The sequence below is a fragment of the Camellia sinensis genome, unplaced genomic scaffold (assembly GCF_055761805.1).
Source record: "Camellia sinensis isolate YWXY unplaced genomic scaffold, ASM5576180v1 Unanchor12, whole genome shotgun sequence".
Taxonomy (NCBI): domain Eukaryota; kingdom Viridiplantae; phylum Streptophyta; class Magnoliopsida; order Ericales; family Theaceae; genus Camellia; species Camellia sinensis.
The window spans coordinates 6,136,491-6,208,579 of record NW_028128998.1 but is presented as its reverse complement, the minus strand read 5'-3'; the positions used below and the strand labels follow the sequence as shown (position 1 = coordinate 6,208,579).

Genomic DNA, 72,089 nt, shown 5'->3' with positions numbered 1-72,089 from the left:
AGCAATAAACACTCAGTCTTTTTATGAACTGCATAGACCTACACCTCTTATTGCTCCAGGGCCTTACCGAAGAGTGTCCAATGCTCAAGAAACAAATATTGTGTATGGAGAGCCTCAAGTGTTTCCTTTGAATGCATCTGGTAACACTATTCATGGCCTTGCACAAGCTAAAACACAAAATACCACATGAATGGTGTCAAATCCAATCTTTGAACCTACACTGGGGGCGTTGGTGGAACCTTTTAGGCTATCACTTGTTCCACTTAGGGAAGAAGACATTATTTGATATGAGTAGGCACCAAATCCTACAAATATCCTTTGGACCAAATGACTACACCCTTTATGTAAGCCATGCCAAATGTGTAGCCTCAAACCCCTAGGCAACAAGTCTATCTAGGATATATGCCCTATCAGGCTCAACAAGGTGTCCTTAATGTTATTCCTAGGGGCCAATTGCTTAACATGGTGCGAGAAATATGTGGTCCCATGACTTGGGGGTTGCAAACACCAGTTTATAGAAAGCCATACCCTGATTGGGTAGATAGGCTACATGAGTTTCCAAGGGGATACAAAGTCCCAGATTTCACCCTGTTCAGGGAGAATGGAAACCAGTCAACTATAGAACACATTACTAGGTTCATAGGGCAGTGTGGGGAATACATAAATCACGATTATATGAAGCTTCGATTGTTCGCTAGTTCATTAACTGGCCCAACATTTGCTTAGTCTATTACCTAGTACGGTTCAAACTTGGCCACAAATAGAGGAAATGTTTCATGCACAATTTTTCCAAATTGAGCCAGAGATTATAGTGGCTAACATAGCAAGGTTAGCCAAACACTAGAGGAAAAGGCTACCCAATTTATAGCCAAATTTAAGAGGGCTAGAAGTAAGTGTAGAGTGGACCTTCCAGAGCCTGAATTCGTTAGACTGACTCAAAATGGCTTAAAGTTTTGGCTTCAAAAGAAATTTGGTGCAACAAATTTTAGAGACTTAGTCGATTTCACTTATAAAGTATCTATGTACAAATTGTTGCTAGAAGAATAACATAATAGAAATAATTCCTCATATAAGACCTATTGTAGGGACCCTAATATAGAAATAGGTGCTGCTGAAATTGTAGGCAAAGAACCATACGTATGTGATGTCTTAATAAAGAAAGAAACTACAATAGATCATTAGTTTGAGAAGAAAGAATTTCATAGAAAATATTCTTTTCACATTTCTAAAGCTCTTTAAAGGCGTGACTGCTTACTTTGAATGAATTGAATAGTAAAATGTATTGTAAATTGCATAACATTTAGTTTCACTCTACTAAAAACTCTATTGTTTTTTGAGATAAGATTCAGGAGTAGATCAAGACCATTTTCAACCAAAGCTGAGAAAACAATGGGAATTGACAAAGACCATTTTCCTGACGTGAATGAAGTGGAAGCCAATGTTGGAGTTCCAGACTCAATCATTCAAGCTTTGGAAAGAGGTTTGAATCTCAGGGAATTGGATGTTTTAGATGTCCAAATGAATGAAATAAAGCACGAGTTAACTTTAAAAGAAAGGAAGTCATCTCAAAAGGCTGAGGAAATTGGCTCTTCATAGGGCCAGAAATAGTCTGATCATTTAGTGAACGCATGCACTTTGGAAACTTTGGTCGTCCCAAGGATTTGTCCCAGGTGGATGAAAGGTTACAAATGGGTCAAAGAAATACCTGAAAATTTATGTCCCAGAGACAACACTTCAAGTTTCGTAACTAGAAGGCTTAGAAGCAGCCTGCACTAAAGCTCTGCTCTCTACGAACCAATGGCTCCTTCTCAAAGGACAACTTGGAGTAGAAGAAGAGGATCAAAAGGTTCATTCAGAGGTAGAGCCCATAAGGATTCAAGAGCAGATTCTCTCTACTAACCATATAGAAAGAGAATACTTAAAAGAAGTCTAGAAGTTGGACCTTCGAGGCCAAACACTCCTTACACAAGCAAAAGGCAAGTGTATTCCTGGGTGCAAAAAGTCCCTGATTGGTTTATTTTGCAGACCAGGCCTAAGGTGAGTCAGACTAAACCTTAACAAGATCAGAAGCTAAAGATGGTGTAGACACCCCATTTTTGACCGCCCTTAAGACTTGGGCACTACTAATGGTTCACTTGGTGATGAAAGATGTGCAGGCCAAAGGTTCGATTTCTTCGGCAAGAGGAGAGTCAAATCCCAACCTCACACCCCATTTTGGACCAAAGACATTTTGGATGGTTTTTAGACATTAAAGCCCTCTCTTTCAAAATATTTTTGAAATAAAGTTTCTACGATGCTCTAAGGCTCGCATTTTGTCAAATGTTGCACTTTTTGGTAAACGGAGCAAGAACAAAGTGGAAATGAATGAAAGAGAGATGAAATCTTTGAAAAATATTTCAAAACACCTTGGTTAGGGGTTTGGAGTTGAAGAAAAGAAGAGAGGATGGAAGAAACCCAGTTGGGGGAGAAAATGGGCATGAATCGTTAAGAGAGAGTCGAGTAGCCCTCGCTGAATCGAGCCTATTCATTTACATACTTGAAGTTCAGCTATGAGGCCACCACCGTTGGAAAGCTTACTTCTGGGGCTTCATTTTTGCACTCAATAATTTCCTAAAGCCAAATCCGGACGGGGGAGATATGGTTGGTTGAAGTAGGGCATCAATTCGGTTGGACCAAAATTGCGCTACTTCACCAAAACAAGCATAACTTTTTGCATAGTTGGAATTTTAATGCAAGGCTAGCGCCATTGGAAAGCTAACTTACGGGGCTTCAATTTGGACACTTCGCAACCACTTTTTGGCCTTAGCAGCCACCTGCCGACCAGTTTTGTTTACGGGAGACCACTTTTTGTCCTGAAAAACCAGAAAAAGTAGCAAGCCGACCACTTTTTCTGGTCGACGGCCTTCCTGCATATTTTACAGAGTCTGTGGATATCAGCTGTGCCAGCTGGAGGGCACAGACTGTATCCTCCATACACGTGTATAGAAGGATTGCTTGGGGATCTTGGCTTCCTCAAGAAGCTTGAGAGTTGTTTCTCTATAAGAGAGAGGCTTCCTCTCCCTTCTCCAGGTTCTCAAGTTGGCTTAGGGCATATACATATATCTCCCTCTCTATATTCCCATCTATCTCTATATTTGGTGTCTAAATAGTGTGTTGTTCTTCACTTTTGCAACACAACTCTTAACCATACACCCCCACCATTGAACTGAGGTTCTTGGAGGACATTTTTAGAGGTTTAAAAGCTGGTTTTTGGCTGGAGAATTTGCTGGTTTTGCAGTGCTTCAAGGGTAACCCCTTTTTTTCTCTTTTTAAGCTTTATTTTGGTTGCTCTCTTGGTCCCATTTGCATGCTTATTTGGGCTTAGCTTCCAACTGAAAAAAGTCTTTTTTTAAGGTGCTTGTGATGTTTGTTTAAGGCCTCTTGGGTGTTGAGGGTCTTCTTCCCTCTTGCATGCCCTATTTGGCCTTGTTTTGTGCCATGCCATAAGGTCTTTGAGTTAACCCTTGCATGGCTTTTTAGCCACTGAAATCTAGTGGATTTTCAGTGGTTGGCATGTAGTTTTGAGGCCCTAAATTAGAGAGGGGTGACCCTCTCTCTTTTGGTCTTGTTTGCTTGCATTTTTGGCCTATCAAAGGAGCATATGTTTTCATACTTTCAAGGCTCGGTTCAGGCACTTTTTGGTGACTTTTAGGACCTACCTAGACTCTGTCTATGGCTGGTTTGGTCACCTTGGGTTTGCCTCTTGCATGTGTAGAGTAATCCCTTTTGCGGCTTATCAAGGTAGCATGTCATTCTTGCATGTATTGGTCATATTTCAGTGGGTTTTTGGTCATCATTTGGCATGCCATGACTTTTTTTTTAGCTGGTTTGGTAGCCTCTCACATGTTTCATATGCTTGTAGTGTAAATCATGTTTACTAGCTTAGAATGCATGATGTTTTGGCCCTCTATTCTAGCATATTTTAGCCATGCTCCAACCTAATTTTGTTCATATTTTGGACTGCCTTAGCTCTATTTTGAGGCCTCTTGGTCGAAAAATGCTTGCCATGCATGCTTGTAGTGTAATACCCTTGACTAGCTTCGAGTTTTGAAGTCCTTTGCATGCTTAACTTGAGGTATTTCCATGTGTTTGCCATCATTGAGCATGATATTTCACAGCATGTAGGGCTGTCATACTTTCATGTTTTCCACTCTTTAAGTGCCCTTGAGAGTTGTGCTTTTATATCCTATTTTGTGAGCCATTGCATGAGCTTCATTTTTGTGCCTTTCAAGCCATCATCCCAACTCATTTTGCTACTGTTTTGGGCCTACATAGGGTCTGTTTGGAGTTGGTTTGGCCATTTGAGCATTGCCTTGCATGCCTATAGTGTAATACACTTCACTAGTTTCGATGCTTGAGCCTTTTAATATGCATTTACATGAGTTGTTTGCATAGTTCGAAGTCATTTTGTATGCCATTTCAGAGTTGAAACATGTGTCATTGCGCTCCATATTTCAACCTTTCAATGCGTTTGGAAAGTTGTGTTTTGTGCCTTAGACTTGGGGCCTTTGCATTGTGCATGATCGTATGTGTTTTGTTGCCTCATTTCCATTATCTATTGGCCACTGATTTGGGTGTGGCTGAGGCCCATCCATTTTGGTTTAAGTCCATTTTGCATCGAGTATGCCACGTTGTCGCATGATTGATCATTGCATTGTGCATGCCTTGTTCATTCCATTGTGTATATTAGTTCCATGTGCATTGTGTATGCTAGTGTCATGAGTACTGTGCATGCCATATAGCTTATAGCATTGTGTATGCTAGTTGCATGTTTGCATGTTATCCCTTGCATGTTTGCATCACTTAGTTACATTGCATTAGGATTGCATGCTAGAGTTGCATTTGTGCATGCCATGTTTGTTGCATTGTGTTTGGGATAGGAGCTAGTTCGAACACGGGAAACGAGGGACGTCTCGTACTCAAAGTGACGAATCGCCGACATTCTTGACTACCCATGATGGAGTTGTTGGCTTTAGGTACTTGTATGTGCATTCATTTCACATTGAGTCGTGCAATTCAGCTCCTCGGCCATCATGCATCGAAATGCGTGATTGGTGGCCCGAGGGTCGAGGACTACACTCCCTTGAGCTTATGCAATGATGGGGAGAGTGGTCGTGCGCACATGTGTTGCAAATACTTTGTCGTGCCTCTCTCTTTCCCTTTGTTGCAAAAAACCAGAAACCAGGAGAGGAAACTGGTCGGCCGACCAGATTTACTGGCAGGCCGACCACTTTTTTTGGTTTCCACCACAAAAGGTGGTCGGTAGTTGGTCTCCCATGCCTATAAGCTAGTCAGCAGCCTTCCCATAGATTCCTAGGGTGGAGTTTCATCTCTCTGGAGCTTTGTGCAAGTTTCTGAGATCAATTACAAACAAAGGCGAGTTGGGGCGTCGCGAAGGACTTCCGAACAAGGCAATTCAAGCATGCATACGTCCTTTGTCATTCAAAGTGGAGCTAAGGCAGCCCACATTCATTTAGTTTGTATGCTTATTTAGATTGCTTACTAGGTTAATGTTGTGTAATAATTAGTTGTAGCTTATTATTCATTTCGTTGTGTAATAACTAGTTTAATTAGATTAGCTTAGGTTAACTAGTTGGTTTTGTATTATTCATTCGAACCCTCCTCCGAGAGGGCACTGTTGTAAATAAGTGTGCGTGTGTGTGATACATGTCTTCCAACTCCCATTTCTTTCTCCCTTTTATTTACCAGCTTACGATGGTTAGTTTTAGGGCATGTTTCAATTAACATCCTTATGCTTGCATGCGTGCATTCATTCATCTGTATTGCATGCACCGTGCTCGGTGCATCATACTAACTGCATTGTATTTCAATTCCAATTTGAATACATGTATCAAATGTTGCATTTTACATGACATCTTAGGATAACCGAGCCTATTTCTAGTTGCATTAGGCATTCTTGACATAGCTAGGATCATGCATTGATTACTAACTAGCTTCTTTTTTGGCTCGGAGTACACTATAAGTGTTTATGCTTTAGCATCTTGCATGAGTATGAGTGTTGCCATGATAACATGCTTGCCATGAGGCTATTTGCTTATGTGATATAACTGTTTGAATGCCTGTGGGTGAATGTTGGGTTACTTGAATTGGGACAATTCATGATTGCGAGTTTTAAGCCCACTTGAGAGTGGCAAATCACCATATTTTCTAAGCCCACTTGAGGGTGGCAAAATCCGTGTCACCACCCGAACCCGCCCCCGTGGGTTAAGGACGTAACCGGCCAGTAATCATGAGATTACCTACGGCCTCAAACCAAACCAAACGTATTTTAACAGAGTTAACGGGGGCCAAACGGAAGCAATTTAAAACTTTGTCCATAGAGCTGCGCTTACATGGCACATCATAACAAACCACACATATATACATTAATAACTCACAACAGAAGTACAGTATCATAAAGTTCTGTACAGACAGGATTATCTAAAACTAAGTCAACCCATGAAAACTATATACAGGCATGTTCAAAGGCTTCGCCAACATGACAACATAAAATGAAATGACAAAAAGGCGAAGATGAGTCTCGTGCGTGAGACGCAAGGGCTGACTCTTCAAAACCTTTGTTGTTCCTCACATACTTCACTAGGGCTGGGGGACTTCTCTTGGCTCACCTACAAACACATGAATGAGTATAAGCGATAGCCCAGTGAATAATATCAAATAAAGAAGTTATACAAACGGTATGTAGAACAACTTGCTTCAAACGGCCTTGGGCCCAAATTATATTTCTATTTAACATATATATATACACAATTTAAGTCAAGTGACTATGGTTCTAAACATGCTGGCCTTTAGCCCGTTCAGATTTTCATGTCAAACTGGCCTTTGGCCCATTCAACTTTCATTCATGTCAAACTAGCCTCTAGCCCATTCATTGGTGTCAAACTGGCCTCTGGCCCATTCATCAATGTCAAACGGCCTTTGGCCCATTCATTGATGTCAAACGGCCTCTAGCCCATTCATTAATGTCAAACGGCCTCTGGCCCATTCATTGATGTCAAACGGCCTTTGGCCCATTCAAACTTTCATATCAAACTAGCCTTTTAGGCCTTTCAAACTTTCATATCAAACTGACCTTTTAGGCCTTTCAAACTTTCGTATCAAAACGGCCTTCGGCCCAATCATTCGTGTCAATCGTTGTCCACCATTCAAATTAATGAACTTACAAAACTTACATAGGAGTAAACAATTGGACAACAACATATTTCAAATATCCTGTTAAGATATTACTCACAGTGATCGGTTTGTGGATTTGCCCTGGAGCTTGACCCTACATATCACATAACACATATGAGTCACAAATAATTCAATCCGTTCTTTAATTCACTTATTCCTCTTTAGGCTTCATTCTTATCTCTTTAATTCAATTACAATGTTCAATGTATGCCTAGGAGTGCTTAGAAGTGAAAGGGAACGGAAAACAGAACACAGAATGCATTTTCAAAATTTTAAAAAACAGGGTCCCCGCTCGAGCGTGGACTTCCCCGCTTGAGCAGACCCATGAGGTCTGCAAAAGTACTGGATATGTCATTTCTACGCTCGAGCGTGAAGTCTGGCGCTCGAGCGGAAGGCCTCGCTACATGGCTCCCCGCTCGAGCGTGAACTTCCCCGCTCGAGCGGACACCATGTCTGCAAAAAGTGCTAGGAGCACGAAATTCACGCTCGAGCGGCGGTTTCTCCGCTCGAGCGGACATCAAACTTTCTGGAAATTCCAAAACTGTTCTTGGAGTTCAATTCTGATGTTCAAAGGTCTTAACTCATGATTTCAGTCCCCAAAACATATAAACACATTATATTTCAAGGGTACCCAAACAATATGAAGCTAATTACTCAAAATCATGGTTTAATTCTCCAGAATCAATCAACATTCTTGCATAATCATGGCTTATGCTTTCAAATCCCATATGAGCTTCATATTTTCAATAATCAAACATGCATGCAATCTTTTAACTCCAATTCCATTTCAAATAAGTCAAATGATGCTCCAAATCATGAAGCTACACAAAACTACTCATGCATGTAAGGTTTGATGCTCCATTCTTCATATTTAACATGCTACATGCTAGAACACCCAAAATTGTAACAATTATGTACATGCATGTTCATTCTAACTTCAAATTCATTTTAATTCTTGCTCTTGATTATCCAACTAACTTGAATACACAAAATTACAAACTAGAATCTATGAAATACTCACCTAGGAGCTTTAATTTCACAATCTATAACAAGTTCTTGAGAAATCTTCAAGGTTTCCAAGCTTTGAGCCAAAATTGCACAATCTCTCTCCCTCTCTCTCTCTATAGCCGGCCCTCTCCCTTTCTAAGGCACCAAAATCTGATCTATTAGCTCAAGTGTATGAATTGAGGTGTAGTGCCTTTCTACATAAGTCCCCACTAAGTCATTATTTTAATATTAGATAATGGAGCACTGAATTGATCATTCTGAATCTAATTATTTTGATCCGAATCAATTTTTCAATTAAATTTCACCGTAGGCTCTAAAAATTATGCCAATCACAATGGTGCGACCAATTTCGGATTCTGTGACCGATAAGGCCTTCAATTTAATTTCCAAAGCAGAAAATCAAACAGATATCCCTACGGTGGACAAGTAGAAATTCAAAACCACATATTTTCACATAATGGCACACAAAGACATATCAAACACATAATCATATTCATGTTAAGGACCAATTAACATAACACAGAACAGGGGTATTACAATCCGTATTTTAGCCTACTTGCGAGTAGCAAACCATTTTCAAAACGAATATGCAATACTTTATTCCAACTTAGGTAATCTAGTCTATACTTGTATGTTGTGCGCATCACATAGTAATTCTAGGTTAATAACCGGAATAAGAGCACATGTGTTTTTAAAAACAAGATATCATATTAGTAAAGGCCGATCTTTGATTGGGCGAGCGGGGGTGCTCATTGCATGACCTTCCCCTCTCATACCCAAGTTCCCGAGCCGAGGCAACTTTGGTGATGACGGACACGTGACCTTAGGCACGAGTCAGGGTTTCCTAAATTTCCCCAAAATAAAATATTTAGGTAGCGACTCTGTATCTGGCAAAGTAGTCCATGTTTGGCACTTCTTTCTAAAAATCAGTTTTTCAAAACGATTTGCCATATTTGGACTCTTTGGTGATTTGTCAATCTCGCATTGCACTTTGTGAGATTAGATTCAGAACCGTGACATTGAGTCCGAACTGTAGTGAGCCCAATGAACAAAAAGGGATTTTCCCGGAACGTTCGGGCGCGTCTACAGATGGTTAAGCCATCTCTTGTAACACCTAACCAATGGTTCATGTTAAAGTATCCAAAGAGTAGGTAGCTAGATTTGGTGCCCATTCTCTCCAGATCACAAAAGAGAAAGATTCAAAAGAAATTCACCAGGTACTAGAAGGAACTTGAAGACTCTATCAAAATAATCCTAAGAGAAAGGAAGGGTAGAGACAAAGGGGTTGATAAAGAGCATGTGAGATATAATTGTGCCCAAGAAAAGAGAAAACAATTGGCTCAAATTCTTGCTGAATTAATGGTTGAAGAAAATGTCAATCTAGCAGGCTTGTCTAAGGCCATGATGGAAAGTGAATCTGAGAGTTTAAGGTTGTGTTTGGTTTGGTTTTGTTTTGGAAGTTAATTTTTTTTTTTTAAAAAAAATCTTAGGGAAAAAGTTTAGAAATTTTTTTAGTTTGTTTAATTGTATATTTTGAAAATAGTTTTGGAGTGTAGGAGTTTGGGATGATTTGATATTTTGTTGTAGTTGAATAAATGTGTGTGAAAGAAAAAGTAATTGAGAAGAAGAAATGAGAGAGAGAGAAAAAGTGATTGATTGATGTGTAGGAGATAGAAAGTAATTTTGGAATGTTTTTTCCAAAATCACTAAACAAAACAAAATTTTAGAAATTTTTGTCCAAAATTTGTTTCTCAAAAACAAACCAAACAAGGCCTAAAAATTTAGAAGCCTTTGGGGGTAAATATAGATGGGGTAGAGAAAGGACCTGAATAATAGGTTTTAAGGGATAAGGTGTCAATCCTCCTCCAACTCCAAACCCCAATGGGGATGTGATCTTCCTCATCTTTTTGTTCTTCTGTCTCTGGTTGTGCAATAGAAGTTGAGAGTGTTGTAGAAAGCTTAGAGTGACTACTTTCTTTGTCAGCAGATGAAATTGCTCTTTTGTTTTTTTTCTTTTGTTTTTTTTTTTTTTTTTTTGAGGGGGGGGGGGAGCCACCAGTTTGGCTAGGGCTTGTTGTCTACTGGTTGAAGGCTTTGGTACTAATTTAATGAATAGAGACAAATGATAAGTACTTATAGCTTACTCACAAACAGTTAAGTACAAGCACTTGAACATACATACATAAATGAAGTCTAAGATGCTTCAAATAATGGTTACCAAGCTTGGAGGAAGTCCTGGTAGCTCTTTTAGTGGAAGTAACAACTGCTGGTATTGCAGGAGCAACTTGTGCTGGAGTTGACAGTGTTGTTGAAGGGATGATGGGGATCGCAGCTTCATCTTGAGAAGTAATTTCAGCTAGACCCAAGTTTATAACCATCAAGCCCAAGGGTATGGTAAATGTAGCTTCTATGTTAGTTTTATACCATTGTAAGAAGCCAGGGCAAACTGTTAGGTTGGAATTTAAAGGAGCAAAAATGAATTTCTCTAGATTTTCTAGTAGAAGTTTGGTGGATTCTGAATTGAGAAGCCCTCGAATCTTTGGCGAATAGTTTGGGATTGGTAGATGCACAAAATGGAACTAGAATAAGTTGAACTAAACCAAATTGCCTAGCAAACTAGGTAGGGCAATAAGGCTCAGCTATACACTTGTAGGCTTTGGGGTTCAAATTTCCAACAAAAAGTTCCCTCACAGTAAGAATAGACACCCAACAAGCTTTGTGGGCATCATCAGTACACTTTTTATCTGCCAGTAGATTATGAAGCCATTGGGGACCCTTTATGGGGTTGAATGGAGTAAAGAATCCTGGTTCTAGACTTTAGGGAATGTTAAATAAATAGGGAAAGAAGTATTTAAAGGTCGAATTTTTAAGGTTCACTCTGGAATAGAGTTCACCATAGGTATGAGGGTTCACATTCTCATGGTAAGAAAGAAGAGAGGTTCGAAAATTTGAAAAGGCCATAGTTGAAGGATCCGAAGTGGACCACCAAAATTAGAATCTAGAGGACTCTCACAAAAAGAAGAACATGCTCTGTAAAGGTGGCCAAAAAGAAAAAGAAAAAAAAAAGAAAAAAAAAAAAAAAAGAGCAAAAGAAACAAACTCACTTAAGGCAAGAGCTTAAGCTAAAGGAATAAATTTCATGATGCGCTTCTAAGAGGTTGTACACATAATGAATTTACATAGCCAATACAAAATGAAATCAAAAAACTCTTGGTCTAAAACAAGACCATCTTTCTTATTACTACTACCGAGAAAAGTGGAATAAGAAGAATTGTGTGATGGGAGTTTGAGCTTAGATATGGCCTTCTCAGTATAGGCGGGGGTAAAAGTTTCTCCAGTAGGATATAAGCCAAATAAATGGCAAATGTCAAGAACAGTGGGGGGCCAACATACTTCATCGAAAATGAAAGAAATTGAAGGCAGGGTTCCAATAGCATAAAGTAACAGGGATCAAATAAGGGTCATGGGGGATGGAATACCTAGAAAGCCGAAGAAAGTCCAGAAATCTAGCTCTTGCTAAAGTCTTTTCATGAGCCTCTGTGACTCGATCATACCAAGCTGTCCAGTCCTTTTTGACAACGGGCCACATTCGAAAGGGTTTGGCTCCTGTCCAAGAGCCCTAAGAAAGATGTCGCTGGTAGAGCATAATATGAATTTCGAGGTAAGGGTAAGGATTTGACTTTGTCGTTGGTGGAGCCTCCTCGAAGGCTGGGCCCAAACCAAAGTCTCCATTGTTGCTTTGGGGAATAAAAAGGTGAGTGTCTATGGAGCTATCAGATGAGCTCCTTTCAAATGTCAAGTCAAAAACCATATTTTTCAGTAGGAGAGATGGAAGAAGTATTTTTCCAAGGGGAACAACTTCAATGGCTTGAAAACCAGGCGCCATTGGAAACAAAAATTAGGGTTTGTAAGTAGTAGTGAAAAGTGGAAAGTTGAGTTCTAAGAGTCGAAGGATAAGAGTGTTGCTTAGACAAACAAACGTCTATTTATATGATTTTCTCTCTCTCTCTCTCCAATGGGTCGGGTCAACTCAGATTAGTCTTGTAGCAAAACACTGTAAACCTTAAAAATAGCTAAGTGTTAAAGCCAGGGCTTATAGTCATTCAAGAGGGATATTTTCACATATCAATATATTGCAAATACCAAGAATTAAAAATAAATTTATTCAATTCTTAGGTTTATTAGAATTGTGAAAGTGTCTTGAAAAGCTATAATTTGCTTCGAGTTTGCTTCAGATATTTGGTAGGTAAGATGACCAATGTGTGTGAGGTACTTGAAGTATTAAATTAGTGGAGAGATAACCAAAACTCAAGCAGAAAGCTTACGAGAATAAGTGAATATGTATTTAAATACAAGTTGATTATACCTTCAAATCATAGCTTGGTATAGAAAGATCAATAAATGCAAGATACAAGTAATAAATCATAATTTCCATTTTATTTGAATGTAAAAGATTACATGGGAAATGGCTCAATCTAATGAAAGTAAGGAAATGAAAATGTTATAAGGTCATGGAATTTGACCCAAAAGTAGTCTATGAGATCCATTTCCTTATATAATCTTTTTGCACCTTCATCTTTTTTACCTTGGCAATGTTGAAAGGATAGAAACTTCATAACCAATTCATGAGCTTTGTTCTCAAATGTTGCATATTCCTTCTCTCTGACTTCTAAGTATTCCTAAAGAGATACGTCATCAACAAAATCTAGAAGAGATTGTTGTGCGAACTCATCAAAGTCGTCTAGAACTTTTCAAGCCTTACTCTTTATAGAAAGGAAGGCATTGTGAGACTTTTCCAATGCATGAGCCTCAGCCTTGGCAATCAAATGCCAGTTTGAGAGTAAAGGTAAGAAGTGCAAATATACTTCAACTTTAGGTATGGCTGAAGAATGTAGCGTCGAACTCCTCGTCAAGATATCACAAGCCCAATAAAATTCTTATGAGGAATTTCTTTATAAAGAATTTCAAAGGGAAATTGGCTAAAAGCAGCCAAAAGTATTTTTGCCCTAAAAATGTTATAGCCATAAACTAAGTAAGGGGAAGTGTACATAGGTACTACGCAATTGTCAATAGTCCTTCAAAACTCCAGAGACCATTATGGATGGTAAGGCAAAAGGATTAAAGGTGGATTCACTTAAAAGGTTGGGTGATATTACTTTTCATTCACACAATTAAGCCATTCTAAAGGTTTGAGGGCAGCTTCTCTGACCAACAAAGCGGGACTAAGCCTATTGTTAGCCTCGAGGTAGGGAGCCCATTAAGGAAGGGCTGAAGTTGGCTTTACAGCTAAGTGCTAATAGAATAAAAAGGGGTCTTCTAACCTACAATTTTTAAAATAGGGTTTATATGGATATATGCCCAAGGGGCGAGTTGGTGGTTGAAGACGAGCTCGTGTTCGAAGAAGACACGACCATGTAGCCCAACTAGCAATTGTTGTAGACTAGGGAGAATGAGGAATTTCCCAATGGAAAGCTACGGGTTTTGGCTTCGAAACATTATGAAGAGGTTCAGGAGCATATTGTGCATTAGCTATGGAATCCTCTGAAGCAGGAACAACATGAGGAGCATCTATTAGACTAACAGCTTCGAGACAGAGGTTCAGATCCATAGAAGGAGGATATTTGAATCCAATGGTAACATAGGCATTGGCAGGCCTCACGTTATTTTCAACTTCATCATATGGATCGAAACCATCTATGTTCAAACCAGTTAGATCTTCAAAATTTCATAATATAAATGGTTTAGAGCTAATGGGTCTTATTTTTCAGTTCAAACCTTATTAAATACAGAACCCAAGAGTGCAAACCAAAAAAGATCATGGAGGCCATTGATTGTGAAGGCTACATTGAAGGAGTTGTGATCATGGGAGAAGTGCAAACGCTAGAAGTTATGTCTACTAGTGTAACCACTATGTTACACTAGTACGGGAGGTATTATTGTTGCCACATTTAAACCATCCAATTCAAAAGTGACACATGGTAGGCAAAGGGTATTCTGTGGTATTTGATTAGCCAGTGAAGAGTCCCACCTTCGAAGGTGCCTACGTGAGCCATAAATGCAAGTTCAACTAGTGAAGACAATGAGCAACATGTGAGAGGCATGTGAAGAAGGAGTTAACAAAGAGCAGTTGCTAGCAGTTACACATGCATGAAGAGAAGATTATGGCCCTAAGAAATAGTGAGATAAATGAGATCATGTTGAAAGATAACAGCTTAACTACTTTGAAGGCATCATAAGAAAGCTATAAATAGATGAAAGTAAAGACTAAGAAAGCCCCCTGACCAAATCCAAACTCTACGTCTTTATCAATTTATCTTTAAATTTCAATACTTTACTTTTATGCACTGCACTTACATTTCATAGGAATAGATTAATTTTGTAATCCCAGAACTCGGTCGGTTTAAAGTTTCGAAGTTGTCCTTACTAAACGTACCATTTTATAATTGCTTATTCAATTAATTAATTGCAATTTTTACCCAGTGTCTCCCTCTCATTCTGTTGTGAATTTAAGTTAAAAGATTAGTTCATCTTTTCAACACAACATGATAAAGTCTTCTTCATTGAGGCTAAGAGAACATTAACAGAATCGCTTGATAAGATTGGCATTTATGATCTGTAAGGACTTTTCAAATCCTTGCTGGCACGCTCAAATTATATTTCTAACCCTCTAAGTGTCAAAAATAGTTAACAACAAAAATATAATTAATCACACACTTTTGACATAATTACATTGAACTCTTTTGATGTTACATTAGTTCACTTAACATTTAGGCTATTTTTTGTCAGTAATTTTTTCATCATTAACAATTTATTTGTTTATTTTAGTGTTTGTCCATCATTTGTATTAGTTTCAGGTTTTTTAGCCATACTAAAAGGGATATCAGTGTAATTATGTCAAAAGTGTAGGACTAATTATATTTTCTTCAAACTTCAAACAAAGTGAATGTAATTTACCCATTATTATTATTACTATTATTATTATTATTTTTCTAATGTACTTTTTAACGAGTTTAATGTAGAAGTTTTCGTAACAAGTATTTTAAAAGCATTGATTAATAAAAAAAACTAAAATAATTATATATTTTTTTTATCATTTTAAATTTTTTTACAAAAGGTTTAAGGCACAACGTAACAAAATCCAAATTAAAAAAAGAAAATTTATTTCCCATGAATTTTTGTTCGAAGAACTATCTCAAAAGTGAGATAGTGCAAATTTAAAGTGATCAAAATATAGGCCATGCTTAGAATAATTGTAGTTCATAAATGTACTTTTTCTAATATTTTTTTAAGGGGTTGGGCTTTCCTCTAACTCGTGATCGGATTGGAAGATATTATTGGGCCTGTGAGGGTTCACCACGGGTCTTGTTTCGAAAATTCGAACCGTTCAATGTATAGAACTCGTCAAGTATTATATGTTTGTAAAAATCACATTGATTGGATATTGATAGCTATCTTATCTGATCAGATTTCTGTCAACTGTTTATTTTTTCACCGTTCATTTTTTTTATACAAAACTGATTTGATCACATACCTATCGATATTCGATCAACATGATTTTTTATAGATACTCGACGAGTTCTACACACTAAATAGTTCAGATTATCGAAATAGAACCCGTGGTAGGCCTCAACGGGCCCAACAGTATCCTCAAGTCCGATCACGAACTGAAGGGAAGCCAACTCTTTTTTTAAGTATATACTCAGAAGGGGAAAACAGGCAGGCACATACAGGTTAAAATGGATATACATTTCAAACAATTTAATCCAAACCCAACTATTTAATAAATGGATTTAAGCAATTTAGATTAAATTAAATACTGAATGCACAAATGAATTCAATTAATCCATTTACTTTATTGAATATTTCCCTAATAAAATGTAATGGTAATAGCAGTAGTGGTGTTGGTAGAGTTGATGGGATGGATCGGCGACACTAGCAATTATGGTGGTGGAATGATGGAATTTTTTAATGCTCTCATTTTAGGGTAGCAAAGCTTCAATTATTAGGTCATGTTTGATTGGAAGTTTGGGAGAAGAGATTGGATTTGTAATCCATGGAGCCCACATATAACATATTTGTTTGTAGAAAAGTGGCACGAGATTATGGGATTATCATTCCCATAGAAGGGGCGGGATTAGAATTCCACTCTCATGGATTAAGGGCAGAAAGACCATTTTGCCTCTTATTCTACAAAATTAACAAACTCCGTTTGGCAAGGAGGTTTGGGGTTATTTTAGTCACAAAAGATAAAATACGCTATTTTAACCACAACAAACAAAACATCACATTCAACTCATATTTATTACACCATTCTCTCACAAAAAAAGTCAAAAAACCTTTCTCAAATCAAATTTTTTAACTCAGACTAAAATAATTAAAAAAGTCAAAAAACCAAAAAGCTAATCCACTTTCCAAACGGATGCTCTATGTGATAAAAACTTTTAAGTAATTTGCAAATTTAATCACAACTAACTAATGGCTTCGTTTGGGAAGTTGCTATTTTAGTAGGCTATTTTAGTTTTTGGCTATTTTAGTAGGCTAAAATTTTTGTGTTTGGAAAGATAATTGAATTTTTTTGTAGTTAGATGTGATATTTGTGAGAGAAAAAGTGAAATGATTATGAGTTTGATGTGATATTTTATTTTATTAATTATTTTAACCTTTTTTTTTTGTAAATTTTAATCTAAACTAAGTTATTTTTTTTCTTGCCAAACACCCACCATCGTATTAATGTATTTAATTTTAGGAAAATGATTGGTGGCCCTAAAAAAGTTACCCCTAATACCCCTAATTTCCAATTTTGGAAACTGTTTTCTTTTTTTCTTTCTTTTTTCCTTTTTTTTTTTTTTTTTTTTTACCTAAAATGGAATTTCGGGGCATTCGAGCCCCGAAATTACGGGCCCTCAATCAGCACCGTTAATTTTATAGCCTTAGTGAACCAACTCGCGTCACCTTGAGCGTCATGTGCCCATCACGACCTCCCTGTTCATTGTCACTTCACAATGTTTTGAGAATGATCTTTTGAAATGATTTTTTTTTTCTTTAAAGGATGCAGCCTTCAACATTTTCAATCATACAATATATTACCCTAAGATCACTTTCAAAAAAAAAAAAAAAAAACCTCTAAAAATTATATTTCAATTTTTACTGTAAATTCCATCTATGCAAAATGAAAAACAACCATGCTAAACTCCAATTTTATCAAATCAGAGAATGAATAAAGTTGGTATTTTTATTGAACTTGACTTAAATTCAGTTCAAAATATTTTTTAATTGTTGGGGATTGTGAGGGTGGCAACAACAGCAATAATGCTAATGCTTTGATGGAAGAGATTGTACTCATATAAATGGGTTTAAATAAAAACTTATGTTCAACCCATTTAAACTTATAGAATAGTTACAGAGTAATATTGTGGATTAAACTTATTTTAAATCAAGATGTCAAGTCACAATGATTGGACTTTATCAATAAGTCGCATTCTAACTAAAAACAATTTTAAAAAAATACAATTCAATTGCTTATATTTCTTATATCATATTTCAATACAAATTAATATAAATAAACTAAAAATAAATCAAAACTCAAACGAAAAACCAAAGTGTGCTAATCCATTTCTCACAATATACATTTCATAAATTTCAAAATGTTCTTATTATCAAAATGAGGGATAAATAAGTTTAAAAAGAAAAAACTAAAAAATTATAAGTAAATAAGTCTGGTTCATAAGATCAACTAGTACTTATCTCTTTTTAATTGAGTTTTCAACATGCAATTTAAACCAATAGGGTACTCAAGCCAAAGATCAATTTCTAAAGCCTTTGGGCTGAGGCCCAAGCTTTACTATCTTGGGGCGGAAAGGATAATTATAGTTTGAAAAAACATTTCACTCCTACCAATTTATCTATTTGTCTATTGTCCGTTTATCTGTCAGTGTATTATCGCATTATTTGTTCATGTATACTTATTTGTCCATCTAATCTATCTATTTGTCCATATCACCACTATCATCATCATTGCTGCTATCGGCCATTGTCAATGTCTTTTTCAATGAACTTTTCGATACGAATGATTTTTCCCGTAATACAATTGAAAAAAAAAAAAAAAAAGTATTTCTTACCAAACAATTTCACTAAACATATTGTCATCACTAAAAATAAATAAATTAAATTAAATTAAATACAAAGCATATACTATGAGACCCTATGATCATGGACTTTTCACTAATCATCTCTTATAAATACAGACAAATTGAAGCATATTTCAATGGGATAATTTCATTAATTTTCAAATTAATAATAAATTTTATAAATATTAAAAAAATAAAATCATAATATTTTTTTATGAAAAATATAACTAAATTTTAAAAATTCCACTGATATAGAATTTCTCCTACTATTTAAATTGGCTGTATTTGGGCTGTCCATGGAATTGGCGTTGGGTTTGGGACTTGTATATCATTATATTCACACACAAGTCCTCTCTCTCTACCTCTCATGTGTCATCATCTCCACAGCAACATCATTCCTTTTCGCTGGAGCACTAGTATCTGCGAGCACCGCTGTTTTCGCACTCACATCAATTCCAGGTTCAATCAATCCTCTTTGTTCTTCATCTCTCACTACATACATTCAATCTCTGCATTCCATTCCATATCCTATATATATGTTTGTGTGTGTGTAGGCTTTGGTATAGTAGTAATAGGAATCAAACTGAGATGGAACAAGTTGGTGTTGGTATTGCCTCAAATGGTTCTCCAGAGGTTGCAGTTGTTGTGGTGGGCGACCCAGAATTGCTTCACAAGAAAAAGTCCGCAATTCGGCTTGCTGGCCCTGCCAAACTCCAGGTTTCTGCCGCATTTTCTCGTTTCTTATCGATCCTAGTTTATTTTATTCTCTTCTTGTTGATTTCATTCATTCATTGCTTTACCCAATTTTGGATATAATTTTTCACTTATAACCCTTCACCCCTGGATGGATATATGAGATTTGATTTGTTTTATTTTTATTTTTGGGTCTTTGGATGTAGAATTTATTTTGAACAAATTTGTATGTAGAATTTTATGAGTATTTGTTTTGGGAACTAACTATTTTAGTTGGCGTTTTGAATTTTTATGAAAATAAGTAAATAAGTAGAGAGAATAATTGATTTTTTGGTAGTGTCTTTTTTGCTATTTTAACTAGTTTCCAAACTTGTGTGCTTTAAGCATCCTAATAGAAACCTTATATCCCCTCCTTACCTATTTTAAGGGGTTTGATGGCCCTATACACTTCCAGCAACTCTCTTAAACACTCCCCTAAAATAGCAATTGCTATAGCGCCTCCCTATTTGTAGGGAGTCACTATAGCACCTTTATATTTTTTTGTTTTGCTTTGTTTAGGGCCTGTAGTACACATTTATGATTTTTATTTTTTTTAAAATTTATAATGAAAAATTATATTTTAATAGAATAGAGAAAAAATATAGAGTTTGTTAATAAAATAGAGAAAGAATAGGGAGTCTGTTGGGGGAAGTAGATGAAAAAGTGTTTTCTAAAATAGGGAATAAAATTTTTAATAATATTTTAGAATAAAATATAAGTAATCTGGTAGGGATGCTTAGTGATGTTCCTCACAGTACAATTAATAATTGCCCCCCAAAAAATAAAGTTAATTACACTTAGCACCTGGCATTTTTACTAAAATCTCAATGTGGTCCTTTCACTTTCAATATATGTTAGACGAACTCTTTTATTTCTCTCAAAGTACCCGTGTCTACCAGATATGGCAAAGATAAATGTGTGGAATATGTGTCCACCGGTACTCAATTTAGACACTTCAATCCTCTAACTTTTTACAATGTTTGAAGAATAAAAAACTCACATTTTCTAGTATAGAAACATTTATAACCTTTTAATATAGATGAGAGAGAAAAATTCTAACATGATTTCTATAACCTTATTCAATTTCAATTATATTTTTACATAATTAATAATATCCTATCTAAGAATATTCTATAATATGTAATATGTGTGTCTATAACGAGTCCCCAAACCCATATTCTATTTTGGATACATATCGCAATATTCTAAGATTTGAGTTTATGATGGTTTGGCACTTGGACATGCACTCATACCCAAGCCCATGTAGCATAGCTTTCAATTGTAGTGGTTGACTTTTACCCTTTAAAAACTTTTTTTTATTTTCCTTCAAAAACGTAAATGTAATATCATTTGGCTTTATTAAAAGAGAAAGGGAAGGGCAAGGAGTAAGGGTAGGATGCAGGGGAGATTTTTTGTTATAATGTATCCTCATCTACTTGCCATGCTTGTATCATGTTCGCTTAGATACATATTATTTCTAAATATCCTGATTATGTTGAATCTATGTTCCATTTCCATTTCTACATGCCATTGTTATGTTCGTTTTTATATCTCCATAATTATTCATGCCATTTTTCTTTTAAATATTAGGTAATTGCAGATTTTGATGCAACTCTAACAAAGTACTGGATTGATGGCCGTCGAGGGCAGAGTAAGTTATTAGTGGTTCTGTACTCTTTATAATGTCTCTTCTTTTAATTTGTACACAATTTAATTTTTACTCTCTCATACAATTGTAGGCAGTCATGGCCTTCTGCAACAGGGGAATCCCGTGTATGATGTCAAGAGGCAAGAATTATATGAATATTATCATCCATTGGAATTCAACCCAACAATTCCACTTGACAAGAAAGCAAAGCTCATGGAAGAGTGGTACGTGACTCGATGATTCACAACAAATGATAATTTGCCCCACCAACGATATATCCAACTGGACCGCCTTCATCTGACTTTGAATGTTTTATGCTGACCAATATGGTAGCTTTTAAGCATCTAAACAAGCTTACAAGCCTTTTAATGTGGAGGTTTCTAAGAATTTGATTTTGTTACTTCAGTGGACAGCGGCGAATGCCTTTGCAATTCATGAATGCTTTCTTTTATAGTCTCTCTGATTTGGTACTAAGAAATTGAAGGTTCTTATTTTGTTCATGTAGGTGGGGAAAAACTCATGCTCTTCTTATTGAGGGAGGCCTTACATTTGATGCAATAAAAAATTCTGTGGCTAATGCCACAATTGCATTTAGGGAGGGAGTTGTCGAACTTTTTGAGTTTTTGGAGGTAAATTTCATTGTTCTCTGAATTTTTTTTTTTTTTTTTTGGGGGGGGGGGGGGGTGTTTAAATCACTGCTTTGGAAGAACTTTATGAGTTTTGGAGTTAAATTTAGGTAGCGTTTGGTAGAGCTTTCTAATTATGATTTGAGAATAGGAGTTATATTTTGAGTTTGTGAATTTTGGAATTATGATTTGAGTGTGAAAAATTTGTCTGGTGAATAAGTTTTGAAAAGAGTTTTCAATTTAGTAGGGAATTTTTGATGTAACATGATATTTGATACAAAAACTTACAACTCATAACCAAACACACAACTCAAAATTCTATTAAAACTAATAAAAAAGGAAAAAAAAGGGGAAAAAAAAATTGCACTGTTCCGGTTAACCGGTCGGACGACCGGTTAGTCCAAATTTTCCCTCATTCGACCGAGTTTTCAAAAGTGAGCGTGGAATTAATTTTTGAAAGCTGCAAATAAACACCACGTGAGAACCAATGACTGGAACTAAAGCTCCAAAACTCAAACAAACAGAGCCTTAATTGTTCTCTTATTTTCTTTTTTCAAGAACTGCTTTGGAAGATTTAAATAATCCTGCTAATTAAGTCAAACAATATAGTGTGGGTGTACTCTTTTAATTTTTGAGTTTTTAGTGCGAGGAACAACTAATATTGGCAATGCAGGGAAGTTACTCTTACCAAGTGAACATTTAAATTTCATTTTAGAACAAGTTGTGGTAATTTCACAAGTACAATATGGTATCCATGTTAAGATCTCATCTCTTGTGAGCAGGAATATAGATGTCTCTCTCGTAGTTAATGCTACCTTTCCGGCCTTTTCTCTAAGTTTGCTGAGTGACGTGACCTGGAGGCGATGATGTATTTAAGGGTTAGGGTTATTTGATAATCCCACTAAATGCTTAAAGTTTGAAAACTTCCAGCAGATCATCCTATAATGCATCTAATAAACACACAAGCAACTACCAGTTAAAACTGAAATGTACTATGTCTAATTGAGGATTGATATGTTTTCTCTTGCTTGTTATAAAGGAGGTGAAAAAAAAAATGAAGAAGAAGAAGAAAGGCATTCCTCCCAAAAATGGGAGGAAAGGAGGAAGGAAAGGGCTCTCTCTCTTGACAAGTTTGGCCTTCAAAAAATTACTTCTCAAATCTTGCCAATAAACAAAACAAAAGGAGAGAGAGATAGCTTCCTTTTCCCTATTAATACCCATTACATCCTTCACTTTCCCTACCTCTTTTCTATCCTTTTGTAACAAAATGAGCATGAAAGACGATCTCATTCTTGAGTCCTAGAGGCATGGTTTATCACTAAATGCTATTCATGCATTGATTGTTTAAAATTTTAGTATTGTGTTATTAATATTATTTTTTTGAAACATCCCCTAAGCGGTCTTCTTTAGCTAGTGTGTAAAAGCCACGGTCATTAAGAAGAAAAACTGTAACTGAACCAAAGAATTGGTGGGTGGAGTTTGGCCTCACTTTTCCATTTTTGTTGATATAATCTGCAGGAGAATGATGTTCCTGTACTTATATTTTCTGCAGGGCTTGCAGATATCATAGAAGAGGTTAGTTTTATGTCCATCTCTGCGTTGCCATGCTCTGCAAGAACTAGACTTTATCTATTATTTTAAGCTCTAATTTGCACTCATAAGTGCCTCTCCTTTCTCACTTTACCAGGTCCTGAGGCAGAAATTGCATAGATCTTTTAAAAATGTCAAGGTTGTGTCAAACCGCATGGTTTTCGATCAGAGTGGTCAACTAGTATCTTTTAAAGGTATCATACCTCCTTCACCTGATAATGGAATTATTTTGCTACGTAACCTTGTGTACATGTTTTGTTTTATTTTATTTTATTTTTTATTTAAAAAAAAAGAAGGCTTCCTAAAATTTCAGCTATACCTTTTCATAAGTGGTGGCTTGCTATCTCAAGTGAATATAATCACTCTGTGGGGAATGCATAGATAATGTCAACCTGCCTTTTATATATATATATATATTAGGGATAACCCATGCCTAAAAGCACTCACAACAAAACTTAAGCATACATTTTAGTTTTATTATATGACTGCTTAAAAAAATGCTTTTAAAACGTTCTATATATAACTCGATCATAAACATTTCGTATCCATTATACATTTGTTACCAAAAAATACCACGGAAACCTCAGCACACCAAACAATGCACACCAACCAATGCTCTACAATCTCAAAAAATAATAATAAAAATTAAATAACAAATATTGCACATCAGTCAGTGCTTTGCAATCCCAAAAAATAAGAATAAAAATTAAACAACAAATAATGCATACTAGCCAGTGCTCGGCAATCCTAAAAAATAAAAATTAAACAATAAATAATGCACACCAACCAGTGCTCTGCCATTTCAAAAAAATAAAAATAAAAATAAAAATAAAAGTTAAAGTCGAACTTTATATATATATATATATATATATAGAGAGAGAGAGAGAGAGGGAGGGAGAGAGAGACTAAGGCCAAGTTTGGGAAGATCCAAAAAAGCCAAAAAGCCAAAAAGTTACTCAAAAAGCTAAAAAGTTAACACTATTCACCAAAAGTCAACAATTACGGCTGCACAACTCCCAACTCAAATTTTTCCCTACAAATCAATTTTTACAATTTTTTATTACACATTTTTTAATAAAAAGTCAAAAAGTTAACCCAAACATTCATATTTTCAACCTCAATTTTTTAGTCCAAAAAGACAAAAAGTACACTTTTTTAGTCTTCCCAAACTTGGCCTAACTTTCCGAACTATGTATGTTTATAATAAATGAGTCAAAATATATATTTTTACAAAGAGTGGGTTGTAGCTAGCGTTTCCCCGAAATTCACTTTCAAAAAATTTCTCAATGTCTTCAAACTTGATCATCCCCAAAATTCACTTTCAAAAAAGTCGTTGTATCAACTTGTATGTATCCCCAATGAGGAGCATGAACTCATATCATGACACCTCCATCAGAGCAATTTTGTCATAATTGTCATAATTTTCCTTGTGAATTTTGTCAAAAGCTCCAATTTTGTCATCATTGAAACGTTTAAAATTTAAATTGTATTGAACTGAAATGTGAACAGCATTACAGTATTAAATCGGAGCATAAAGTTTATTTTATATAAATGAAACAACTCACTCAATCATTCTTTTCTCAATTTGGAATTGTGTAAACTAAAAGCTAATAATTGTTTAGGTGAGAGATTTATTTCGAATCAAATAAATCTAACCAATATATTTTGATAAACCACTAACATCGCAGTTAAACCGGCAAATCAGTCAAACCAAAAACGGTTCAGCCAAATCAGCTAAATCAAAAAACAACCAACTTACCCAAAAATTAATTAATTAAAATTTTTAAATTTTATTTAAAAATTTAAAATGTCTTGAACTGAAGTATGCATATCACTACAAATATTAAATGAGAGCATAAGGTTGACTTTATATAAGTGAAACAATTCACTTTTTTTTCTTTTCCCGATGCGGAATTGTGTAAAATAAAAGTTAAACAATTGTTTGGGCAAGAAGTTTATTTCGAATCAAGTAATCTCAGCTATTCAATAGGTCAATCCGCACCGTTCTAACCAATTGTATCTCTTAGACATTTTTGAAATCATCTTGTTTTATTATATATATATATATACATAAATTACACATCTTTTTGTTTTTTGTTAGGCAGTGTAAAGGAGTTTATTTAGTAACCATTTGTTCTTTGATTGTTGAAACATCTGGTTTTGAAATTTTCTATGATTCACTGCAACATCAAGAATCCTGTTATTGTTACAGGGAAGACGATTCATGTTTTAAATAAGAATGAACATGCTCTTGATATGGCTGCCCCGGTTCATGATCATTTGGGTGATCCTGATGGGCCAATTGATGACACTGCCTCTGTAAAGAAGAGAACTAACGTGCTGCTTCTCGGTGATCACATTGGAGACTTGGGAATGTCCGATGGTTTGAACTATGAAACACGAATATCTGTGGGATTTCTGTAAGTCCTTAAAATTTGCTCAATCTATATTACATCTCACTTGGATTCATTTTAAATATTTATATTTGAAATTGGCTAAGAAGCAAGGACACTTCTAAAAAGGTGATGTATTCGTGTTGTGCCCTGTCGGACATTGACACTCTTTTGACACTTCCCGACATGTGTCCGACATTTTTCAAAACGTGTCTTATTTTTTAATTTTTTTTAAAGACCCAGACACTTTTTGGATACTTGGAGGATATAAGTGTTTATCGCTTAAACCCACGTGCATATCGATTAGACACGGGTAAAACTAATTGTAAGTTTAAACAAAATAACTTAATATACAATAATAAAATAAAAACCATATAAATTTATAGGAATTAGTGTCTATGAGGGCCGAATATTGGGAGTCGCAGAGATGCTGAATAGTCGAACTTTGGGTCGAAATATATAGCATTCGGCGCCATCTCACACGCTCGAACCCTATCCTATTCGGCCCAATAGCCGGTCGAATAAGGGGCCGAGTGAAAAGCGGTTTGTTACAGTTGAAGCCGAATAGCGAATTGAAAGTGGACCGGATCCCGAGGCCCAAGAAAGAAAAGATATAAATAGAAGAACATCAGTCAGGAAGAGGTATGTGAGAACTATTACACTTTACTTAAAATACAAGTAATTCAAAGAGTAGAGACTGACTTGCCCGTCGGAGTGCTAATTCTGGCACCCCCGACCGGAGTGTTGATTCTTTTTCAGATGGCTAACAGAGGACCTCGAGCGTCCCCCAGAATCGGAAGAGTATTTCCAAACCACTTCTCCACAATTGGCGCCGTCTGTGGGAATACTCAAATACATCTATGGCGGGCGTAACAAAAGACCCTCCGATAGTTGCTAATGAAACCACGCAGAGGACGACCTCACTCCAACAACCATGCTTGGACCAGAGACCATCGCCGCAAGACGCGCCTTAAACTTCGCCTCACCCTCGACTTCAGAGCATGAGACAATGTAGGCGATCATGGAACAAGCAAAGCAAAATGAACAGAGGTTGGAGAACATGATCGCTGAGAACGAACGTCTCCGTCAAGATTTGGCCTTGGAAGTGGCGAAGTCCAAACAAGCTGTACGCCTAGATCCCGAACGACCTCTGAGGACAGGTGGTCGACGACCTCGAGCCCGACAAGTCGACATTGATAGTGACTCCGATTCATTATCCCCGGAGCCCAAGAAGAAGAGGCGACCCGAAATTACCAATTCTTCTGAAAAGAGTCCCCGTATAAGGCATAAGCGAAGAAGAAACAGTTCAGATGAAGAAGACTAGCACGATCTCTTTGTACGACGGATTGCAAAGGCAGTGCTACCCAAGAAATTCAAAGCACCGTCATTCACCTTATACGACGGTAAATCAGACCCCACCGATCACATCCGCCATCATAAGCAAGCCATGAGGCTGCATGCAGGCGATGAGGCTCTTATGTGCAGAATATTTCCGAGCAGTTTGGGACCACTAGCTGTTAGGTGGTATTATAAACTGGAGCCAGCTTCGATTAAAAGCTTCCACCAACTCCAAAAATCCTTCAGAGCAAGGTTTATCACTAATGAGGTCCAGCCAAAGCAAGCCGATTCCCTCTGGGCAATGCAGATTCAACCGGGGGAAACCCTTCGTGCGTATTCGGCGCAGTATTGGGAATGTTTCAATCTGGTAGACGATGCTTGCAGTGACTCCATGACCATCACCGCTTTCAAGATAGGGTTGCAACCCGACAGTGCCCTCCGCAGCTCTTTGACCAGACGACCGCCCAAAACAGTTTGGTCGTTGATGAAGAAAGTTGAAGAATACTGTAAAGTGGAAGATGATGCCTTGCGGGTTTAGGCCAGAAATGTAACCAACAAGACGGCTCCTTCTCAAACTGCTCAGCCGTTGAATTTTGTAGCACTTCAGAGCCCTGAACCACGACATCGGGCAAAAAGAGATAAGAGACGGGACTCTCGCCGATCAAGTGACCAATGCTCCCACTAGGCAACTGAACAGCTGCAAGTCGACAGCAGGCGCACAAGTCACGCCAACAAGAAATATACAGAGTTGTCAGAGCCGATCAGTGCGATCATGTCCAAAATCCAACACCTTTCATTCTTCAAATGGCCGTCCAAAATGGTGGAACCTCCCGACACTCGCAGATGGGATAGGCGGTGCGAGTATCACAAGGATCATGGCCATGAAACTGAGAGTTGTTATGCATTGAAGGATGTTAGAATTTCCCATCTTTACCTTCACCTACTCCACTACACACTCCACTTCACCTACCTCCACTTCACCACACACTCCACTTCACCTAACCCACTATCACCTCCACTACACCTACTACCACATTTTCTTCTATATATAGATTGTATAGGAATTGTAATTCATCAATCTTGTAATCAATCAATCAATATACATCAATTTTAACTTGGTATCAGAGCAAGGTTAAGCACTTAGTATTTTTCGCTTCACCGGCGGGCGGCAACCTCGCTTTGGCCGCCCGCCGGACCTCAACCTAGTCCACTAAAATTTTCTACACATACCTTCACTCTTCTCTGTCCTAAAGTCTGATCTTTCATTCCGATCCGATCCGACCAGCCCCATCTAGACCCTGGCCAGACCACCCTTGAAGACACTGCTTGGAGCCTTTGGCCTATGAATCCCTCTCAGGCTGGTACATCCAATTCCACCCTTCCTCCTGCTGGTTCTGTGGGGTTACATATGAGGTCTACCTCACGAGTTGCAAATGACAACATAGCAAACGTACTTGCCATGGCCGAAACCGTACGGGAGGTGCTTCCCCACATCCCAGGTGAATTAATTTTTCCAGGATTTGCAGCGTACAAATTCTGTTACTGTTACCGTGAATAATCTGCTCCCAAGACCAGGCTTCCCACTCTATGAAGCCCGTGCTGCATTTAGCCATCTTGAAGTCCGCCACTATGATCTTCTTCCAAAGAAAGGTTGGGAGGTAGATCTTGATGCAGTTGAAGCTCTAGCAAATGAAAATACTGTCGCTATGGCTATTATTAATCCTGGCAATCCTTGTGGGAATGTCTTTACATATCAACATTTAAAGAAAGTTGCTGAGACTGCAAGAAAGCTTGGAAGATGGTTCTCTTCCAATCCCATATGATATTCTTAAGCTGAGGAAGCTCAGATTCAAGAGTGAGGGATGCGGCATAAATCTGAGGAATGCCAGCACCGAATTGGTACTCTGCTCACAGTTCTATTGTCGCTTTCACGAAGACGTATTGGGAAAAACAAGTGTGAGTGGATCTGACACTCACTCTCCATTCCATTAATCAACCCTTCTCACAGCTCATATTTTATTAATCTATTAACATATTCTCCACCCACATGCCTTCTCTCTCTCATCTTTTCACTTTCCAACCCACTTTGCATCCACCGCCACTTTCCCCACTTTCTATATTTTATATATATATATATATCTCTTTTTTTTTTTTTTTATTATATATTAAACAAAAAAAAATAATAATAAAAAAAATAAAAAAATCATCTCTCCTCTGTTTGATTTCACACTCCATTATTTTTATTTATTTTCTACAACCCACTTTCCTTATTTCCCCCATCTTTCATTTTTGATTTCAAATATATTTTTATTATTTTTCTTTCCCATTATTTTTAATCTCTTTCCAATTCCATTCATCCCATATAGCTTTGCACACCAACCATATTTTATTCATCTCCGGGATCAACCCCGATCACACTTTTACACCAAAAAAAAAAAAAAAAAACAGAAACAAACCAAACAACCACATCCACAGGCGGAATTTTTCTCTACTCTGCCGCCGGTCTTTTCTTCTTGCCTCCGTCTTGGGCGGTCCTTGCCGGTGTTGCCTCCGTGTTTCCCACTCCACTGGGCACGATCACTACTCCCTGCTCCTCCACTGCAGCATATGGCGGCCCTCCAAATCGGAACATCACGGTGGCCTTCCGCTTCAGTTCCTTATTTTCTGCCTTTAGCACACTGATCTCTGCTCGCGCATCCTTATACATGCGTTGGAGCAGAGCCAGCTGGGAATTTAAATGCTGCACCTCATTTGTCCTACTCTGCAGCCGGTTCGACAAATTTGTGACCGCCGTCATGGTTTCCACGCATGACTTCAGAGTATACTGATTAGCCTCAATATCAGTTTGCACCGCCATTTTTTGCTCCACCGACCGCATCGGAAAGTTCAATGGAGCAAAACCAGAGGTGTTTGGTTGAGGTTCACTGGCCACCGCACCAGTTATTTCTCTTGTGGGCTCGTTCAGTTCTGGAAAGAGCGTGAGCAGGTTCTGGGTAGCTGGACGGGAAGAAGAGGCCATGTTTTTGGGTTGCTAAGTGTTTCAGCGAAATAGCAATTTCCGACTGGTAATGTTCGGAAGGGTTGGTGACAGAATGGCAACAAAGTGTTCCACAGTTTCTCTCTCCGCAGAGGCAGAGTTTTTTCAGCGAAGGGTTGGTTTCAGAGGTTTCAGAATGGTATGCCTCAGCCTCAGCCTTCGTCTTGGTTAAATAGCCGAGGCAGCCACGCGTATCGCGCGCCTCTTGCCGCCCGACAAACTGGCACGCCTTTTCATGGCACATCTTTTGACAAAGTGGACACGCCTTTTGATGGCACGCCTTTTGATGAATTGGGCACGCCTTTTGATGGCACGCTTTTTGACAAAATTGGGCACACCTTTTGAGGGTGCAACTTTTTAAGGGTCCGACAAGACTCTGTAAACTGTCCCGATATTGATTCCGGTTAGCTCCTTTATGGGTCCGACAAGACTCTGTAAACTGTCCCGACATAGATTCCGGTTAGTTTCTACAAGGGTCCGACAAGACTCTGTAAACTGTCCCGACATTGATTCCGGTTAGCTCCTTTATGGGTCCGACAAGACTCTGTAAACTGTCCCGACATAGATTCCGGTTAGTTTCTACAAGGGTCCGACAAGACTCTGTAAACTGTCCCGACATAGATTCCGGTTAGTTTCTACAAGGGTCCGACAAGACTCTGTAAACTGTCCCGACATTGATTCCGGTTAGTTTCTACAAGGGTCCAGCAAGACTCCGTAAACTGTCACAACATTGTCTTCTACAACGGTCCGACATGACCCCATAAACTGTCTTCTACAACGGTCCGACATGACCCCATAAACTGTCTTCTACAACGGTCCGACATGACCCCATAAACTGTCTTCTACATCGGTCTGACACCACCATACAGTGTCCTCTACAACGTTATGACACCCCATACAGTGTCTTCACCAACGGTCTGACACGACCATACAGTGTCTCCTATCCTTTTTTATTTTTATGTATTTTCTTGTTTTGTTACTCTCTCCAAACTCAAGTTGGTTAGTTTCTCTCCTCCTTGAGTTTGCGGGGGGCTGTTAGAATTTCCCATCTTTACCTTCACCTACTCCACTACACACTCCACTTCACCTACCTCCACTTCACCACACACTCCACTTCACCTAACCCACTATCACCTCCACTACACCTACTACCACATTTTCTTCTATATATAGATTGTATAGGAATTGTAATTCATCAATCTTGTAATCAATCAATCAATATACATCAATTTTAACTTCACCTGGAGGAATTGGTGCAGGATGGTCGACTACAACAGTACGTCCGAAAAGGCAACTCAACCAAAGCAATAGCATTAAGACAGGATTCCCCTCCACTCAGCGTGATCCACATGATATACAGCCTGCCAATTTCATCCGCGGTGCATACGATTCAGTCGAATCCCAAGCCTCAAAATCAACTCACTCCGGCTAAACGGCCCCATGAAGCTGCAAATATTTCTTTTGATGACTCAGATTTGGCCGAAGTGACACTCCCCCACATCGATCCCTTGGTAATTGAGTTACGTGTAAACTGATTCACCGTTGAGCGCGTGCTTATTGATTCGGGGAGCACATCAGAGGTTATGTATTACAGGACATTCACCAAACTTGGCTTCTCAGAATCAGATCTCTCTCCGGCTCCTTATCCACTATTCGGCTTCAACGCCAATCCAAAATATCCATTGGGGAAAATCACACTACCCGTCCGAGCGGGCTCTCGAACAGTGGATGTGGAATTCTTGTCGTCAAGCTATCATCGCCGTATAATCTCATCATGGGGAGGTCCTGGTCGCATGTTATGTAGGCCATGCCAAGCACCTATCATCAGCTGCTCCGCTTCCCGACAGAATGTGGCATTGAGAAAATCCGTGGCTCTTAGAAATCGGCTCAAGCGTGTTATCTCCTTGCTCAAAAGACGCCCAAGGAGTTGCAAGTGAACTCTATTGAGGTAACAGATCGGGAAAGCCTCGACGACGTTGGGAGGCTCCCAAGTGAAAAGGCCACGGACGACCTAGATTGAGTTGAAATCAACGGCAACACAGACAGGTTCTTCATGGTCAGCGCGTCCCTCAATCAGGCCGACAGACAGCAGCTAATTTCCTTCCTGCTCAGCAACCTTGATGTATTTGCGTGGACTCCATATGAGATGCCGGGTGTAGATCCGTCTGTTTCGCAACATCGCTTAAATGTTGACCCTAAATGCAAGCCGATCATCCAGAAAAGCCGGAGATCAGCCGCAGAGCACACTACTGCAGTTGTTGAAGAGGTTGACCGGTTGCTTGACACTGGGGCAATCAGGGAAGTGACCTATCCTACATGGCTCTCTAATACTGTGGTTGTGAAGAAGAAGAATGGGACCTGGCGAGTCTGCGTTGATTTCACGGACCTAAGCAAAGCCTGCCCCAAAGATTGTTTTCCTCTCCCAAGGATAGACCAACTAGTAGATGCTACAGCACGTCATCAGCGTATGAGCTTTCTCGATGCTAATAGAGGCTACCATCAAATCGCCATGTATCCAGAGGACCAAGAGAAAACTGCATTCCTCACCCCAAGAGGAACATACTGCTACAAGGTTATGTCTTTTGGGCTGAAGAATGCAGGGGCAACCTACCAAAGATTGGTCACTGTTATGTTCAAGGAGCAACTTGGCCACACTATGGAAGTGTACGTTGGCGATATGGTGGTCAAGTCCAAGGAAGAACAGAATCATATAGCCGATCTGAAAGAGACATTCGGCATTCTACGTAAATATAGAATGAAGCTGAACGCTTCCAAATGTGCGTTTGGGATCGGCTCCGGCAAATTCTTGGGTTACATTGTTAACCACCGAGGAATAGAAGCCAACCCAAGGCAAATCACAGCAATCCTAGAACTCGGCTCCCCTCGATCAGTCAAGGAACTACAGAAGTTAATGGGGATGGCCGCCGCACTCAACAAGTTCATCAGTCGTTCCACGTATCGCTGCCGACAATTCTTCCATACATTACGGCAGGGTAAGGCTTTCGAATGGTTCGCCGAGTGTGAAGCCGCTTTCGACGGTTTGAAAACCTACCTCCAATCAGTTCCTCTCCTGACAACACCTTCGGCAGGCGACCCGCTCATCTTGTATCTAGCAGTTTCCGACCAGGCCGTCAGCGCCGTACTGATAAAGGAAGAGCTGGGGGAACAGCGGCTAGTGTATTATGTAAGCATGGCAATGGTCGACGCTGAAATACGCTACCTACCGTTAAAAAAACTCATCCTGGCCCTGGTTATGGCAGCAAGAAAACTAATGCATTACTTCCAGGGGCACAGCATTGGGGTGGTAACAGATTACCCCCTCCGATCAGTACTGCGTAGTGAGGAAGCATCAGGACGCGTTTCAAAGTGGGCTCTTGAACTCGGCCAGTACGACATTCAATTTCTACCTAGAACCTCAATCAAGGGGCAGGTGCTTGCTGACTTTGTGGCCGAATTTATTGGGGGTCTTGCCGACTTCAAGCCTGATGAAATTCGACCTACGCCGAACTGGAGAATTTATGTTGGGGACATTTGGCAGCTGTACTGTGATGGGTTATCCAATCAATGGGGCAGTGGAGCCAGAGTAGTAATCAGGGCTCCTGACAGCGCAGTGATTGAGCAGGCTGTCAAACTCAGCTTCGAAGCATCAAATAACGAAACCGAATACGAAGCCCTCTTGACCGGTTTGCGGAATGCATATCTCCTGGGTGCTCGGCGTCTGCTTGTATTTTGCTATTCAAAACTGGTGATTAATCAGCTGAAAGGGGAGTACGCGGCAAGAAATGACCGCCTGGCGGCTTATATGAAAACGACTAACTCCTTGCTGGAAAAATTTGACCATCATGAATTGAATCAGATAATGCGTGATCAGAACACGCATGCAGACGCCCTGGCTTGCCTAGCCTCCGCCATTAACTCAAAGATCAAACGGACCATCAAGGTGGGTTTCATCCTGAAGCCAAGCATTGGTCCTTCGAAGGAAGTCCAGGTCAATGTCATAGAATCTGGACCGAGTTGGATGGATCCCATTGCCTCATTCCTATCTTCCGAACAGCTCCCAGAGGACAAGAAAGAAGCGCACAAGCTGCGAAACAAAGCCCTGCGTTACTACTTGAATCCGCAAGGAAAGCTTTATAAAAAGTCCCTTTCTGGTCCATACCTAGAATGCGTGCATCCGGACAAAGTCGAAGAACTTTTGACTGAAATACATGAAGGCAGTTGTGGCGCACATTCTGGCAGGCGCTCTTTGGCCCATCGAGCTATAACACAGGGGTATTATTGGCCGACAATGAGATCTGATGCCGAATGTTATGTGAAAAAATGTGAACAGTGCCAGATAGGGGTGAGCATGGTCCGGATTGGACCGGATTGGGGGTAAAACTAGGACCAATCCGTTATTTACGGTTCCTAAAAAATTAGAACCAATCCAATCCGTTTAAATCATGGAACCAATCCGAACCAATCCATTTAAACACGGATTGGATCGGTTTAGGACCACGGATTCACATAATTAAATAACAAAAAAATGTATATATAACACTTTAATTTCATAAAAACATAAACATAGCACTATATTAGTTCCACAATAGCAACATGTCTTTCTATAATAGCGACATACTGTTCTAGAATTTAAACAACCATAAGAAAATTGGTTTCACCATAAGTATTTAAACCATTACAAATTAAAACAAAAAACTAACAAACAAAAGTTATAAAAGAAGATATTATGCGGGTTTAGATTTGATTTTAGGTTTTATATGGAATAAGAGAAGATACTATGGGGAGGATGTATAATAAAAATATAGACTATTTGTATACGGTTCGGATCGGTTCCAATCCGGAACCGTGGGGTTCAATCCGGAACCAATCCGTGGACTACGGATTTTTAATTGTTCAATCCGGAACTGAACCACGGATTCAAAAAACCAATCCAAACCTATCGGATTGGACTGGACTGGATCGGATTACGGATTTCACGGATTCCTTGCTCAGCCCTAGTGCCAGAAGTTCTCCCCGTTAACCCATCTGCCTGTTGAAGAGTTGAGCTCTATCACCAGTCCCTGGCCGTTTGCCCAATGGGGGCTTGATATCGTAGGACCATTGCCGAGGGCCCCAGGAAACAAGCGATACTTGATCGTCGCCACAGATTACTTCATGAAATGGGTTGAAGCGGAGGCATTAATGCACATTCGAGATGCCGATGTCAAGCGCTTTGTATGGAAAAATATCATAACACGATTCGGCATTCCGAGAGCTCTCATCTCAGATAACGGCACCCAGTTTGATTGTGGCGTCTACCGAGAGCTGTGCAGCAAGTATGGCATCCGGCCGTACTTTTTCACGCCGGCTTACCCCCAAAGCAATGGTCAAGCCGAAGCCTCTAACAAATCCATCTTGAACGGCATCAAGAAGAGGCTGGAGAAAGCTAAAGCCAAATGGTTCGAAGAATTGCCGAGTGTGCTGTGGGCCCATCGAACTACGCCGATGCGATCCACTGGGGAAACGCCATTTGCTCTATACTTTGGAACCTAGACAATCATACCCCTGGAAATCGGCCTCCCAACTTTGAAATCAAAAGTTTTTGATATGGGCCAAAACGACATGATGCTTGCCTTGGATCTAGTTCTAATTGAAGAACGAAGAGACCGTGCCCTTGCATCCGTGGCGCGGTATCAACAGCAGTTTGCTAAGTCATACAATCAACGTGTTCAGCTGCGCTGCTACACACCAGGAGAGTTGGTGCTGAAGAAAGTACTTGCTGCCAGAAAACCGGCCGATGGAAAGTTGGGTCCTAACTGGGACGGCCCCTATCAGGTCGACTCGATCGCGAGAGTAGGGGCATATTGGCTAAAAGACATGTCTGGACAGAGTCTTCCACGGCCTTGGAATTCAACGCATTTGTGTAAATTCTATCATTAACCCGACTTATGGGGCTTGATACTTGTACATATCTCACGTTTTCAATGCAAAGTTTCTCATTTCTTCATCGCGCAATTCAATTTAGAAGTCTCCGGATTCGGAGCGCCCTTCGTGGATATCATGATTGGCCAAATAAAGTCTCCGGATTCGGAGCCTCATCGGCGCAGGACGCCTTTGGGCCGATAAAGCCTCCGGATTTGGAGCGCCCTTCGTGGATATCACGATTGGCCAAATAAAGTCTCCGGATTCGGAGCTTCATCGGCGCACGACGCCTTTGGGCCGATAAAGCCTCCAGATTCGGAGCGCCCTTCGTGGATATCACGATTGGCCAAATAAAGTCTCTGGATTCGGAGCCTCATCGGTGTAGGACGCCTTTAGGCCGATAAAGCCTTCGGATTCGGAGCCTCATCGGCGCATGACGCCTTTGGGCCGATAAAGCCTCCGGATTCAGAGCGCCCTTCGTGGATATCACAATTGGCCAAATAAAGTTTCCGGATTCGGAGCCTCATCGGCGCACGACGCCTTTGGGCCGATAAAGCCTCTAGATTCGGAGCGCCCTTCGTGGATATCACGATTGGCCAAATAAAGCCTCCGGATTCAGAGCCTCATCGGCGCACGACGCCTTTAGGCCGATAAAGCCTCCGGATTCGGAGCGCCCTTCGTGGATATCACGATTGGCCACTTCGGATTCAGAGCCTCATCGGAGCATTATGCCTTTGGGCCGATAAAGCCTCCTGATTCAGAGCCTCATCGGTGCATAGCGCTTTTGGGCCGAAAAAGCATACGGATTTAAAACTAGGCCGATCACGTATATGCCGAATAAATATTTAATGAAGAACGCTCTTTTGTGTCGAGCCGGCAAAAATCGTTTACATATCAAAGCATATAAACATTCGTGATGAAATGCTTGATTGTGATTAACTCAGGCCGATCAATGTCTATTCAATCATCTAAAATACGCTTATTCAAACATTTATACAATAAAACACATGCAAACACGTGTGTGCCGAACAAAAATTACAACAAAACACATTGAAAATAAAATCTTTTTATTCGATCAACCAATAATTACATAATTTTAGACGTAATCTCCGTTTGAGCATTACAATGAATATTTTTATGCGGCGTGTCCCTCATCGTCACTCTTTTCGACTTCAAAGGCGGAAAAAGGAAAATGATCACGTTGGTACAACGGCAACGCCGAATGAACACCCTTTGCTCGGAGAGCCTCCGCGGCTTGAAGTGCCGCAATCCAACCGTGCCTAAAGCCCCGGTTCTTGCATTGGCAGATCTCTGCAAGTTTCTCTTTCGTTTTGTCAATCCCAACCTTCCGGCCCGCATGGAAGCCTTGCTCAGAACCCATAGTCCTCGCATTTTCTACGGCAAACATGCTTGTCGTATCTCGGTCGGCGATAGGGTGACTCAATAGCCGTTGGGTCACCCTCTCCTCCACGATCGGGTTAGATTGATCTGCCGTATGCGGCTCGGCGGCTTTAGCCTTCCTAAGCTCCTTAAGTTCACGCTCGGCTTTCTCCGCTCAAGCCTCCAAATTGCGGATCCGTTCGTCCTTTTTCTCTATCTCCCGCCGCGCGGCGCGCAGGTGCATGCCGACTTCGTAGGCGGTGTACAGCCCCTTCACCGCCCCATGGATACCTTCTCGAAACACTTCGAAATCTTGTCGTCCAACCATCGATTGTTGGACTTCCGGTGGAAAGATCTGTCGAGCGAACTCGACCGCTACACCCGGATCATTAACGATGGAATCTGCCTCAGTCATCGGTTTATTCCCCACGAACACTGCAAAACTCAATGGTCGTGGCGTCGCGTCTGGCTCATTCCTCGGTCGTGGTCGCGGGGAGCTTCCCCATTGCTATTTTTCTTTTCGGGGTGATCTGTTTCGACGACTTGGGGGCTAACGTTTTTCCCTTTCCTTGGATGCCCTTCCTCCCGTGCGCGTAGGCTCGCTGCTGCGATTCATTGCAGTGTCTAGCTCAGCCAGCGTTCGTCCTTTTCCTCTGCTGTTGAAGAACATTTTGCTTGGCATTCGCACTTGCCCCAAGCTAGTTTAAATAGAGTCTGAATAAAAATAAGTAGAGTCACTGGCACGAACTCACCCCATTTATTCATATGTATGCAGCGCCCCCGAGGCGACGTCATTAATGCCAAACGCCAGAAGCCAAACGCCGATCGACGGATGCCGCAGCCATTCCACGAACTAGGCCTATTCGGCTTATGAAGCTCGTGCACTAGCCGGGGCAAGGGCAGATTTATTAATCTGATCGGCCAAGTATTTAAGCCCAACGCCGATCGACGGATGCTGCAGCCATTCCACGAACTAGGCCTATTCGGCTTATGAAGCTCGCGCACTGGCTGGGGCAAGGGCAGATTTATTAATCTTATCGGCCAAGTATTTAAGCCCAATGCCGATCGATCTATGCTGCAGCCATTCCACGAACTAGTCCTATTCGGCTTATGAAGCTCGTGCACTAGCTGGGGCAAGGACAGATTTATTAATCTGATCGGCCAAGTATTTAAGCCCAATGCCGATCGATTTATGCCGCAGCCATTCCACGAACTAGGCCTATTCGGCTAATGAAGCTCGTGCATTGGCTGGGGCAAGGGCAGATTTATTAATTTGATCGGCCAAGTATTTAAGCCTAATGTCGATCAATCTATGCCGCAGCCATTCCACAAACTAGTCCTATTCGGCTTATGAAGCCCGTGCACTGGCTGGGTCAAGGACAGATTTATTAATCTGATCGGCCAAGTATTTAAGCCCAATGCTGATCGATTTATACCGCAGCCATTCCACGAGCTAGGCCTATTCGGCTAATGAAGCCCGTGCACTGGCTGTGGCAATGGCAGATTTATCAATCTGATCGGCCAAGTATTTAAACCCAATGCCGATCGATACTTAGTATTAAAAACAAAGTGTAGCCATTTTGCAAGCAAAAGCAATATCATTCATCAATAACAAAATTTAGCACAGATAACAGCAAGGCAAAAAAGGAAATTTTCATTAGGAAATTGGACACAAATTGTAGCCATTTTACACATGAAAATTACCAAACAAAAAGCTGTAAAAATACATTCGAAAACTCTTAAAACAAAACAACAAAAAAAAAAAAAAAAAAAAGTTATTGCTCCAGCACAAAAAGGTGTCGCCCAAATTAATTCTCGGAGTCAGACTCTAGCGACTCAATATCCACTTGCTCGTATGGAATTGGCATAGCCAATGTTACATCAATAGCAGCAAGGGCTTTGAGCCAGCCGTGTTTGAATCTCCGATTTTCAAATTTGGGAACTTCATCTACATATTCGGCGAAGGCAGCACTTTTCCCAGCCTCGAATGCCTTAGAAGCCTCCGAGTCGGCTGCTTCCTTCGCCTTCTTTAATTCCTCCAACTCAGCCTCCAGTTTGGAGACCGCCTCCTGGGCCAATTTCAGCGCCTTTTCGCTTGCGTCCGCCCTCTTCTCGGCTGCAAATCTTAGTTCATCCGCATTCCGTGCCCTCTTCATCTCGGCCTCGGCCCACGCCCCTTCCATCTTCGCCCTTAAAGCCTCGAACTCGGCCCTGCTCCTTTGGCTCTCAACTTCTGTTTGAAGATAGTCGAGCTGTTCGATGGCGTCATGATGGTGACGGCCCATCTCCGCTATCCTTCCGATGGTCTGCAAAACTGGAAGTTAAGACCAAAATAGTATTTGCATAAAGTGAAAAGGCAAAGTCAAGATATATACCAAAAGTGCCGACTGTGCGGCTAATGCTATTGCAACCAGATCCGGCTCCGCCCGAAAAGCCGCCTTGTTAGCCGGCAGTGAAACGGACGTAGCTATGCTGAGAGCGACCGTTGGATCTTTAATTACCGAAGCATCACAAGGGATCGGCGTGTTTTTTTATCTTCGGTTGAATAACGAAAGGCACGATCACATCCGATTTCTTTAAACGAGGTCGTTTGTCAGCGCGGTTATCTTCTGAGCCAGCCTCAACCTCGGCAGGGCGCTTCTCTGCCCTTTGTTCAGCCTCTTGATCAGCCTGCACAACCAACTCGGCCTCGGCACTTTGGTTTTCTGCCGTTCCCTCCTCAATAACAGGCAAGGAGGGCTGAGATTTGCTAACAGGCAGGGAGGGTTGAGATTCGGTGGCAGGAGGCACTCTAGCTCGAATGGCCTCTGCCCTTCGCCGTGCTGCCATCCTTTCCGTGTTCACCTTCTTGGCAAGTTTTGTGAGGCTTAACCCAGCCATATCTTCGGGGTACGCGCCGGGAAGGTCCTCTAGACCGTGAAAAATATCGTCAAGTGGAAGGTCCTCTCGGCCCAAAGTAGATGAAGGGTCGACTGAGTTGAGGTCGGCTTCCTCAAAGGCTAACTTCAAAGCCTCGACTTCGGTTTCGAACTGATTGGACTCAGCAACCTCAGCTACTTCTGGTCGTTCCGAATCGAACCCCTCGAAACCGACTTGCCTCAAATTTTTGAAATCGGTCAAGATAAGGGCGGTAAGAAACTCCTCACGCTTCGGAATTGGGATGTTTTCTGCCGCTGAGGTCGTATAAGTCGGCTCGTAGCGGAGAAGAACGTGGGTCGCCCTCTCCTGTTTTTGAAGACTCGGCCAGTCGAAATGTCTGAGCGCAACCTTGATTTTCGAAAGAACGGCGTCGTCGGTTGAAGTCCGGGCTTTCTTCAAATCGTTCCCTGCACAAGCAAAACCATGAGGTCTCGAAAATGAAACTTTATAAATCTAACAAAAAACAAATAAAAGAAGCTACACGGCCACCTGATTCGCCCCTTCGTCTAGGAATAGGATTGAGGCGATCCTCGCCTTCGCCGAATTCCCAATTATCTTGGACAACGACCATAACATCGTCGACTCGCTTCCCAGAGCTGGAAAGCATAGTCACTAGTTGATGGTCGGTGTCCTTGGCCCTAAGGAAGTAACGCCCATGCCAACCAGAAGACTTGGCCAAGGCATAACAATGCCGAATAGCAGGAATGCTGAGGTTAATCCTAAGGAGACGGTTTAGTGCGATAATCCCCATTACGATTCTAAAAAAGTTGACATTGGGTTGGGAAGGGATTAAACCCCAATGACAAAGCACAGCCCTAAGGAATGGGTGAAGGGGAAAACGGACTCCACCCTCTGCGATTGATAGGAGAGGGAAGACAATCGTGGTTTCATCAGCCCTCTCCATATCGAGGTGCCGTCTATCAGACAGACGGACGTCATCAGGAATGGAGAAATGGCGTCAGAAGCCAGAGATTCGATCCGAGGAAAGGAGATCTTTTAAATGTTTTGCCATTTCTTTCAATTTATAAGATCGTGCTAAGCCAAAAACAAAGCAAGAGAAAAGATTCAGGGCAGAGAGGAAGAGAACTTACAAGAGATGAGGAGGATAGTAAAGAAAAGGAAGTTACAAAGGTAATTCGGAAGGCAGTCCAGTGACGAGCGTCGAAAAGTGTGTATGTATTTGAAAAGACATCCAAATTTTAAATCACAATAAATAGAAATGTACGAAGGGGCGGGAAGTTGAAGTGATAACCGAGAAGCGTGTGCTCAGACATTTGCGTTGGAATGAGGTCAGCCGCCGAATTTCGGCTCTGACTTTTCGAGTCCGAAACCAAACACCCCAGCCAACTGTCGTTAGTGGAGTGCTTGGGGGGCAATTGTGAGGGCCGAATATTGGGAGTCGCAGAGATGCCGAATATTCGAACTCTGGGTCGAAATATATAGCATTCGGCGCCATCTCACACGCTCGAACCCTATCCTATTCGGCCCAATAGCCGGTCGAGCAAGGGGCCGAGTGAAAAGCGGTTTGTTACAGTTGAAGCCGAATAGCGAATTGAAAGTGGACTCGATCCCGAGGCCCAAGAAAGAAAATATATGAATAGAAGAACATCAGCCAGAAAGAGGTATGTGAGAACTATTACACTTCACTTAAAATACAAGTAATTCAAAGAGTAGAGACTGACTTGTCCGTCGGAGTGCTAATTCCGGCACCCCCGACCGGAGTATTGATTCCTTTTCAGGTGGCTAACAGAGAATCTCGAGCGTTCCCCAGGATCGGAAGAGTATTTCCAAACCACTTTCTCCACAGTGTCATGTTGCATTTTTTATTATTTTTGAATGACATATTCATTATATAACATATAATAAATATATAAAATTATATATATTTCATGCTTGTCCCCCACGTGTCGTGTCTTGCATTTTTTAAAAATTGATGTATCAATGTGTCCGTGTCGTGTTGTGTCGTGTGTCCATGCTTTTTAGGAAATAGGTACTTATAAAATTATGTGATCCCTCTATCCAAACCTCAAGATGATTTCATTGCACTTGAATATTTTTTATTTTTTGGTTAAGTAAATTTGAAACTTAAATATCCGAAGTTCTTATTTTCTATGGTTACGCATTCTTGTTCATTTTCTGAAGCAATATACTGCAAAATGCATTACTCAAATCATATCATGCTTATAGATAGTAATGGGGAAACTTTATTAAAGATGCACTCTAATAGGTGTTGGAGTGAACTTGATTGTGGCATAAAATTAAAATTCTCCATTCTAGTCGGAAAAGTAATAGTGCACATGGTGTCTGTACAGGTCTAGTGCAGCTTTTTTATTCCCTTTTTTATTTTTTGCTTTTTTAAAATTTCTGTCAGCTATAACTTGTATCCAATTTTGCTATCCTGGCACTAAAATCATTTGCTTGAAAATGAATGTTTTTCCTCTATTTATTTTTTCTTGTAAAACTCGTAGGACATTCAATTTCTATGAACTAGTACTTTGTGTCCATATCATGATTTTGAAAACCAGCTGGTACATAGCAAACCAACAGGTTCATATCGGTTTTTGGCCAACTCGGTTTGGATACACACGGTTTACCTGTGGGATAAAAAACTGTATTCAAACCGGATGGTTTGTGGTATGTATTGGTTTGAACCGGATTAATTATTGGTTTTCTTTTGTACCAGTCTGATTCAAATAAATAAAGGCCGGTTCAGCTGCTATGTAAATTCGTTCACATTGGGTTGGGTCCAAGACATACCTAATCCATTTATGCTGTGATTCCTTCCATTTTTGGTGAGATTCGTTCAAATCTCTTTGCGTTTTGGTTCGATTTGCACCCTCCTTGCACAGATCTACACCATTAAAGATTGATTTTCATCATAATATGAAATTTTATAAATAGGCTGGCTGTGCTGTGCCTGGCTAGAATTTCTCATACTAAGCCTAGCTCGAAAAGAAACGTGCTCAAAATCTTATCCCCATCTGGCCTTACAGGCAAAAATACTTATCTGAAGCACTAAAAATATTGGGTTCAGTTGGGTTGGGTGGGCCATCAGGGGACATTGCCCACCTGTAGCCTCTACCCACCCATCTCCCAGCTACCCATTAGTGGACCCCCTAAGTGCCTCTATCCTCTGGGGCCAGAATATTAGTGGCCACCATGTACATATCTGATGTCACAATAAATCGAATACAACGATGGATGAACAAATAATTTTTTGTTACGCTAGGTCAATTCCATACTTGATCCATATTTAGTATAAACACATGGAAATACTTTTATTTTTAAATTTATTATTAAGTAATTCAATACGGTTTTTCTAGGTATTACATAAATAAGTGGCACTAATTGAAGATAAAATTAAGGAAAATCATTTGAGATCGTATGGTCATTGTTATGTTATGTTTTTATGTTTTAGTTATCTGAGGAGAATTTATGTACCTTGAACCATTCTAATCGAAATACAAGTTTCTAAGGGAGAGAACCTTAATTTTGGTCAATAGCTGTATATTATCTTGCAGCTTCTTCTTTCATTCTTCTTCTTCTACTTTCCGTTTTGTGCGTATAATTGTCATGTATATCATTGACCAATTTATGCACCCGTAAGGAGTGATTTGATGATCCACATGGAGGGCAGTAAAAGAAATAGAGAAAGACCAAGGAGAACATGGGTTGAGGTGATCAGAAATGACATAATCACCGTAAACTTGACTAAGGATATGATTTTGGATAGAAGTGGGTGGAAATGGATCCAGGTAGCCGACCTTAAATAATTAGAACACTGTTGAGTTTGAGTCAAGCATGTCGTAGCAATTCAACCACTTGTTCCATGTTATGATGTTACTGTAATATTTTTATTTTTTTAATTATTTGTTTATTTTTATTTTTTTGATGAGAAAAAGTGGGGGGCAACCATCATCTGATGACCTTACCTACCTGAGTGTGACCATAGTAGCCCTTGTCTGCTGGTGAGACTCCAACCCATGTCTTCTTGCCCACCAAAGCCTTTTGCTGTGTGGTTTCTGGAAGCTGATGGACACTAGACTGAAGATGTGTTTTCATTTATTTATTTTTTGTTTTCATTAGCATATAGGAAGAAAAATATCCCATGAGCTGCCGCATATGAGAAATCGTAACTGTTCTTGATTTGCTTGTGTATATATATGGCAGAGACTTTGATTGAATGTTGGAAGATGATGATTTGTGAATAGATATAGTCGCTTAACATTATAAACTACTGTTGCAGGAATGACAATGTCATGAATTCTCTTGATAGCTACCGTGAAGCATTTGATGTTTTGTATCTGGTGAGTGAACTGCACATTTGGTTTCCTTTTTTTCCTCCATTTCCTGCGACCTCGGGAACATTCATTTACAAAAACAGGTCTTCACCACCTGCACCAGGATAACATAATAACCTATCTAGATGATATTATTTGACATAATTGACCACTCAGATGCCCTGTAAATATATAGAGGAATAAGTGTCAATCATTGAGCATCATAATCATTGAGCATCATGAATCCTTACAAATTTTCTTATGGCAAATACAGTATGAGTTCATAGACCCCTGTTTGATAATGTGATTAGGTACTTAAAACTGAATACATGCAGTAGTTTTGTTGTGTTTGATTACCTGTAATAACCTACCACTTTAACTTTTACTCGAATAAACTTGACTTATCATTGAATGTTGAATGCACTCGATGAAAAGTAGTTTTCATATTCATTCTTAGCCAAGATATTTGTGTGAAAGTTTTCAAATCTAAAATTCAGTACTAAACTGTTTTTGCATTGGAAATTTAGTACTTAATTTGCATAAGAACATTGTGACTTTTTTGTTTTTGTTTTCTTAATTTGTGATGAAAGGGGCACGTCATGGTAAGAAGCATGTTATGCAAGCATTATGTTTGGGCATTGCTTCAGATATGCTTCTTTTTTTCTTTTTCTTTTGTAAGTTGATATGATGCTTTTTTACGTGGTTATTTCTTTCTTTTGTTAAATAGAAAATTTAAGTCACAAATGTTTAAAAATATTGCTGTTCTGTTTAGTGGGAGATCTTATCCCTTGGAAATTACAGTGTCTCTTGTGTACCCTTAATTCATGAGAGAGGGGTGTTTCAAGGGAATATACAGTATCTTCATCACCAATTTATTGTTTCATTTCAATTTGTTTTATGTTGTTTACCTGCAGAATGATGCACCCATGTGGGGAGTTCTGAAGCTTGTCTCTCAGCTCTGTTCAACGGGGAAGTGATGAAAACTACCTACCAAACTGTACCACTTCCATTTTTCTCGTGCCTGAAGGAGCTTATGAGAAAATTCACTGCTTATACTTCTGTTTTGCTTAGCAAAGCAATTTAGGTTGGAGCTTTGCTGCTACCAGCTAACAGTGGGACTACTGTACCGTTGCTCTATAAAGTCGACACCAATAGAATCCTGTATTCTCTCTTTTGATCTTTAACAATAAGATTCAATCATATTTTGAGCCCAAAGTTTCTTCCACTCGATGCACTACAATTTTGAATGCTGGGGTTTTCATGCCCAGATGACTGTCTAATGGTTTGTGGAATGTGTTCATTGCTACTGAAAGTGGTTATAATGTTGCAGCTGAATCGATATCTTCTTTTTCTTTTCTTTTCTTAACGAGGCCCTGATCCTGTACAAAGATCTCCATCTTATTAGCAATACGTAACATCTAACTATGATTGGTAAGATACGTAACACAAAGAAGAACACATGAATGACAAATATGCACAAACAACAAATACAAAGTTTATGTGATTCACTCCAAAATTAGGGCTACATTGACGGTTGTTACGGTTTTTACCATGATCAGAAAGGTTACAAGTGGTTATAGGGATAATTCTCCCCTCCACTATAAATACATAGCAATGCATTGGGTGGTTAAATGTTTAGTGTGAACAGCATGACCAGAAAATGAGATCTATATCTGGCTGATTGGAAGTACACAAGTCCGAGAAAACATCACAATTAAAACTCAAAATTGGTACAAAACTTTGGAAACTTAGGACACTCTCCATAAAGCCATGCTCTATTTTCACCAATTATAACTTGGTACCTCAACTTTGACGTAGTGGATTCAAATCTAGAAATAGTCACTTTGTGCAAATAATGTCGAAAGTTAAGTACGTACTCAATTTATCTCTCTTAGACCCCCAATCCAATGAAACGCTCATCTTGATAGAAAATGATTACAAGTTTTACTAGTCAAGTCTTACTTTATACATGATAGAAAATGATTACAAGTTTTACTAGTCAAGTCTTACTTTATACAAGGTCCGACGTAGTTCAATCAGTAGACTACTTTCAGCCCGTTAATTAAGATCCACCAAATCTTTCTTCTTTTTTTTTGTAAGTTCTTATTGTTGAAGGCTCCATTTTTTCCTCAACAGCTGCATAGGTTGCTTATTGCCTATTGTCTCTACTATGACGACAAATTTCTGGATATCACTGAGACTGCAAGGCCCATGATAAGTTAGTTGTTCCTGCCCATAATCCATGCATCTGCAAATGGCTCAAAAATGTTTTTAGAGGAAGTAGAAACTTACCTCACACTGAAATTTAGAAGATTAATTATCAATTAATTTTTTTCTATTTAAGGGAGAAGAAAAAAATATAGATTGAAAGATGAAATTCAAAACAACAGCTTAATCAACATCAGAAGTCACAGCTAAATAAGAGAAAGCTATTAGCAGTATGAACAGTCAGTTACATCATCATCATCATCCCTAAGAAAGAAATGGGGGAAAAAAGAGGATTAAATAAAACCACTTGTGTGAAAGAAGAAATTTATGGCAAAAAAGAAAAGATGAAAATAGAGCTTTTCAATTTCATCTAAAAACATGCGGCAAAAACACAAAGAAGGGTTAGGCTATTAACACTTGATAATTAACACGAAGTTTATAGGATTTGAACCCCTAAACAACAGCCAATGAAGATATTGCCAATGTATCATCAGCCGTTGCTTGCACCAACGAAAACCAATCCACAGGCTCCTCCAAGCAGCACTGCGTGTAGTGAAATTCAATTTGTAGCCGATGATGAAGAGGCGTTGATGCCATCAGCCCCTTCTTCAAGTCAACCTGCAATTCCCTAATCGGTATTGCAGCCAAAAACCTCTTGATGTACTCCTTACAAGTCTCTTTCCCTCTCGAGACAACCAATTCTTCTTCCTCCGACTTATTGGTGATGGCAATCTCTGTCCCTTCTTTCCTTGATGCCACATTTTCATTCGTTGGTTTGTCATCCAACGATTGTGCCTCTTTAGGAAGGCGTTGTATTGTTGTGTCTTTATCAAATTTGAGGACATAGGCTTGGTTGCAACCCTCGTAAAGCCTCTCACCCAATGTGTCGATGATGTAGTAAGCATCCTGTTCGACCTTCAAGATGAAAAAATGATCATTCCAGCTTACAACGTAGATCAGAGGGTCAGTATTGCTAGCATTGTCCAACCCAGAATGACTGATCTCATCCCATATGCTGTCAAAGGACATAGCACCATGGAGGAAGTCAAAACCTTCTTCCACCTCTTCTAGCCCTTCTGGGTGGAAGAATCCAATGAAGGATTTCTCAGGAACCACACGGAGAGATCGAATTTTGGCTTCAAGGACTGTCTCAAGATCAAAATGTTTGTCGGGAAAACGCTCCATGTAGGTAGCATTTTCACAGAGATTCCTCCATTCTAAGGAACCTTCTCGGATCAGGCTGTCTAGTTGGGACTTGATAGGCATTTGCTTGGGATTGGACTGGAACCAATCAGCAATGACGGCAACCAGGGCTGTACATGCACTCTCACCTGCAGCCCGTTCACTCCTTTGATCGATTGATGCAAAGAAAACTTGGGTTTCGAGCTTCATTTGTCCATCACGGCTTATTACTTCCTTTTTCTCCCAGCTGCCTACTGCGAAATTGTCATCCCCAAATTCAGAGGCCGCTGATGATCCACCGTATGCAGTTGAATCTTCTGCTTTATTTCGCTGCCAGATTGATAGGCAATTTCAGGATATGAAACAATACTGTTCAATCATAGGGAAACAAAGACATGGGAAGAAAATAATACAATTATAAAATGACCCAAGTGCGACAAACTCGAAGCATTCGATAGAATGAACAACCTTTCTTCTCACACAAGTCACTAGAAACCAACTCATATCATATTTCCACCTTAAATACAAAAGATGCAATGCCAAATATGGATATTTACATATTTAATAAAGGCTATCATCATTCATTCGAATTCGCATGCATTGTCAACCAAGTGGATTTGCAAAAGTGAGGTAAATGCAATGACCTCTACACCAAAAAGAAAAAGGTTTCATCTAACATGGATATAGAAGCTTGCTAATCTTGAAATATAGTTTCAATCAGGAAATGAAAAGCAACTAATAGAAAAACAAGAAAGAAATCAAGAACAGATAAATACCTCAAAAGTGGATTCATCAGAGGAACTAAGTTGTCGGCGATCAAAATCAATGTCGTCTCCACCTTCTTCTCGACAATCTTTTTTGAGCAGAGGCTCTCCCTTGGCTTTGGGCGATCTGAAGCTCAACTTCCTCTTTTTCCAAGGGAGGATACTGCGCTTTGAACTCTGTCGCAACCACTGATCATTGACCGATGCAGTCAAATTCCCTGCATCTGATTTGTGATTGCTATAGTAGATCCAGTCCTCGTCTTCACTATTGGTTGCATTCGAGTAAGCCGACACTCCAGCAAAATTTGCATAAGTCAATGATCCATAACTGACAGACTTCCGAACACTAGAATCCTCTTTTCCTTCCTCTGATTCCCCTGCATCAAGATCATCGAGCGAGTCCGTGTCAAACGGGTAATTGTACTCAGCATCCTCACTTCTGACAGAAATCCTCCCGTCACTGCCCTCTTCTTCACGGCATGCCTTCTTCGTTCTTCGAGCTGAAACGTATTCTGTGAAAACTTTTACTTTTCTCAAACCTGCTTTAAGAGCAGAAACCTCATCTTTCTCAGTTGATAAAGCATCTGCAGATTGCGGTGATGATGCAAAAGATGCTACTGATCTCTGGACTGTCTCCAAGGGTTCCTGGGAAGTCCTTAATTCCAGAAAGCTGAGAGATAACTGCATGATGGATGAACTTGGCATCAACGAAACATAAATAACAAAAGAGGGACTAGACTTGTGATGTTAAAGAAGTAAGAACATAATGAAATATACAACAAACAAGAAAGCCTAATTGAAACCAAGGTTTTGAATACCGTTCCGTACCGGCCTGTATCTGTATGTACCGTTCCACAAACAATCGGGTACAAAAACAGTTTCGTTTCGTTTCACCTAACTTATCGGATAGTTTCGATCAATTTTGGCCATACTGGAACTTTTCATCTGATTTTTGTAAAATCCAGAGTTTTGTCTGGCACTTCATATGAGTTTTTTCACTATTACATCAGGTTGTTTAGTAATGACCTTATACTTTACATCAGGTTCCGCAAGCAATGGTATGTGTTTCCGTCCTCTTGAGATATTTGGAACTTATTATTGGTTGTTTTGTAGCAAATTTTTGGATATATACTTGTGCGATAAATAAAAAACAGTATCTAAAAATTAATCAATACTGGTATGTACCACACTAATGAACAAAAAGGTATTTTAGCCGGTACAAATTTCAAAACCTTGATTGAAACCAATTGAAAAGGCACTTACACAAAGTGAGGGGCTGCACTGGCTGCTGCCACCAGGGACCAAGAGAGGAATGCTAATTTCGACCTCTTTTTCTTCACTTGCCGAAGCGAATTCTGCAAGGTTCAATGATGCAGTTGCAACAACAGGTACCTTGTTAATTGGTCCTTTGTTCAAGCCCTGAATCGTAAAAAAAGAGTCAGACTCTTATCAGATGATTTACTAATCAGGTTAACAACTTCAAACTCGAAAGGTTAAACAAAATATTACATTCAAAAAAATAAAATAAAATAAAAAAATCTAGAATTGTTGAAAGTTTGACATATCTCAGGCCAACAAACCTGTTATGAAAGTTCGAAAATTTAACTAGATCTCTTAAAGTGAAGACAGAAACTTATCTCCATATGTTGTAGCCTCCACATCGAAAAAAGAAAAAACAATTCCATAAATATAAGAACGTTTTCCAATTACATAGTTCTGACTTCTGAGAATTTTGCACCCCGAAAGGCTTAGATCAACAAATCAAAACCAACCCAAGAACTGGAAATTCCATGTAAAATAATCATGAGAATCTAAATTCATAGTACAAAATACCAATTTATCACCCCACAAAAATAAATAAATAAATAAAAAATATTCCCATTATCCATTTCTTGATGGAAAAGTCAAACCCTTTGGCCTCTGTTTGGTTGCACCCTTTGGCCTCTGTTTGGTTGCTTAGAAAACTGAGGAAACTTCAAAACAATTAAAATGTAATTTCAGACTAAAATTATTAAAATAATACTTTCACTTGAACCAAAGATTTCTAGACTCCTAATTCCTACAGTTTCTCAGCAACCAAACAAGTCCAATCAAACAAAAGAACCAAGAGAAAATAAACAAGAGCAACTTCCAATATTATCTACCAAACCTAATCACAGATGAAGCTCGGTAAATCAAGAAAAATAAAGAAAACCCAATTCAAAACCTCAACAAATCAAGAAAAGAAAACAAGAAAAAGAAAGAAAAACAAAAACCCAATTCAGAACTCACGTTGAAGACCGTGAATGTGACTTCCCAGGGATGAAACGAGCCCTCCTTATACGCCGAAAAGCTACAAACACTCCGAAACTCCTCGTTCCATTCCACAACCCCATCCTCTCTCATACTCTCCTCTTTCGTATAATTCCTCCTCACACTTCGCCTCAGATAACTCAGCCCATTACTCTTCGAACCCTTCCACTTAATCTCAACCGCCAATCGCCCAAATTCTTCGATTTCCGACCCTTTTCCTGACAATCTACACAGGCCTTCAAGCCGACAAACGATGATCTTCGCTTCAAATTTCTTCGATGGTCGCCACTTCATCATCTTCACAGCCATTGCTTGACTGATTGAATTTCAATTCGGTTCTAAACAAGTACTAAAAAGAGTGAAAGTTGATGTGTCTTCGAATTTTGAAATTCGAATGATGAGGATTGGTGTTGTGAAGATCTTTGGGGGATTATTGTTTATCAGAATTCAGAGATTGAAGGAGAAAGAAAATGAAGGGTAAATGGGTTGTGGGTATATAAGCATATATAGTTTGATCATACTGTTGTTTTATGCTCCATACAAATCTTTGAGAAATCTTTATTTATACAACCGAACCCCTGTAGAGAGAGAGAGAGAGAGAGAGAGAGAGAGAGGAGAGAGGAGAGAGAAAGGCCGGCAGAAAAATCCACCCCACCACCACCTAAGAACCAACGTCCATATTGGGAGTGTATTTTGCACAATAGTCCCTGTACTATTAATTATTTATTTTAATTATCCGGTTTGGTTTTCCAACTATATTTCAGTTGGATCATAATTTGGACTTTGACTTTTTTTATATATTTTAATTCAAAATTAAAATAATAATTTACGAGTAAGGTTCATTCCTAAATTACAATAAAACATATGGTTGGCAATCACAATTCTTTTCTTGAAAAAACATTTATAACATTTTTTTATTTGATGTAAAATTTATACAAAAAACGGAAAATATTTATTTGATAATTGTCTTTTTTTTAATAATTTTTTGATTTATTAAGAAAATATTTGTAAAAAATAGACAGAATATGTTGGCTTTTTATAATAACTTTTTGACTTTTGATTAATTTAATCACTTTCCAAACAGAAATATATTTAGGGTTAGTTTGGGAAGTGGGTTGGCTTTTTGACTTTTTTTGCTATTTTAGCCTGGGCTAAAAAGCTTGGTTTGGGCAGGACTTTTTGACTTTTTGGCTTTTTTGACTTTTTTTGTGAAAGAAAAGTGTAAGAGCATCTCCAACGGTAGTAGGCATTTTACCTATCTAAATATTACTATAAAGTATATATTTTATTTTGCCTATCGACTGTTTTATGTTTTTACTCCAACCATGCCCTTTATTTTAGCTATTTATCCAAATACTATTAATTTTATAGAATGTCACGTCAACAACAAATATGGAGGGAAATGATCCTAATGATTGAATACATTTTGCCTAGCATTGAAGGTTAGCTACATGTAGCTAGTGAATATGAGTTGAGGCAAAATGCCTAATCATATGCCTAGTGCATTGGAATTGAAAAAAGTGAATCACACTAGGCATTTTAACTAACAAGTATTATATGCCTAGTGCATTGGAGATGCTCTAATGATTATGAATTGGATGTGATGTTTTATTTTTTGTGGTTAAAATAACCTATTTTATCTTTTGTGGTTAAATAGCCAAAAAAGTCCCATATTCTTCTTCCCAAACAGTACTTCCTGTTTTTATATATATATATATATAATTGTTAGAATTTTCGCCCAAAAAAATTGAATTGATAATCAAGTTTTACCGTAATTTGAAAAGGAAATTTGTTGGTACATGATTTATTTAATAGTTTTACTACACGCACTAATTGATATACTAATTAGTGTACCAACATATATTAAGACATTATCATTTCAAATTTATGAACCCCATTCATTATATAAACTACAAAGATATAAAACCTCTAAGATCATGCTACATTATCTATTAGTAAATTAATTGATATACCAATTGGTGTATATAATTTTATTCTTTATTTAATTTTAAATTCAAAAAACATAAAAAGATTAAGGAGTGGATTATAATTTCTAATTTATGTTCTATCACTTCTCATCAGGGTACATTTGAGCTAAATGAATCTGCTCCTGAAAAAGAAAAAAGGAAAAAAAAGAATAATGCTATATATAAAATTGGTATATTAATTAGTGTATTAATAGATAATATGGCATAATTTTAGAAATTTTGACTATTTGTAATTTTATAATAAATAGGATCGATAATAATATCATAATACATGTTAATACACTAATTAATATTAATTAGTACATGTAATTCTACCGAAAAAAAAAAAAAAAACATAACAAAATCTGTAAAGATTTTATAGATCATTCGTATCTGTAAAATTGAATGTGAGTATTGGTCTGACATATGAAATTTTATCTATCAAATTAGTTTTTGCTTGATTAGTGCATCAAATGGGCCCTAATATCAAAATTAGATGTCATTTATACATTTGATAAAGTTGACTATACGAAAACAATTAGTCAAAGTTGTGAATAATGGCAAAATTTTGGAGACTTTACCATATACACACCCACCATACGCATTTTTATTTATACTATTTTCTTTTTTTAGTTACAATTAATTTTCTTTTTACTTTTAACTTATGAGATCTTTAATTATGTCTTATATACTATTTGATTAATTATAACTTTTCTTTTTATAGTTATAACTTAAAAAATATAAAATTTTGTCATTTTCTTTTCTAATTATAAAGTGCATATTTCCGTTGAGTTTACATCATCTGTTTGGTTTGTTTAATTTACCATGACGGAAGAAGGGATGTGTTTAATTATACTAAAATTATAAAATTATTATATTTTTATCAAATTTCAAACAAGATCTTTGTAATTTATCTAAATACAAATTTAACAAAATTCATAAAGATTTTATACATGAGATATTAAAATCTATAAGATATTATACATGAGATATTCAACACCTAACAAATGTGTTGAATTCCCTCCGATCCAAACTAGAGGACACTGTCTATAACACCCCAACTTTTATTACTCAGATAATATTACATTTTTCTTTTAAATCAATCCATTTCAATAATAATAAATATCAAAGGTATTTAGAAATGAATAAATTACAATGTTCTCTCTCGTGTACATGTAATGAAATACAATATAAGCTCATAGGCGTTACGTCATTTTACAAAATAACAAAATATATAAAAAGGATTAACCCTTTTTACAACACATTGACATTCTGCCTGCATTTAAAAGGTCTCATGGCAACAAGTAACAGATTTTAAGTCTCGAGTAACTCTTCACTCCATACCTGAAAAATGATTAGCAACATGGGATGAATACAAAAGTCCAGTAAAAATCCCAATAATCCTAAACAATAGCAATATATAGATAGCTATGATCATGAATACTCCACGTATATATATATATATATATAATGTGACATTTCATACTTCAAAACATGCTTACATAAATACAATTTTTCAAAAGATTTTCTTTAACATAACAAGAAACAAAGACATGTTCTTACCTTTCAAGACTTTTCATTTGCATTTAAAGAAATCTCAATCATTCATAACATTACCACAGTCTCCTAAGATCGATCAAAACAATATACTCGTCCTACATTACAACTCATTATGGCTACAAGGACAATTACTATATATTATGGTCTTAAGCACAAGTGTAAAATGAACGTTCACAAATGCATGTTTATATAAGCAACAAAAGACGGGTCAACGCGCATTACCATATTTTACCAATCACAAGCACGGAAAACCAATGATGCATCCCTTCTCATCACAACACAAGTATGAAGATGCATTATGCGTAATTAACACATAACAGACCTCGGCTTCATCAAGCCATAACTACCACAGCCCACTTTACCGGGCGCGAGCCAGAGGGAAGAGGAACCCATTTCAAAGTGCCAAACTTTACCAATCCTCGAGCCGGAGGGGAGATGAACCCATTCACACTTTACCGGGCGTGAACCAGAAGAAAGAGGAATCCATGTCAAAGCGCCAAACTTTACCCGGGCGCAAATCCGAATGGGAGAGGAACCCATATCAATGTGTACTTTCATTCAATTCAACAATTGATACATTATTCCAAATTTCACAAATTATTCAATAACGTCAATATCATCCTCTACCGATGCCCAATAACACAGCCTTATAAACAACAAGTACCAAGTCCATGAATTCAATTTCATCCTCTTGATTTAGATTTTATCAACATTTATACGTTACATAACTTTCATCTTTCAACTCTAATTAATTCAACTTCCAATTCACGCCAATTTCAAAACTCATAATTGAAGTCTCTTCCATCACTATTACTTCTCATTTCATAAAAGTATATAAATGTTTTATTGATTTTCAAAATTTATTTTTCCTTCTCTCCAAACACCCAATGCCCACACCAAATCGTCACATTTTTCTCATTAATTATCAAAACTCAATTATTAATTTATTTTCATAATCCAACACATATGTAACACAAATTAATCATATCTCTCAAATAAATAAATAACCAAAGGATTTGGGACTTTTCATCACAACTCTAAAAAATGAGATTAACCAATCCACAAATCTTTCAATACACATAACATTTATCAATACCCTTTTATTTCTCTGAAATTCTGATTTTTTGACAATTATTACAACTTAACAATTATAAAATCATAAATAACAATTAACACAAATTATATTCATGATAACTTTCCATTTTGTTTTACATACCCATTTTCACATTTTTAATACACAATACCCGATATGGTTCAAATAAAATCAAATCACCAATTTTCTCCTCTTTCTCATAACTCATAAACAATTACTTAGCGGTTTTTACTCTAATCCTTTTAAACATGTTACTCGAACATTACAATCTCAAATATTCACAACAAAATACAAGATTTAACCCTAGATCATAAAATCCTAACCATCGTCACATGCTTTTCAAAAATACCTAATAAATCAAGTTTTAATACAATAAAAATTATCACATGTCTATCTATAATAAGGTATTGAAAATGAGCAAAGAAATTCCTTCCTCAAAGAGAGAAGAGGAGAAAACTTCAAAAATCAACTTTGCTGGAATTTGATCTCTACCAGTCAAAATGTAGCCCTCAAGACACTCATCATTTTTGTATAAAAAACTAGTATCAAAATCTCGCTTGATCTTTGAAGATCGAAGAAAATGTGAAATTTGGTGAGAGTTTAGAGAGAAAAGAGAAGTTAGAGAGAGAGAGAGAGAGAGTGACGAGAAATGGTCAAAAAGATAAAGGGATTTGATTTGAGTAAAAAGAGCACATAAATTGATGTTTGGACATGAAAAACCTGCTCGTGTGGATCAACTCGGGGAAAAATGGTATTCTCACGAAATCCGCCCGTGCGGAATTCAAATTTCCACTCGTGTGAATTTAACTAGACAGCTTTTGCTGGGTGACTTCAAATAAGCGCATCTCCCTCGTTCGGAAACAGAATATGGTCAAATTTGTGTCTAAATTGAAGTTTTGGAAATAAATTTTCCAACGGTTCTAGTCTCATATCAAGATTCAAAATGCAGAGAAAGAAAAAGGTAAAAGAGTGAACACAACTCAAAACAAATATTCGAATCTGACATTCTTAGTCTAATCTTGCCCAACCAACAAATTAATTCATCAATTAAGGCTCCAAACAATGAGGAGGTGGTCCCAATTATAATAATTGAAACGTCAAATGCAACCCATAGCTTTTCAACAGTCCAAAAATATATATATATATATATATATATAAGTATAGAGTAATAGTTACCACTTAACATAAATAAATCGGGATTAAGAGCTGGGACACTGCACTGTTCAGGTTCATGAAAGTTATTATATGTCTCATTTTGATGATTTGAACTATTTATTTTATAAGGCCTATTATCTACAAAAAAAAAACAAATTAAGTCAATTTGATAATCGTAATATATTCAATTTATCATATTTATGCCCCAAAAAAATGAACAACAAATATATTTTTAAAAATAGATCATCCAATTTTTTGTGATAAATGCAATAAATTAAATAGACTGCAATTAGCGGATAATTTTTTTGTGGATGATATACATGAAAGATCTTATAAAATAAATTGTTCGAATCATTAAAACAGAATCCAATGTAGGCCCTACAGACCTGGACAACGCCCTCCATATGACTAGAGGGAAACCCAGTTGACAAATATGATCAGTGTAGCATTATTGTCTACAAAATTAAATACAATTCTTGCCATTAGATATGAAATTTAATCGAATCAAATTGGTTTTTGCTTGATTAATACTAGCCTATCACCCGTGCTATGCACGGGATAATTATAGATATTTATATTTGTTTTAGATTTTTAATATATAAATTATGTTTTTTAAGACTTTTTATAAAAATAATTTAACAATCTTATCACTAACCATAGTGTATGGAAAAAGTTGAAAATGGTACTGCAGTAACTATACACGGATTGTATCTATAATAATTTGTATGAGGGGATTTTAAATACTGATTAGGGGATTTTGACCAAATCAATAAATGTAGGCATGTGGAAAGACATGTGGATTGAAAAAAGTTAATAAATGCTGATCAGGAGACTTTGACCAAATCAATAAATGCTGAGTTTTTTTTAAAAAAATAAAAAATTTTAAAAATTCAGATTGGGATATTGAAGCTCCTACAGGCCTTGGGGTTAAAAACCCCCTTTTGCTTAATATATAGTATAGATTTTTGTTTTAGATTTTTTTTAATATATAAATTATGTTTTTTAAGATTTTTTATAAAAATAATTTAACAATCTTATCACTAACCATAGTGTATGGGAGAAGTTGAAAATGGTACTGCAGTAACTATACACGGATTGTATCTATAATTATTTGTATTAGGGGATTTTAAATACTGATTAGGAGATTTTGACCAAATCAATAAATGTAGGCATGTGAAAAGAGATGTGGATTGAAAAAAGTTAATAAATGCTGATCAGGAAACTTTGACCAAATCAATAAATGCTAAGTTTTTTTTAAAAAAAATAAAAAATTTAAAAAATTCATATTGACATATTGAAACTCTCATAAGCCTTAGGGTTAAGCCTGATTTTACTTAATATATAATATAGATGTCAAAATGGGCCCTATTATCATACGACTCCCCCTTTTTTTAGTTTCAACAAATCTCATCAATAATACCTATCATTCACAATTAATAAAGTTGATTCCATAAAAAATAGCTAGTCAAAATTGTAAATAATGGATATAGAAAATTTTAAAATAAGGTGAGGTCAAATTTATATGTCATCTTAAATTTTCTTGACCAAGTAATGAAAAACAAAGATCTATACTATATATTAACTAAAAAGGAGTTTTTAATCCCAAGACTTGTGAGAGTTTCAATTTTCTAATCTAAATTTATTGATTTTTTTATTTAAAAAAAAAAAATCTTAGCATTTATTAACTTCTCCAAACCCCCAAGTCTTACCCGAATAATAACACTTTAATGCATTAAGAACAAGTATAAAAAAAAATTCTTTAAAATCCAACACATAATGAATTCCTTGAAAAGTCCCAACACATATGATTATTATCCCTCATAATAACACTTATGCATTAAGAACAATCATAAAAAAAATTTCTTGAAAAGTCCAACACATATGATTATTATCAAAATATTAAACTTTAATATAATATAATAATAAAAAAGACATTTAATTCTTTGAAAAGTCTAACACATATGATTATTATCAAAATATTAAACTTTAATATAATATAAAAAAAAAGACATTAAAAAAAAAGACATTTAAAAATCGCAATTCACATATATAAATAATTGTAAACACAATTATCTAAGGAAAATGAGATTTTTAACCTACAAGTCTCGTGGGAACTCTAATATCCTAATTCTAATTTTCTAATTTTTTAATTTAAAAAAAAAAACTCAGCATTTGTTAATTTCTCCCAATCCCCATGCCTTTTGGGAGATTTGGTCAAACCCCTCATAATTAAACTTTAATGCATTAAATACCAGCATAAACAAAATTCATTGAAAATTTCAACACATCTATCTATCTATATTATATTATCTATATCTACATCTACATCTATCTATTTATATCTATATCTATACTATATATTAAGCAAAAAGGGGTTTAACCCCAAGACTTGTGGGAGCTTCAATATGCCAATCTGAATTTTCTAAATTTTTTATTAAAAAAAAAACTTAACATTTATTAATTTGGTCAAAATCCTCTGATCAGCATTTATTAACATTTTTCAATCTACATGTCTTTCCACATGCTTGCATTTATTGATTTGGTCAAAATCCTCTGATCAGCATTTAAAATCCCCTCATACAAATCATTATAGATACAATCTGTGTATAGTTACTGCAATATCTTTTTCAACTTCTTTCATACACTATGGTTAGTAATAAGATTGTTAAATTATTTTTATAAAAAATCTTAAAAAATATAATTTATATATTAAAAAAATCTAAAATAAATATAAATATGAAAAATGTTTGAGAACTCTAAATTGGGACACTAAAGGGGCTCTAGAGAGTTGGTCCCACTGACTGATGTGATATTTTGGTCTTAAGTTTTTTTTTTTTTTTTTGAATTTCTACCTCATTAGTAGTCTTTTAATGCTCCCAAATTAGTGAGATGTGTCATTATTGTATAAATATTTATCATTATCCCGTATGAGTGATAGACTAGTACATTATGAATGAAAAAGCTATAGGCCTGAAGGGTATACACTAGGAATGTGCTCAAATTACTTTTCATTTAGTAGTTGTCTAAAAGTCGAAGTAATTTGAAAATTTTGCATATGCATAAAAAAATGTTAATTTATGTGAAAAAAAATTACTTTATCTTTTGAAAGGAAAATTTTATTTACACACTGAGCATTATATCAGCGGAAATTATTTTTGTAATTCACTCCACGCTATTTATTTTGACTCTTTAATTAATTAATTTTTTTCTCAATATACACAATCAATCTTCAAATAATATCAAAATATCATATTCTTCTTCAACCTTCAATCCTAACCCTAACCTAGACACTACTCACTACTGCTATCATTGATATTAGCCACCACCATATTCCCCTTCGCAAACCCCTCTCCAACCCCATTGCCCCTCTTGCTACCGTCGATATCCCTTTTTCCATACCAGATATATGTATATATGTGCACTACAAAGGTTGTGCATCGCATAAGGTGGGGAGGCTAAAGGGATTAAGCATTGTTAGAGTTTTGATCGCCGAATGTAAGAATTGCGATGGTGGCGGTCACGGATTGGTGGGTTGCCTAGGGTGGGAGTTTGCAATGATGGTGGTCTAGGGTTAGCGAGAAAGGAATGAGGTTGGAAAATGAGTGTGGATGGGATGACGAATCTAGTGAGAGGGTGGCAGCGAGGTTCGCTGTTTATGGCAAGGTCTGGCGGTGGATTGTGATATGTAATGGTGTACATTGGGATTTGATTTTAGGGATTGTCCAAAAAGGTAATTTAGTTTAGAGATATAACCGTAATTAAAAAAAGGCAAGTGTAAACTAAGTGAAATGACAATGTATAAATACAGTTGATGTAGCGATCCTAATTTTTTGTAAGTCTTTATTTATTTATTTATTATTATTACGATTTTATTTTATTATTGGTTTTATTAATGGTGTGGTTACATGAAAATTTAATGTATTATTCTGTTAATTTAATGTGATATTTAATTAGTTTACTATGATATTTAGTTAATTTAATGTGTCTATCAATTCATTTAATGTGATAGTTAATTATATATAATTAATTCAAATATTTATATTTATATATATAAAAAAAAGGGTGTGACATGTATTGATGTTATAAAGTATATTTATATATTTTGTAGTTAGTTAATAAAATAATATATATATATATATATCATATTATTTATATTATATTTATATGATATTTGTTCTATATAATATAATAGCATTAGTTTCTATTAGGTTAGAATCAAAACAAAATAAAAACAAAAAAAAATAAAAAGAAAAACAGAGGCAGCCGCATAGGAGAGCAGCCGCGTGAGAGGGGAGAGAGAGAGCGAGACGGCAGGGGAGAGCATCAGTGGAGTGGAGAAAAGAAAGAAAAAGAAAAAGAAAAGAAAAGAAAAAAAAAAGGGGGCTAGGATTTTATTTTGGTGGTTCAATTAATCTTCTAGATATTGCTTCAATCATAAAAAAAAAACATGTGAGTACAAAATTCACTTTTCTTTGTTTATATTTGATTCATTATATTTATTAATTTATACTTATTTAATATTGATTTGATTTTTGTATTGATATGAAGATGACAGATTGATTTTAATTGTTTTGATTAATTGGGTATGTAAGGTTTATGATTTTTTTTAGATAATTGATTAATTTTAATTATGTTGATTGTATATGTAAGGTTTAGGATTTTTAGATGATTGATTAATTTTAATTATGTTGATTAGACGTATATGTAAGGCTTAGGATTTTTAGATGATTAATTGATTGTAATAATTTTAATTAGTTGGGTATGTAAGGCTTAGGATTTTTAGCTGATTGATTAATTTTAATTATGTTGATTAGACGTACATGTAAGGTTTAAGATTTTTAGATGATTAATTGATTGTAATAATTTTAATTAGTTGGGTATGTAAGGTTTGGGATTTTTTAGATGATTGATTAATTTTAATTATGTTGATTAGACGTATATATAAGGTTTAGGATTTTTAGAAGATTAATTGATTGTAATAATTTTAATTAGTTGGGTATGTAAGGTTTGAGATTTTTTTTAGATGATTGATTAATTTTAATTATGTTGATTAGACGTATATGTAAGGTTTAGAATTTTTAGATGATTAATTGATTGTAATAATTTTAATTAGTTGGGTATGTAAGGTTTGAAATTTTTTAAATGATTGATTAATTTTAATTATGTTGATTAGACGTACATGTAAAGTTTAGGATTTTTAGATGATTAATTGATTGTAATAATTTTAATTAGTTGGGTATGTAAGGTTTTGGATTTTTTAGATGATTGATTAATTTTAATTATGTTGATTAGACGTATATGTAAGGTTTAAGATTTTTAGATGATTAATTGATTGTAATAATTTTAATTAGTTGGGTATATAAGGTTTGGGATTTTTTTTAGATGATTGATTAATTTTAATTATGTTGATTAGACGTATATGTAAGGTTTAGGATTTTTAGATGATTAATTGATTGTAATAATTTTAATTAGTTGGGTATGTAAGGTTTGAGATTTTTTTTAGATGATTGATTAATTTTAATTATGTTGATTAGACGTATATGTAAGGTTTAGGATTTTTAGATGATTAATTGATTGTAATTATTTTAATTAGTTGGGTATGTAAGGTTTGGGATTTTTTAGATGATTGATTAATTTTAATTATGTTGATTAGATGTATATGTAAGGTTTAGGATTTTTAGATGATCGATTGATTTTAATTATGTTGATTAGATGTATATGTAAGGTTTAGGATTTTTAGATGATTGATTAATGTTAATTATGTTGATTAGATGTATATGTAAGGTTTAAGATTTTTAGATAATTAATTGATTGTAATTATTTTAATTAGTTGGATATGTAAGGTTTAGAATTTTTAAATGATTGACTAATTTTTAATTATTTTGATTAGATGTGTATGTAATGTTTAGAGATTTTGGAAGATTGATTGATTTTAATTATTTGCATTAGTTGGGTATGCAAGGTTTAGGGTTTATTTTGGGTGACTTTATTAATTCTTTGAGTGATTCTTTGATCTTCAAAAATAATTGTGAGTACAAAACCCACTTCCCTTGATTTATATTTAATTCTTTGTTTTTACTTATTTATTTGATAGTAGTTTGATTTTGTATTCACATAAAGATGATAGATTGATTTTAATTATTTTGACTAGTGGTGTATGTAAAGTTTAGGGTTCTTAAATAATTGATTGATTTTAATTACTTTGATTAGCTGTGTAGGTAAAGTTTAGGATTTTTAGATGATTGATTAATTTTAATTATTTTGTTTAGTTGTGTATGTAAGGTTTAGGGTTTATAGACGATTGCTTGATTTTAATTATTTTGATTAGTTGTTTATGCAAGGTTTAGGATTTTTATATGGATTGATTTTATGATTGTAATCACACTCATGATTATATAAAATTAAAATAAACTTAGAATCTATAGATATTAGTTAGAGGATGAATTGATTCGTTATTTTTATTTATTTATTTATTTTTATTTGATGTTGGATTGATTTTGTATTTGCATGTAGATGATGGATTGATTTTAATTATTTTGATTAGTTGTATATGCCATGTTTAGGATTTTATATGGATTTATTTTATGGTTGTAATTACACTCATGGTCATATGAAATTAAAATTAATTAAGAACCTATAGATAAATTCTTTATACTCTACCATGACTCCATGGATTGTTGTTGTATTTGAGTGTTGTGAGAAAGAGTGTATAACAAAAAGTGAGGATTATGAGATTTATTTGAATGCCTTAGGCTCGGCATTGTTATGTTTATTCTCATGTGTGAGATGTTGTGTATATATATATATTGTTGCCTCGTTCTCATGAGTAGACGAGTGCTTTGATTTGCGCGCGTATGTATATGCTAACCATCCGGGGAGTGTGAGTCAAACTCGAGACGATATCCCCGTGCAAGTTTGGCTTCGAAGCGGTGTTAGGTATACGGGAGGCACATGGGATATATGTGTATGCCGGAAGGGGAGAGCCGAAGTGGTGGAGTTAAGGAACAAAGAATTTAATTATGAATTTATTAGTATAGTGTGTATGGTACTGTTATGTACATGATAAAAAAATAGTAAACGATCTTGATAAATTATGAAATTTGAGCAGAAGCATGTATTCGTGATTTTGGACAACTTTTGTGTTGTAACTTTTTATTAAAAAGATCGATTAGAACTTATAATCGGATGACCTTGGCTATTGTCGATTTGATTCACTTTGGTAATGCAGTTTTTTATAGGATATTTTAACCACGAAACGAGTTCATTTTTATTGGTTTCGTGTAAACTGAAGTAAAACATTATTCTGCACACTTTTCATGTTTTGAACTTTTTCGGAAAAAATCATCTTATGGCAGTTTTTGTTCGTTTTCAGCTTCATATTTTTTGATTGAATTCCGTCTAGATTTTTAGATCAAGTTTTTCTCTTAACCTGTTCAGTTTCTGTTAAATTCGTTCACGTTATCTTTTAGGAAATTTGATTCTGTACAACTTTCGTTCTTTGAGTTTTGATCAATTCGAATTATTTAAGTATGAAACGGTGTAATTTTATATTTGTTTCAACAAGTTACTTATGATTAAATTATACTAACTTTATTTGTTTTGCAGGATGGTGGGTCTTACTAACTTTTTATGCAAGGCTGACCCACCATATTTTTATTTCTATATTGTCTATTCTATAATCAATTTATATTTCGTTGTATACGGACAAGAAACTAAATGCCACCGTATCTCGGGAAACTTGTTAGGGAAAATCTATGATTTCCCACAAGTAAATCAACCAATGGGAATAAAAACTAATGCGGAAAAATTAAATCAAAGGCAACACAAGAATTTTTACGTGGTTCCCTCAATGTGAGGTACGTCCACGGGATCGAAATCCGATTCCACTATCAACCAAATAATTTTTCAAAAGATTACAAACGAGACACTAATAGTCTCACAAAACTACCCTTAGGTGAATTCCAAATAATCACAAATAAACAAAGAGGAAAGACCTCACTAAATTGAAGAATCAAAATCTTCAGAATCAGAGTTGAAGAATACCCAAAATAACGAACTAAATCAACTTCCAAACATAGGAAACAAAAACTTGAGCAAATCAAGCACCTGGACAAATCTTCTCCAATTGTCAATTCACCGACACTATTACCGAAACAGTATATATTGTATGGCAGCCGCACACTTCGAATCAATATATATAAATATATTATTGAATCTTAGGTTTTGTAATCAAATCCTAATTGTTATCAAATTAGATTGGGTCTCCACAAATATAATATATAAAAATATATTATACTAAACCAAGCCAAATTAAAACTCTTTTAATAAATCAATTGGGTCCCACACTCCAATAAGGAGGTATACCCAACAATTCTCCCCCTACCGACTTAGGTGGAGATATCAACCATACCCGCCAAAGTTCGACACTTCAAATGTTTATCCCTCGACAAAGTCTTAGTCAACATATCCGAAATATTATCATCCGTGTGAACTTTTTCGAGTTGTAACAATTTCGAATCCAACACATCACAAATCCAATGGTATCTCACATCAATGTGTTTCGATCTTGAATGAAAAGTAGAATTTTTACTCAAGTGAATAGCACTTTGACTGTCACAATAAAGCACATACTTTTCTTGCTTCAAACCCAACTCTTGCAAAAATTTCTTCATCCATAACTCTTCTTTGCAAGCTTCTGTAATGGCAATAAATTCAGCTTCGGTAGTTGAGAGAGCAACATATTTTTGTAATTTAGATTGCCATGCCACGGCTCCCCCTGCAAAAGTCATCAAATACCTCGAAGTAGATTTCCTAGAATCAACATCACCAGCCATGTCAGAATCTGTGAACCCATCAAGCATCGGCTTACCATCCCCAAAACACAAACACACCTTCGAAGTCCCTTGAAAATATCTTAGAATCCATTTTACCACTGCCCAATGTTCTTTACTCGGATTAGAGAGAAAACGACTCACCACACCAACGACTTGAGCAATATCCGGCCTTGTGCAAACCATGGCGTACATCAAAGAACCAACTGCTGAAGCATAAGGAACTTTCAACATCTCTTCTTTGTCTTTCTCACTTGTAGGACATTTATTCGAACCAAGTTTGAAGTGACCCGCAAGTGAACAACCAACCGACTTTGCTTTATCCATATTGAACCTCTCAAGAATTTTCTCAATGTAGATTTCTTGAAACAACCAAATCAGCCCCTCTTTGCGATCACGAACAATTTTCATACCAAGAATTTGTTTTGCCGGTCCCAAATCTTTCATAGCAAAAGACTTGCTCAACTCCAATTTCAACCTGTTTATCATGGTAGAATCTTGACCCACAATTAACATGTCATCAACATAAAGCAAAAGAATAATAAATTTACCATCCGAAAATTTTTTCACAAACACACAAGGGTCTGAAGTGGTTTTTAAAAAACCATTATTCATCATGAAAGAGTCAAATTTTTTGTACTATTGTCGCAGGGCTTGCTTGAGACCATACAAACTTTTCTTCAATTTGCAAACAAATTTCTCTTTCCGTTTCTCTACAAAACCTTCCGGTTGCTCCATGTAAATTTCTTCTTCAAGATCATCATGAAGAAATGCGGTCTTCATATCAAGTTGCTCAACTTTAAGGTTCATACTTGCAGCCATGCCAAGTACAACCCGAATAGAAGACATCTTTACAACTGGCGAGAAAATCTCATCAAAGTCAATATCTTTCTTTTGCCCAAAGCCTTTCACAACAAGATGTGCCTTGTATCTCAGATTCTTGCCATCATTCTTCAATTTGAAGACCCACTTATTTTTCAAAATTTTCCTCCCTTAGGCAACTTCACTAAATCATAGGTGTGATTTTCAAGTAAAGAATTCATCTCCTCTTCCATGGCCTTTTTCCAATCACCTTTCTTTGCATGCTCAATTACTTCTTGGTAGCTCTCAGGCTCCCCTTGATCAGAAATCAACACAAATTCATTGGGAAGATACTTTCTTGAAGGTTGTCGGTCCCTTGTAGATTTTCTTAACTCAAGTTGTGGTGGCAGTTCTTGAGTTGGATGTTCTTCCTCAATTTCTGGCTCAACTTCATTAGGATTAGCATCATCCTCCACTTCTTCAATAGGTGGATGCACATCTCCCCCATTTTCATCATCAACTGAAGATGAAGGAGATGGATCCATGTCAATGAGATCACTAGTTTTTTGCTCCGGTTGATCACCTTTGCCAAAGTCTTCAATTGTTTGGTCTTCAAGAAACACAACATCACGGCTTCGAATGACTTTCTTGTCGACCGGATCTCACAATCTATACCCAAATTCATCACGCCCATAGCCAAGAAAAATACATTGTCTTGACTTGCTATCAAGCTTGGACCTCTCATCTTTTGGAATGTAAACAAAAGCTCGGCAACCAAACACTCTCAAGTACTCATAAGACACATCTGTACTGGTCCAAACTCTTTCTGGAACATCACCATTCAAAGGATAGGAAGGTGACAAATTGATCACGTCAACCGCTGTCTTCAATGCCTCACCCCAAAAGGATCTTGGTAATTTAGCTTATGAAAGCAAACACCTTGTTCTTTCCACAATGGTGTGGTTCATCCTCTCGGCAACTCCATTTTGTTAAGGAGTCTTCTTAACTGTCTTTTGGTGCCGAATACCTTGGCTGGGACAATACTCATCAAATGGCCCAATGTATTCACAACCATTGTCTGATCCGATGCACTTCAATTTCTGCCCTGTTTTTCTTTCAATCATGGCCTGAAAATGCTTAAATACCTCTAAAACTTGATCTTTAGTTTTTAGTAGAAAAGCCCAAACTTTCCTTGAATAATCATCAATGAAAGTAACAAAATAAAGTACACCACTATGTGTTCTAACTTTCAAAGGACCACAAACATCCGAATGAATCAACTCCAAAACATTTTCTTTTCTAGAAGCAACATTTTTATGAAAAGAAACTCTATATTGTTTACCCGCAAAACAATGAACACAAGTTTTAAGATGTGTACCTTTCAAACCAGGTAGAAGCTCTTTCTTGAACAAAACTTGCAGCCCCTTTTCACTCATATGGCCAAGCCGCTTGTGCCACAATTCGGTAGAAGTATCATCTTGAAGTGCATTGACAACACCTTTACAAATTTTTCCTTGCATCGAATAAAGTGTATGAGTCTTCTTACACTTAGCAACCACCAAGGAACCTTTTGTGAGCTTCCATATTCCATCTCCAAATTTGTTGTTGTAGCCTTCATCATCTAGCTTCCCGGTAGAGATCAAATTGAGGCGAATGTCGGGAACATGCCTCACATCTTTAAGCAACAACTTGCAGCCCAAATTTGTTTCCAAGCAAACATCACCCATACCAATAATCTTGGACAAACCTTCATTACCCATTCGAACAGAACCATAATCTCCTTCGGTGTAGGTAGTAACGAAATCAACTCGAGAAGTCACATGAAAAGAAGCACCGGAATCAATCACCCAATTGCTCTCTTGGCCCACAAAATTGATACAATCATCTTCACAAACGACTATGAGATCACTATTGGTAGCAACTGCCGTTGTGTCTTCTTGCTTCTTATCCACACTTTTCTCACGCATTTTCTCCTTATTCTTGAGCTTTCGGCATTCTCGCTTCATGTGCCCTTTCTCATGGCAATAATAACACTCAATGTCTTTTTTTGAAAAAGAACCATCTTTTGATTTATCACGGCTTTGATCACGACCATGAGGAGTTTTACTTCTCCCTCTTGTTTTGCTTCGGCCTCTCACAACGAATGCTTCCGAATGAGAGGAACCTGCTGATTTTCTTCTAGTTTCTTCATTTAACAGACTACTAGTGACTTGGCCCATTGTGACAACTTCATCAGGCGCCGAATTACTGACGGTTACAACCAAAGTCTCCCAACTTTCGGGCAAAGAACTAAGTAGCATCAAAGCCTGCAACTCATCATCAAAAACAATTTTCATAGAAGCAAGTTGGTTAACAATACTCTTTATTTCATTCAGATGTTCCGGAATAAAGCTGCCCTCTTTATATTTTAAATTAACCAACTTATGAAACAAAAAGGCTTTATTTGTGGCTGATTTTCTATCATAAAGGCTCTCTAATTTTTTTCCATAAATCATGTGCTGAAGTTTCAGTAGCAACATGATGAAACACACTGTCATCAATCCATTGACGGATAACACCAACGGCTTTTCGATTAAGCCTATTCCATTCATCATCTTTCATACTCTCGGGTTTGTCACTATCACCCTCAATGGGTCCATACAAATCTTTACAAAATAATAGGTCCTCCATTTTAGTTTTTCAAGTTACCCAATTGCTTTCATTGAAGCTAGACATACAACTCATATTCCCTTCCATTGATTTACACAAATAAATAAACTCAAATAGACCGTAAGCTCTGATACCAGTTGTTAGGGAAAATCTATGATTCCCCACAAGTAAATCAATCAATGGGAATAAAAACTAATGCGGAAAAATTAAATCAAAGGCAACACAAGAATTTTTACGTGGTTCCCTCAATGTGAGGTACGTCCACAGGATCGAAATCTGATTCCACTATCAACCAAATAATTTTCCAAACGATTACAAACGAGACACTAATAGTCTCACAAAACTACCCTTAGGTGAATTCTAAATAATCACAAATAAACAAAGAGGAAAGACCTCACCAAATAGAAGAATCAAAATCTTCAGAATCAGAGTTGAAGAAGACCCAAAATAACGAACCAAATCAACTTCTAAACATAGGAAACAAAAACTTGAACAAATCAAGCACTTGGACAAATCTTCCCCAATTGTCAATTCACCGGCACTATTACCGAAACAGTGTATATTGTATGGCAGCTGCACACTTTGAATCAATATATATAAATATATTATTGAATCTTAGGTTTTGTAATCAAATCTTAATTGTTATCAAATTAGATTGGGTCTCCACAAATATAATATATGAAAATATATTATACTAAACCAATCTAAATTAAAACTCTTTTAATAAATCAATTGGGTCTCACACTCCAATAAGGAGGTATACCCAACAAAACTACCCATTCGTCTCGGTGCGGTTGGAACTACTTGTCTTGCCCCGTGATAAGAAATAATATACTTTTTGTTTATGTTTGGTGGACACGTGGGTGTCAATTCTTGTACTCATACCAGTATACCTGTATACTGGCCCATTTTGTCTCTTGGCAACTCGGGTACGTTCTGCTGGAGCGCAGCTGAGCTTCCTTTGCAGGATTAATAGAGGCTTTGGTGGTGACAAGAAATAACCGTGATCGTAGGACATGTCGTTTGGAGTTCTTTTATTTTTCTTGAGCTTAGGGTTGATACTAATTTATGTAATTATTATTTTTTTTAATGACTTTAGTATTGGAATAATTTGGCATGGTTTGTAACCATATTTTATTTAAGTTGTTTTGACTATTTATTGTTACCTTGATGTTGAGGTATTGGTCAGTTATGAATTTATGGTGAATGATTTGGTTATTGTAGTTTTTTTGTTTCACTCCCAAAATTTGGATGATGGAATATCGATTGGGATTTAGTCCTAATTTAATATTTAATTGTTTAAATTTTAGGACGTGACAGTTGACCCTTCTCAAATTATTACACTCGTATCATTTTACTCTTTCAAATGATTAATTTGAACAATTATTCCATCAAACACTATTTCTCGACACATGCATAACTAATGATGGTATTAATTAATTTTGTTCATATTAAAGTGACAAATAATAAGACAGATATTGAGATATCATGCAACAAAACACAATTACTTGTTTTGAAAATATTTAATAAAACACAAAAGTAGAAATCATTACATTTGGATATAACCAAATTAAACATATCACATGTACGAATATTTTTATATAGCAATAGATGTGATATTTTGTCAAAATTATAAACTCCATTGAAAATTTGAGATAAAATAAATTAATATCAATAATTTAAAAAATAATTATTTAAATTTATAATTATGAGTAAAGTGACATTAATAATATAATAATTTGTAAGGAAAGTGATTTTTTCCCCCCTAATTTGTAACTCCAACAGTGCTAGCATGAAGGCACCCACAATGGCACTATCAAATGGAGATGGAAATTATAATTACACAAAAAGAATTAAACACAATATATATATATAATTATATTTGTAATTATGAACATGTTGTGCCGTGCGTGCATGTGTATGTGAGAGAGAACATGCTTGATGTATGTGCATGAGAGAGAGAGAGAGAGAGAGAGAGAGAGAGAGTTAGAGATTGTCTATGAAAACGATTGATGTTTCAATTTATATATAAAAGCTGATTCTCACATTCTTTTTTTACTTTTTCCCTTTTTAATGGTAGGAGGTTATTTATAAATATTGAAATAATTATATCAAACAAAATGATTAAATATATGAATAAAAAGGTTCAACAAGACATATCTGATATCTGTAAGCTCAATTTCAATAACTACATAAATATAAGAAAGGGTCATAATTAGAGAAGAAATAAATAATTAAAAAAAATCCTAATAAAAAAAAAAATCAATCTTTGTGTTTGATAATGATGATCTTCAACCTCTCCGTTGAGGTTGGGTATGACAATTATAGTTTTAACAATTTTTTTTGAATTTTTTTTCTTTTTTAGTCAACCTTTTTCTATTTTTTTTTAATTCATGTTTCGACTAGACGAAATTAAAATTAAAAATAAATAAATAAATAAATTAATTAATTAAATCCATAAAAAAGCAAAAGATACTAAAAAGAGAATTTTGATTTTTTTTTTTTGTGTATTTGGTGATTTTTTTAATTGTCTTAGAACTTTTTACTTTTTAAATCCATCTAGACTAGATGGACTTTAAAAGTAAACTAAACTAAAATAAAATAAAAATAAAAATAAAAAATTCCATTGAAGATATAAAATAAAATAAAATAAAATAAAAAAACTAAAAAATTTGATTTTTTTTTGGTATTAGTAAACCGTGTTTTTTTTTCCCAAACTTTTTAATTTTTGAGATCCTTTTGGATTAAATGGACCTAAAATTAAAAAATTAAATTAAATTATAAAATTTTTAAAAAATTTATTATAAAATCAAAAAACATATAACATTTTTGAAAAGTAGGTTAAAAGTTAACTTTTTGACTTATTTTTAAAAAAATGTATATATAAAAAAAAAAAGTGATGTAATTAAAAAAAGTCAAAAAAATAAAAAAGCTGACTTTTAAGCGTTAACAAAATAGACCAAAGCCTGAAAATGTTGTGACCAAACGGAATTAGCTCAATTTATTGGTTGATCCTTTTTCTAATGCAGCAAAATACATGCATAGTTTATTTAAATAATTTCTTCTTCTTTTTGTATAAATAACTTATTTAAATAATAACTTTGAGTTGATCACAGGTTGGATTTAGCAATTGTTTTTTTAGCATTTTTTTTTCATTTGTAATGAATATTTTTTTATAAAATTATAGAAAATTTGCATATTTAAATTTTACTAGATTAGATAAATCTCAAAAGTGAAAAATTAATTATTTTTTTTATAAAAAAAAATCATTGAAGACCCCTCAAAAAAACTTAAAAATTGATTATTTTTATTTTTTTTTTGTCTTTAATGAATTTTCTTATAAAAAATACAAAACTTTTACTATAAAGTATAAAT

The 72,089-nt window shown here is 36.7% G+C and overlaps 2 protein-coding genes across 2 annotated transcripts; one reads left to right on the top strand and one right to left on the bottom strand.

The window, feature by feature from the left end:
- The first annotated feature begins 18,651 nt into the window (after positions 1-18,651).
- On the top strand, positions 18,652-45,578 carry LOC114257892 (uncharacterized). Its single transcript, XM_028197712.2, has 10 exons — positions 18,652-18,827; positions 18,923-19,085; positions 20,691-20,751; positions 20,840-20,972; positions 21,254-21,377; positions 22,893-22,949; positions 23,062-23,158; positions 25,177-25,384; positions 44,179-44,239; positions 45,127-45,578. Exons 1-10 carry the CDS (start codon positions 18,736-18,738, stop codon positions 45,187-45,189), a joined length of 1,059 nt encoding a protein of 352 aa, XP_028053513.2. The 5' UTR covers positions 18,652-18,735; the 3' UTR covers positions 45,190-45,578.
- Positions 45,579-46,620: 1,042 nt separating this feature from the next.
- On the bottom strand, positions 46,621-51,321 carry LOC114257893 (uncharacterized). The gene is made up of 4 exons (XM_082911695.1): positions 50,638-51,321; positions 49,630-49,785; positions 48,379-49,047; positions 46,621-47,932 (listed from the first exon to the last, which is right to left on the bottom strand). The coding sequence occupies exons 1-4, from the start codon at positions 50,965-50,967 to the stop codon at positions 46,874-46,876; spliced, it is 2,214 nt and encodes a 737-aa protein (XP_082767821.1). The 5' UTR covers positions 50,968-51,321; the 3' UTR covers positions 46,621-46,873.
- Between the last annotated feature and the right edge of the window lie 20,768 nt (positions 51,322-72,089).

Coding starts and splice junctions, on each gene's coding strand:
- LOC114257892 (XM_028197712.2), top strand. CDS start 18,736: ATGTGTCATCATCTCCACAGCAACATCATTCCTTTTCGCTGGAGCACT. Junction 18,828..18,922: donor CGCACTCACATCAATTCCAG/GTTCAATCAATC, acceptor GTGTGTGTGTAG/GCTTTGGTATAGTAGTAATA. Junction 23,159..25,176: donor TCAACTAGTATCTTTTAAAG/GTATCATACCTC, acceptor TTATTGTTACAG/GGAAGACGATTCATGTTTTA.
- LOC114257893 (XM_082911695.1), bottom strand. CDS start 50,967: ATGGCTGTGAAGATGATGAAGTGGCGACCATCGAAGAAATTTGAAGCG. Junction 49,786..50,637: donor TCACATTCACGGTCTTCAAC/GTGAGTTCTGAA, acceptor TTTACGATTCAG/GGCTTGAACAAAGGACCAAT. Junction 49,048..49,629: donor AGTGCAGCCCCTCACTTTGT/GTAAGTGCCTTT, acceptor TCCATCATGCAG/TTATCTCTCAGCTTTCTGGA.